The sequence below is a fragment of the Strongylocentrotus purpuratus genome, unplaced genomic scaffold (assembly GCF_000002235.5).
Source record: "Strongylocentrotus purpuratus isolate Spur 01 unplaced genomic scaffold, Spur_5.0 spur5_scaffold_20, whole genome shotgun sequence".
Classification (NCBI taxonomy): domain Eukaryota; kingdom Metazoa; phylum Echinodermata; class Echinoidea; order Camarodonta; family Strongylocentrotidae; genus Strongylocentrotus; species Strongylocentrotus purpuratus.
The window spans coordinates 6,411,957-6,484,045 of NW_022145606.1; the positions used below are offsets into that span (position 1 = coordinate 6,411,957).

A 72,089-nucleotide genomic window follows, 5' to 3' on the forward strand; every position below is an offset into this window, starting at 1 on the left:
CCAATTTTTTTTGACAGTTTAACAATCTGGCCCGGCATCCACGGCAATGAGGCCTCTCACATTTGCCAATTCCGTCCCCCCTGTTGCCTCACGTCCATCCCCTTTTGTCCACGATGGCTTGATACGTGATTGCCATGGCCGCCGGGAACATAGTGTAAACGTAGTATAAACAAGTTTAAAAGTACTTGGTATTGTGAATGAATGAGCAAGATTTTGGCAGCCTAAGGGTTAATACTTTAAACTTGAATGATTTCTTTGCTCTCATATCAACTTTATCGAGAGAGACGTAATGACAGACTCAGGGGCGGATCCAGGGGGGGGGGGGGAGTCCGGCCGCCCCCTGAGAAAAAACAGGTAAAAACAGGTAAATTTTATCTTTTTTGGGAGATGCCCCCCCCCCCTGGCGCTCAAGTGGGGGGGGGGGTGCAAATTTTCAAATGTTCGAGGGCTAAAACAAAGAAATGTGCTCAAGAAATGTGAATTTGCGACCGGGGCAATTTTCAACATTTCGGGAGCAAAAAAAACACAACAAATTAGTGCTCACTACCCCCCCCCCCCCTCCTTTGTGCGCATTTTCGGCCGGCGCGATTTTCAAATTTAAAAAAAAATTGGGCCCCCACCCCTAAGAACTCCTGGATCCGCGCCTGGACAGACTTACATCATGACAGACTAACATCATGGTTTCAGTTCCGGGTACAAGAGGTATACAGACGGTATCTGACCGGGAAGTTGTTTGTGGATATTTAAGCTGAATGTTGGGCGAGGGTCGACAGTATACGTGTGGAAAATTGGAGTGTGGGTTGTGGATGTTGCCAAAAATACTGAAGAAAATGGCGACGTTAAAAGTGCTAAAACTGTTTTTATCAACTCTGTCACTTTTCGTCTGTTTTCTGATATTGATACAAGGTAGGTAGCTATCACTGGCGTACTGGTGGGGGAGCTTGGGGGTGCGCCAGCCCCCCCAAATAAAATTGAACCATGACTTATTTTCACATGTAATGTATAAATGTTCGTGATATCACATGATTTTCAACAAAATGCTTCGAGAACGGTACAACGAATCGTCTTAATCTTTCTCTAATACTTAATGAAAAGCGAAAATAATTTCAGACTAGGATTAAGAATAATAATTCAATGAAACGACAAAGCTTCTGCGCTTCGCGTGGGAGGGGGGAACTGAATTCAGACAAAGACACAATAAAACGATTCGTCTTCTTTCTCTAATAATTTAATGAAACTTGAAGGGGGAACGGAATTCAGACAAGGATTAAGAGTCGAGAACGGTTGAACGGTACAATGAATCGCCTTCTTTCTCTATAAATTTAACGTGAAAGCTTCCGCGCTTCGCGCAGGGTGGGCGAAAATGAATTCAGACAAGGGTTAAGAGTAATAATTTTTTGAAACGTCAAAGCTTCCTGATTTCGAGCGGGCGGGGGAGGAGGACTGAATTCAGACAAGGATTAAGAGTCGAGAACTGGACAACGAATCGTCTTCTCTAACAATCGAATGAAACGTCGAGGCTTCCACGCTTCACGCGGGGGGGGGGGGCAACTGAATTCAGACTAGGATTAAGAGTCGAGAATGGTACAACGAATCGTCTTCTTTCTCTAATAATTAAATGAAACATCATAGCTTCCGCGCTTCGCGCGGAAGGGGCGAAACAAGAATTAAGAATCGAGAACGGTACAACGGATCGTTTTCTTTCTCTAATAGCTTAATGAAGTGACAAGGCTTCCGCGCTTCGCGCGGGAGGGGGAGGGGGGAAACTGAATTCAGACAAGAACACGATACAACGAATCGTCTTCTCTCCCTAATAATTTAATGAAACGTGAAAGCTTCAGCGCTTCCCGGGGAATGAGCGAAAATGAATTCAGACAAGGATTAAGAGTAATGATTTTTTGAAACGTCAAAGCTTCCGCGCTTAGCGCGGGAGGGGGGGGGGGGACTGAATTCAGACAAGGATTAAGAGTCGGGACCGAGACAATGAATCGTCTTTTTTTTCTAATAATTAAATGAAACGTCATAGCTTCCGCGCTTTGCGCGGGAGGGGAGAAACAAGCTTTAAGAGTAGAGAACAGTACAACGGATCGTCTTCTTTCTCTAATAATTTAATGAAGTGTTAAAGCTTCCACGCTCTGCGCGGGAGGGGAAAAACTGAAAAATAACTTAGTTCCTGGCCCCGGGTTTATAGGGTTAAAGCATCAAAGCATAATTTATACAACGTCTCACGACGTGACAGATCACTTTTCTCTAACTTCTAACCAATCAGAAGGCCTCTTTTTTCCCATGAAGTGCCGGTGGACATTAATGCGCCAAATGTAGTTCTCAAATTGCAAAGCTCCCTACTCTTGGAAGGGGTAGGAGAAAGCAATTTTACTCCATATTACTCCAGGAAGTGCTTGAAAATGCGTCTAATTTGGTTCTAAAACTGCAAATGCTTCTTACTCTGGGAGGGGCCAGAACCCCCTCCGAGACCCCCCCCCCCCCCTCCTTGGTCGCTCCGCTCCCTCGCCGTTAAAGCCTCGTTCTGTCGCTTCATCGTTTTACATATATTTCACCCCCATGCCATTTTGTGCCCCCCCCCCGGTAAGAAATTCCTGGATCCGCCACTGATGCCCATACCCCTTGACCTTCGGGGGCTTTGCCTCTTGAACCCCACCTGGGCTTTGCCCCTAGACCCCACTTTGAGAAACGTTCAGCGGGGCCTGCATGTTAGAGTGGGGGGGGGTGATTCGGATTTTTTTTTGTCAGCCCCCCCAAACGTTTTTGCTCATTACGCCACTGGTAGCTATCATCCATTCAAGTCTATCTTGGTGTGTGGTGTTGTTCGTAGTATGGTGATCTCCACCGAGACGATGGTTTTATGAAAATGTCATGATGGTCATGCAAGCATATATACATGTGACTTCTTTGTTTAAGGTGCGGTTTACCTAAGAACTGTCAACAAAGTATATTTTTCCAGTTTTTACGCCGAACATATTGCGGCTTGTGCAGGTGACTCAAGAAAAGAAACACAGTTTATGATTATAAGCTCCAACATGCATGAAATTTGCGAATACTTACAATGAAGGATTTGGAGTTTCACAATATTAATCATTTAATTCATTTTAACCGTCCATTAGACTAGACTGAATTTTGCTCGAAACGCAAGCGTTAGTTGAAACGCAACGGTATTTTCTTGTGCTTGCCGATCGATCGATCGATATAAAAACGCTTACAAACGCTTACCTCCTCAAGATTACTTGGAATAGATCGACTTTGAGAGCGTTACCTTGCGTTTCTATGGCCGTCTACAGTTTGAGCTAGTGAGTGTAAATTAAACTGCGGCTGGTGGTCAGTGGTAACACGATCTATGTTTCAAAACGCTTGCGTTCCGAGTATAAATCCAGCTCTACGCAACACGAATTAAAGGGATCCGGTAACTTTGTCTCAAATCCTTGATTTAGCTCATGCTGCAATGATAATTATAAACCTTTAGGTCAGTCAGGAACTCCATGAATTTTACAAGCCGATCGCCTGTCTGATTATCAAGATATTAATGATTTGAATAACACATTTTGAAAACCGTTCGCCGAACGGTTTTTCATAACCCTACAGTCTATTGGGGAAAACGAGTATGGTAAAACCGGTCACTCAAAGATTTTTACTTTTTTGAGGCACTTCTTGATCATTTTGAAGCGCGATTTTTTTTTAGGGGTTAATATTACACCATATCACAGACACTGATAACATGTAGGACCGTGTATCTTAGATTTAACATCGTTAAACGATCCCTTTAAAGTGACGCAATATTTTTGATGTTACTTCATAATGTATGCACAAAAAGGAGCAGCGGAAGAGATAAACACCAAGACTCGTGTATTTAAGATCTGCGCATGAAACAGCTGTAAATGAGTTTAGACAAATTTGAAAACTATTAATGGTTCGTGATGAATGAAACACTTAATGAAAATCACTAGATTGAAATGCTTTTTACACAAATTGTGCTGAACTACTGCGGAACTCATGTCCGGGGATAAATAATGGCCTCCGGGACAACGATGTCGTCCGTCCAGGGGCGTCACTAGATTACAGTGGGGGAGGGGGTGGCGGGTATAGAGTCCACACATTACTGACAAAATAGAAACCTTACTGACAAATTACCTTACTGCCATTGTGCCAATGATTACAAATTTAGCCCTATAAACCCGGGGCCGGGGGCTAATTTTCCTACGAACTATCTATACTTGCGCATGCGCACATGGTCATTGTCCTTGACCTAATAAATATACGGTTTATTTCGTAAAGACTAGACAGCATCGTAGCTATATTAAAAATGGGCAACCGATTTGTGCAACCTTTCGGGGTGGCGTGATAGCAAAGAGCGAAGAGCTTGTACACAAATATCTCGGGTTCGAAACTTGATGACGCGATTTTTTAACCCCTTTTTTTTGTAGCTGATGTTATAGTAAGGTTGAAATGACAATGCTAATCGACACTGACTTTTAATAGCTACTAGTGAAACTTCGAGAAAATACAAGTATTATAGTTAAAGTTTCTCTCGAAGTCATCACAGCGGATAAAAAGTCACAGTTCGTGGGGAAAAAAATATTTCGCGGCCGAAGACATTATACTTCTCACCGAGTTAAAATTTCTGCATTGATTTAGTACACGAGGTTCGAGCGAGAATACCGACACAGGTTGACCGACACAGCAACATACATATGCGTATCTTTCTTGCTTCCTCGACGAGATGGCTCCACCCAACGACCCCATCCCCCCTCTCTCTCTCTCTCTCTCCCTCTCTCTATTCTACCCCACCCCTCCTCTATCATGCTTTTACACCGCTCTCTCTGCTCTCATTCTTCCCCCGTTTCTTTCTTCTTCTTTTTTTTTTGGCCTTTTCTCCTTTACCTTTTTTTTTTCTTTTCTTTTTCTGTATTTCCTCTCCTTTCTCTTTTTCTTTTTTCTTCTTCTCTTTCTCTTCACTTTCCTCCTTTTCCTTTCTTTTCTTCCATTTCATTTCCCTCTTTTATTTTCTTTTCTTTTCCTCTCATTTTTCCTCCCTCCTTTTCCCGACGGCAGCGCCTAATTGTATGCTTTTTGTTTTTTAATATTTGTTTTTAGCCGCCAAAAAGAGAGGGGGACGGGCCGACTTTGCCCCCCCCCCCCACCCCCCGGCCTGAATCCGCACCTTACTGTAATAAAGCGAATGAATAAAGAAGGAATTATCTATTAATGTAACTCAAACATGATCATTAACTGGTTTGATAAAAATGGAATTAAACTAAATGTTCATATTGGATTCATCACTGTTATACACATGAGTGATCCTTTTCTATGAAAAGCGTATGAAGTCGTAGTCGAGTGGGTCAAACACATGACTGGATAGTCGAATGTCGTGGGATCGAGCCCCGTTGGCTAAAAATTTAATTACATTAGCCACTCTCCACCTTGGTGTTGTACCGGTAAAATATAATTCCTTGAATGCTGTGAGCACCGAAATCGATAGCCAAAGTGGGTTATACAGGAGCGCATAGAGCACATTGCCTGGTGGATCTGTGCAAGCGTTATAAAATATAACATAATGTTGATATTTAATTCTCCGTTCTTAATTGAAACGTTAGTTTTCCAAAAGGGGCTTACTCTCACCATTCCTGTTTCTATATATGCCTTTCAATTTATTTAGATTTAGATTATAATACAGTTGTGTGACTGTTTGAGTGTCATGTTGTCATATAGTACATACAACTTACTAGATGGTTTTAAGTCCAAAATGCATATGGGAAAAGAAAATGAATACAGATTTATACTGTCAACAAATTAAATTCTCTCTCGGTATTCCAGGTGAGGTTGTTCATATCACAGTGCTGACCATAGGATACACTAAAGTAGAGACAGCTAACCGTTTAGAGTATCAATGCTACCGCAGCGAACCAGATATAAATGCTTCACTATCATTTGGTCGATCCGCACCTATAACAACAGACAGACCACCACCAGAAGATGAACCATACAACTGGCATGAAAATCAATTCATCAGAAGGGTAGATTTCCTTACAGGAGATGGATGGGATAGAGATGGTTTCGGTCCTTTCTACTGTGAGGCTTCTAAACTAGAACGAGATGTTACACGAGTCACTACGTTTTTCCAACGATATGATGGTAATATCATTATAGAACTCTCTATAAGATTAGGAAATAATAATAATAGGAAATAATTAGGAAATATTAATAATAATAATGTAATCTTCGGTGATGACATTTTATGTGTAGTTTCTTTTGATATAGTTTATTTCTAATCCGGATTGAAAATGATGTGCTGCTGTGGAAATATTTTGCGTACAGCAGATAGTTTAAACCACAAGACGGTCAACTGAGGATCAGGAGCGAGAGTGATTCAATAAAATGGCTCCGCTTATGACACTTTCACACTCGTTGGCGATTAATGCTTATTAAAATGGATCGATCTATCCACAAAAAAAACTCGATAATTCACATGTACAATGTGAATGAATCTAGACATTGTAGGGTAGGAAACTGTAAAAAAAAAAAACTGAAATAGCACGAAATTATTATTTTATGCAAAGCGTGCGCGGTTTCGAGTAGAGCCTGAAATTACCCCTATTATGTTCATGATGTTTATATACATTCAAATGGTAAAAGGAAAGTCCATATATTTCAATTAGGACATGCGCCAGACTTTTTGCCGTGTCTTGGAAATCTTGGAAATTATCTAAACTTGTAATTGATGAATATCAACAGTAAAACGAATAAAAGCAAAGTCTTATAAAAGCATTTGGTTTCCTATAGTGAGTTAATGGATACAGTGCGCGTATCCCGTAGGTGCTACGTGTAATGTATGCAAGTTTACGATTTCTTGGTTGGTTAAATTATTATTATCTCTCTCGACAGCTAAATTCATATCAAGCGATGGATTTTTTACAAAGACAGTCAATGTGAATGACACCGGAGTGATGATCAACATGACTAGACGTTATGATCCCGATGCGAGTGACAACGCGATTACTTGGATGAAAGATGGAAGTGAGGTTCTTACGTCATTTGGTGGGCAGACTCAGATCAGCTTCCCAAACCCAATCCAGACATCAGACCAAGGATTCTATGAGATCTACTATAATAACGAGAGGCATCAAAGTAGAGGAGGACTATACAGACTCATCGTCAGAGGTACATTTTAAGTGTATTCCTGTTTATATCACATTCGGTTTTCTGAGAGGGGTTATTTCTTATCCAATATAATATTGATTGTTACGAATATGTATAAGTTATTGCTTCATATTTTGCCAAAAGATTCATTGGATTGTGCAATTCACATGTGGATGAAGATCTTTACGTTTTCTTTTATATTTCATTATTTATGAACAAATAATGTGAACATTTCTGAACAATGATAGCCTAAAGTATTCTTGTAGATAATGTTGAAGTGTGATCTTTTGGAACGGCATATTACTGTATGATAGACAGCTTTTTCACTTTGCAAAAAAATGTTCAAAAAATTCATGAAGCTTCAAATGATAATATTCCAGTGTATAGCTAGTCATGATCTGTTATGTGATTTGAAAATACGTGACATAGCCAATGATATAGGTCTACGTTCGAGAACATTATTGTGTAAACAACTTTTCAACTGTCTACTTCCATTTTATTTACCCTGCTTATTTTCTATTCATTATCATATTTGTTATGATGTTATCTTAAAGTGACATGTATTTACGTGATTCTTTTCTCTCTTTCTATCTCATATTAGAATGCCATGCTGGTAAGTGGGGTCCCCCTGAGTGTTATGGTATCTGTGATAAATGCTACAATGGTGGAGTCTGTAATGCCAAGTCTGGTCTATGTATCTGTCCTAACATCTTCAAGGGCCCGAACTGTTTAGAAGGTAAGTAGGTCTGTAGAACTCCATGTGGAACGATGTTTATTTTGTTTTATCTCTTAATAGATTAATTGAGGAAAATATTTATAGTCTTATTCAATTGAAATTGAACAGAGTAATGTGGATCTGTTCAACATATTCATTTCAAGTATGTCTTTCTTCTACCTGACGAGAAGATAGAGAAATCAAAATAGTGTTATACATCATGTCTTTTACCATTTGTATATATGTACTAGTACTTATTCATTTGACAAGGAATCGTCACAGATTAATGTGATTTACCACCTTTTTTTTGTGATTTGTTATAATGTAACATTTCTCATGTACTATTATCAGTCGGTTATATAACGTAAGGTGACTTTGTATTTGTGAAGTAAACCTCTCTACCAGAGCTGCGGATTATTCTCCATGTACACCACAGCATATGTATATACATCAAGTTAATCATTAAATTAAAAAAATGTGAAATAAGATACAGCAGGGAAAATATTTTTTTTCTTCTCCTTTTTATTCCTTTATACCATACAAAATATATAAATAATGTCCAAAAATATGTCTCAATAAGATTAATGCTTATGATCGACAATTATTTTTTATCCATGGTATTTGAGGGTTATTTTCAATGTAGTAAAAACTATTATGTTCATGAATCATTAGACACCATCGGTAATTTGCAAAGGAGATTACAGGAAAGCAACTATATTTAAAATTTATCTCATAAAATCTCATTTCCTATTAAAGTCTATAAGGTTTTAATTCAACAATGCAACATTTTTTTCCAGTTTGTAGAACTGATAGTGGAAATCGATTTGGAATTAACTGCGAGTTTCAATGTTCATATAGCGTTGATACTCCCACACAATGCCATGGGAAACTCTTTTGCCTACCTGATCCTTATGGATGTTCATGTGACGTTGGTGCTCATGGTCTTGCATGTACAACACGTAAGTACTCAGAAAGGCATTTAATGTTGCTCAAGTTTTAATAGTGAAAATATATAGGCCTCAAAGTTATGAAACATCTACTATCTCGGAATTTCAAGTTTTTCTTAGAATATCAAAAGCATATACCACAAAATGGCTGGATTCATGAGTGAGGCCAGGCGCAACTCAGAGGAGAATAAGGACAAGAGAAAGAGAAGAAGTGGAAGAAGTAGAAGGAAAGAGGGAATTAAGAAGAAGTATACAAAAGAACAAAAAGGAAAAATAGGGGTTATTATAAAATGCACAACATTTCTTTATGATGAATGTATTGTAATTGTTAATCCTTGTTTTTTTTTTTGAATTTTATTACAGTATGTACTCATGATACATATGGTCCAGGATGTACCCAGACATGTCACTGTGCAGTAGGTTCATCATGTAATATTTATAGTGGAAATTGTACAGGTGGATGTGAGACTGGCTGGTCTGGGGATAACTGTCAAAGTAAGTCATGGTCAGCAATGATATCAATATAATATTACATACATGCTATCCCCAAATAAGATGCATGTACACTGCAGCTATATAATATATATATTTTGTTTATATTTTTTTTTTATTTGTTAACCCCATTGCCTACATAACTCGATGGCTCCTGTATTATACCCGTGTGGAAAAGGATAATTCAGTTGACAATGGGTCAATTTGAAGTTATTGTATTTTCTATTTTTTGTAGACAAACCTACTCTGTGTTTTCTAACAACTCATCCCATATAATTCATTTTCATTATTATTTTTATTAGTTGTAGTAGTAGTAATAGTAGTAGTAGTAGCAGACGAATGGACGACATTATAGGATATCTTGTTTAGCACCAGGCCTATCTGCTCAAGGTCCATATCATGTTTTGTAATAGAGGAGAAGATTTTTTCTTCTTAAAATACACACATATATTTAGTGAATGCACTGTTAAATTTTTAAAGAATGTGTAGTAATTGACATCGATAATACAAATAATTTAGATACATATTTGTTAGGCAACAAACTAGTTTTGATGAGGTAATATTATTTGATTGTAGTACTTGCTACTTGTGATTTTAAGATATTTTCTTATCATCCTCAGTTCCAGATGAATGTCAAGCTGGTTACTTTGGATCTCAATGCACTGATAAATGTTATTGCTTGAATGATGAACCATGGGATAAACAGACTGGAGAGTGCCCTGAGCAGAAGTGTGCTCTAGGATACAAAGTACGCAGTGGCCAGGTCAAATGTCAAGGTAAAATACCATTTTCAATAAAGGGTGTTGAATTTTCCATATCAATTCCTATTTATTTATCTCCAGAATAAATACAACATGTCCATACATGAATGGTACAGCGTGCTTGACACACATGGTATTTTGTTTGTAAGTACACATGTATGAACACTAATAAGTACTTGTATGTGCAGTTGTTATATCAAACACATATATCTTCATAGTGATGGGATCGTAAATACATTATTAAAATAATTACTGTGCAGGGGGATTCTAGTAGACAAATATTGACTTTCTCGAAAGGCATGGTTACTATGGTGACTATACGCCCAAAGTCATCTTGAAACTGTACTGTGCCCCGAGACAAATTGAAGGGCATAGTGCAGTCTCGAGAACACCGAAGAGCTACATGTTACATGTAGTATATTTTTAAATCGTGAGTTAAAAGAAATCGCAGTAAATATTTGTTTAATATATCTTAATAATTGCGTGGATTCACCCAAAAGATATCTTGACAAAGCATTTATGGAGGTAAAGTTTGCCATTGTGAAATAAGGGTGTTTGCTAACTGCGTGTATCCATTGCTAACTTTATGCGTATCTATATATAAATATATATTTGCTTTCCTGCACAGCAGTCAGTGGTGAAATTTATGTCTGCAGTTCTGACCAATCAGGTACCTAGAATCTTGATATGCTGTTGACAAAATGCAAAATATATCTACGTTCATCATTTAGTCTCAAATATTGATCACATAGTTGTCCAAAACAAGCCATATTTGATTTGCTTTAGACAAACTGTTTATTTGTGGGGCCTTAACACAAATTGAAGACATGACAAATATGGTGATTGCAAATTCGAGAGAGCACAAGAAGGTTTTGTATTATGGTTGACGTAAGTGATCATGTCCGGAGTGAAAACTTTATGTAAACACTTTTTGAATTAGGAGGAATCAAGATGGGAATATAATTATTTAACATCATTTGATGGAAACGTGTTTGATTTTGGTGTAACACGCTTCCATTACACTCCAGGACAAATTACTCAGGGCTTTGCTTTCTACTGTTTAAAATTGTTGTTAATACAGTACGATTGTTTTACCATTTGTTTCTAATATGTGACCTTACGCTTTTGTTTAATTATATTTTAGAGTGTGAAGGGGGTACCTTTGGTTTGGATTGTCTTCAGCAATGTCATTGTGCTCCAGAGGCTTGCGAAACGGAGAGGGGTGTTTGCAAGGGACAATGCCATGAAGGCTGGATTGATCCGTACTGTCAAAGTAATTATACCCAGCATATTATGTTTTGGTTCGTTCAGCTTAAAATGATATAGATTAAAAACAACCTCAGTATGCATATGGAGCTATGTCTGCATGTATTTAATTTTCTTTTAACTTAGTTTAAGCTAATTTATTTGTATAGCACCATGAACATCCCTATCTGGCGGCAACTGGCACTTTGCAAATAATTGTTATTATTGTTTTTTTAATTGTTATTATCATCATTATCGGTTCTTATTTTGGAGAGGCACGTACACGTAAGTATACAAACGAGTTTGTATACCTATGTGTATTGTTTATCTTTATGCAAACATTTAGTGCAATCTTTTTCTTTAAGAAATTTCCCATACTACACATGCAGTGAGTGCAGGTGCGTAGTAAAACATTCAACACAAAATCTTTTTTAATCCCAAGTGTTTATCTGTTATCGGATAATCTTTGTTGTACAAAATAGTTTTTTTTCAAGTGGATAGACATCGTGATTAATAATAGTGATTGGTTTTAAAGTACATAAATGATTTGCTTGCCAGGAGTATTGCATTGATATTGTAATGGGTCAGCGGTTTAATCTTCAGAGTCAAAATAAAGACGAAACAGGCTCGAAAATACAGTTGAAGTCCAATTTTATTAATTAATAATTATTTTACTTACTTATCGCTACAAACTTGGCCGAAGTTCCAGTAATTAAAACGAACATTATTCATTTTTTCAAATTGAATAATAAATATTCTCTCAGAGGCTGGGCGGCCCTATAGATCATGATAATTTAGCAGCACACTTTAATTCTAAAATGGATCAAACTTAACTGGCCCAAATAAACTCATGCACATGGCCCTTAACTATTCATGCGCCAGGCAACTCTTGGATAACACATGATAGTACTATAGCCAATCGGAACACAACCAATTACAAAAAAGGGTATGTAGATATGCCACCGACCTCGAGAGAGGAGTTATAAATTAAATTAGATATAACCAATGACTAGAGTGGTACTGACTGTGAACCGGAGAAAGTAGGAGGTGCCTACAGCCCCACAAGAACGCTAAATCCCCTGAAAAAAACAGTTTATTGTCTAACATAAATGGGACATTTTATCGAAAATAAACACCTGTGTATATATATAATGCAGAAATTTAAGGCCAGGCCTTGTGTACCCTTCCCTGGCATACAATCGGTAACATAGGCGATTATATTAACAAACCAGTACCTCAAAAGTCGAGACTTATTCTATTCTACAATGTCACACTAATAACCATCCTAAGGTTACAAGTTAATCTAACTCCTCTATCGCTATAGCGCCCCCTTTAGGTTTGGGTTAAAGTTTGCTCTGTGTTAATGTGCATAGTTTGATATTTGATATATGGTTTAATTCTTGATAGGAATATCAAGATTGGTTCCAGTGAGAGTGAACCCATACCAACCATCTAGCTTCACATGTTATGTTGAGGGCATCCCACTTCCCAATGCATCCTCAGTTGATCTTTACAGACAGACTGGAAACAGCTATAACACGACAGGAATCACCAGGAGATCTAGCACTGTCTCAGGGTCAGAACGAGCTGTTGTCTTTGATGTTGTTAGTGTGTATACACATGAATATGGGGAATACGTTTGCATTCTTACCGTTGAAAATGTAGGCTATCCCAGTACGCCCATTACCAACGCAACCTATGGTAAGCAAACTGCGAAACATCGCTTTACTCTACTGCATCTGTGAGATATGTGTGAAATATGAAGCATTATATACCTATGTTTAGAAATCTAGCCATCTGATTGGTCGAAATTGGAGTCGTAATTTTAGCAATTCCCGTAAAGAATCGAACAATGCCAGAGTACCGGTTAGTCCATGAGTGAGATTCCCGCAAGATTCGGATACCGGGGAAATATCAAAATTTTGCTGGGATCCCCATTGCTTTACGTGTTAGACTTAGTTTGTGCGAGCGCGGATATTATAAAATGCTTTTTGTTTGTGATTGTCAAATTATTCTAATATTCATACATATTTCCGTTGAAGATTAACAGACATTCCGTGATGTTTTAACCAATCATTACTTAAGAAAAGTATAAAGTCAGCATTCTTGGTCGATTTTTGTGTCAATTCGGTAAAAGAAAGACATATCAAGTTTAAAATATCAACTGCTTTAATATTCGAGGCCTGGCTGTTGGCTCTCGGGAACGTTGCATCGTTCCATGTACCCTCGGCGCGCCACCCATCCAGGCGCGCCTCGGGGTCATGGGAGGAGGCAACGTCCCCTTAGGCGTATACAACAGCCAGGCCTTTCGTAGCAGTCGACATATCTATAATAATTAAATATCTTAAATGTATTATCGTTTCCAGTCACGCTGTCTGCATAGAGGCCGGGTTACAAGGGATTGCATCAGTTATGTTGTTAGTTTTCTTGTGTACTTTGGTAAATGCTAGACATATTGACTAGATAGAAGAACTTCAATTATAGGTGTGTCATTGATTTAAACGGTTATTTTTGTCAGTTCTGCCAGTCATTGAGAAAGCACCAGTGATAGTGAGCACCACCTCAACTACAGTAGGTCTTCGATGGCATGCATGGTCTGGAGAAGATGACATAGGTGATCCTCCTCTGGTAGGATATGATGTCTTTGTAGAGGAGGATGGTGAAGTGGTAACGGATCAGAGAGTAGATCAACCCACAACATCAGCCATCGTTAGTAACCTGACACCAGACACAGATTACATGTTTCGTGTAGCAGCAGTGAGGGAAGGAACCGGTGGAACAGGACCTGTGTCTCCTAGTAGCGAAGCAATAACTCGCTGTAGAAGTAAGTTTACTCAGAAGATAAATTATCAAATTAGCCAAGGATTTGTCATGATTTCAGAGTACAGAATAAAACATTTGAAAATGGTTATTTGTCAAAGTACACGTATAACATTATAAGTAAATGATGTATACATACAATTAGAATATTTATGCGCTTTACATTGGATTGAAGGGTCTTAAGATTATCATCGGTCACATAAAAATGTTTATATTTTTCATTCCATACATTTCATTATCTGATTTTTCTGTCTTTAGAAAAAATGTGATAAAAACAATTCCTTCTACAAAACATGCATTTCCCAAAATAATATTTATAGTGACCCTCATTGTGTTTTGCCCGATGGCAGTTTCATATTTTGTTTAAACTTTTAATTTAGAGCCACACAAATAGTACATGTCAGAGCATTGCATGATTTTGCCATGACCTGCATATACTTCTAATGACATCATCTACTATAGATCAAAGCCATTTAGTATCTTATATATAATTTTAAACTTCAGAACCCAGTGCTTCTCCAACTGGACTTCAAGTTTCAACCATCAACCCGAAAGAGCTAGAGGTGACATGGGAGGTATGAACTGTTTAAGAATGGCTGTTTGGTCACTTAGTGAAATGCAAAATGCATAACTGTTGATAGTCACAATAGATTGTATTGAGGTAAAACCACACCGTTAGGCCATAGAGCTGGTAAATATAATGTACTACCCAGATTAAATCTAAGTTTACCTACAATTTAATCGAGATATGTCAAATATGAACGTTTAATTTACTTACTTCACTATTACGCCTTTGACATTATTTACGTACTTCAACATGTGATTAAATGAAATGTTTCGTAATTGAATACAGGTGTATTCATTTTCAGTTCGCAAGATGGGAGTGTGTGTTTTGGGGTTTATAAAATACAATTTTGATGTAATTTCAAAGTAGGAAGCTTATATAAAGATGTTCTGTGATCAAGGGTTTTGGTTGAGCAGAATGCTCCATCACCTTTATTGCAGCATCCTTATTAATGCGAGAAACTGTTGTTAAAATATGATAACATCTTTTAGTATTGTTTACTAGTGTGAAAGTATCTTAGTTGTGATGCATGTAACATGTATTTGCACCTTTATGTTTCAGCACCTCCCCTCAGAATCAGCAGAATGCAGGAGTGGAGTGACTCATTATATGATCTACTATGCTTCTAGTGGATCAACTTCTTCAAACTCTCTCATGGTTCCTAATGACACTAGCTCCTACACGATAAGAGGGTTGGATACCTATCTGGACTATACCATTCAAATAACTGCATCAAATAAAGACGAGGAGAGTGATAGGAGCAGTGAGACTATCGGCAAAACAGTTGAAGAAAGTGAGACTTCATCAGCTAGTTTTCTTGGATTGTTGTAACGAAAAATTTCTTATTCTGATATATATAGAAAAGATGTGCAAAGCGCTGTTATTTATTTTGATATTGTTAGAGTTAAACACATTTCCCATGAGGGGAATGATAGGAGCAGTAAGACTATCCGCAATTATTGTTATGTTTGCAAATGAGATACAATCAATATTATTCAGTTGTATACAGTCTGAATTGAATATACATTTTTAGACCCTATCCTGGGATATCTTGAGACCTGTCCCATACGATTAATATGTACAATCATGTAAATGATCTAATACAAAGTTCATACAAGTTTGTTAATAAAGACTCTTATTATCTGCTTTCCATTAACAGTTGCACCTAGTCCTATCAATGTGGCTATACCACAGAGTACTACAAGCTCCTTCACTGTATCCTGGTCTACCCCTCTACCATCTAACTTGAATGGTAACATCCAGAAGTATATTATCCGCTACAAGCGAACTGATCTCGTTACTGATGGTGGCTATAAGATGGAGGAAGTATCGAATGGTGCGTTTGAAGGAGAGCATACTGTTATAGACCTGATAGCAAAGACCATCTACTCAGTTCAGGTAATACATGTCATGTACTTGTATGCATTTATATACGGCATGGAAAGGTTGGGCCTGTAAAAAAACTGTTGGGAAGTGGTGAATAGGAGAGGATTAGCATGGACGGGTCTTGCTTGAGAAGTAAAGATGATGAACATGTGAAAAGAGCGTGGGTTCTGGAAGTGGATGGCATAAGAGGGAAAGGAAGATCAATATTTGACAGAAAGATATAAAGAAAACCGAGTGGGGTTGGTCTAAATGAGGAGGATGCTTGAGACAAGAAGAAGTGAAGGAAGGGCGTGATAGTCAGTAATCCCTCGTAAGAGGGAAAAATGCTGACTTTAATCAATGCTGTAATAATGCATATACTTAAAGCAGGGCTCCCATTTAGCCGAGTTGGAGCCTCGAGTTGTGGCGAGCTGGCGCGATCTTATGGCAAGCAGTTTTATCATTAAAACATATTTCTTGATATCACGAAATCGAATTCTTGATATCAAGAATTACCATTGCTTTACAACGTAAAATTATTTCTTGATATCAAGAATTTATTTCTTAATAACAATTAATAATAAAACGGCTTGCCATAAGATCGCGCCAGCTCGCCACAACTCGAGGTTCCAACTCGGCTAAGTAGGAGCCCTGCTTTATAGTGGTCAACTATGCAAGTATACCATTCACTATTGACTGGGGTAGCTGTATTTAGATGCAATTGACTTGAATGTACTTAACAATGGATGCACTCAGAGGACACGAGCACTAAATTCAGACTGGTAAATTGCCCTATAAATTTGACACACATTGATGAGCATGTTTTGTCAAATATCCTTTTTGAGAATCCGCACTTGAGATGCGATGCCTAAACCAAACGATGACAGCTATTTTGTTTTGTTTGGGGGGGGGGGAGAGGAAGGGGTCTGAGAATTGAACTCACTTGGCTTCTAAAAGGACAGCTGTAGGTATGCTTTTAGTAAATAATAATAATAATATTCAGCTTTTATATAGCGCGAATCACAATTAAGTCTCTAAAAGAATCAGAAACGATATCGTTCATTGTTAAGAAATTTTTTTTATAGAACTATTTTTGTAATGATATCCATGTTTAATTATATAGGTACTGACCGTGAATGGAGCTGGTTCTAGTAATTGGTCAGAACCTGTGAATGCTAAGACTATACAGTCAGGTAAGAGCATTATAAGGCTGATCAATATTGTGTTCATACTTTAAACCTTTTTCCATAATAATTTAAAATTTGACTACTAAATTTTACTCATTCCCACATTTCATTTCATTTCATATCTTTATTGTGTCCATATAGGATAATTGTTGTATTTACATTAACAATCTTGCTTCAACATATGAACATAGGAACAACATACATGTATAATTGACAATCATAGGGCCCTGTTTTAGTATACTGGAACCATATGTTTCGCATAACTAAAAGCAATGTGTTAAGCAAAACAAAACAAAAAGCAAATAAAATATAAAAAAATAAAAGCAATGTGTTAAGAAGTGTATCACAAAGTTCTATCTCAACTTGAATGATATAAGGTGGACATAACTTGTCATTCTTTAGTCCCTTCTGTTCCATGGATGACACATTTTGCCCAAGAATGTCTGCAAACACTTTTTCGAACTAAGAATTGTTATGTTTTACTTCCTGACACAGAAACAAACATTTATCTGCGTAAGGTACTTTATTCCCATATATTTGGAGCTCAAATAAGCAACAAAACAAGCGTTTTGAATCAAACTGAAGAATTGAAAATCAGTTAACTATTTATATTACTTTAACCAAATCTGCGTAAACCTATCCCTTAATTCGTAACGCTGTTGCACAAATGGTCTAACAGACATAGCCTTTTACCGTTTACTTTATATTAAATCGCTAATATACACAATACTATAAATACCCTTTTACAGCAACGCTACATGCACTTCTTTTTAACCTTCCATCCACGAACAAACTAAGATCAATAGTTTTAACACAGAATGTCACTTGTAATTGATTTGTAGTCCCTGAGATCCCACAAATTATGGAAAAGGGGGGATCTATGGACAGCAAACAACCCATGGCAAGGGTTTATCATTTGTAAGTCGTAAGTTCTAAACACATACGTTTAGAGCACATTATTCCTCCAAGACATGCTTTTGAATTCCTTAACAGGAGCGATCCAATCTTTACTCATAGGAACCGATGATGTGACCAGCTGTCAATATTGCCAACATCTGCTGATACTTTACGTGGCTAATGTACCTGATTGCACAATACATGAATATACACACACAAAATGAATATATAAAATAATGAAGATGAATTTCCCCATTCTCCCTAGACTTTAATACAGGAGCCACCGCATTCCTATATTTGATTGGTACATTGTATGAGTCATGTTTCATTTATGATTACAACACGATAGATGGCTCTCCCAGTGCATCAGTTGGACTGATAATATGGGGTTCCATGGCTTCCCTCATTAATATCATCCTGGTCATTATTCTCATTCTCGTCATCTTTAGAAGGTAAGTGACAGGGAGACCGTTATCTAGTAAGGTCATTAAAATAGTTAAAATACACTGTAAACAGACAGATGATAACGAAAACAAAACTATAGTATGACTCAATATATTTTTAACATAAATCAAATTATAGATTTGATATCACCCTCAATGGTTTTCCTTTAAACTGATGCGTGTTTTGGTTATCATAATGTACAGTACACTACCTTTGGTCAGTAATGAACTCTTTGAACACAAAATTAGACGATAAAAAAAGGTCAAATACTTGACAATCTGAAGTGAGACAAAACGATAATGGACAAAGTGATTGCAAGATTTTCCGTATGCGGGCAAGTATTGAATCCAATGACCGGTGTAATAGTATATTTGTAAAGCGCTTAGATACATTGGTATTAAGCGCTGTATACAAACGGAATAGTATTAGTTATTACTATTTTTCTTAAGGCCTTCAATATATACAATGAATTGTTTATAATGTGTTTAAAAGTATTGTATTATAAGATACATCCACAATCACACACATGCAGCTATTATGATAATAAAGGACCTTTTCTCCTTCACTTGTATTTGAACTTTGAGTGTGTGGGTGTGTGTGCGTGTGTTTGTGTGTGTACATGTACTCACAATGTCGTTACAGAGAAGAAGGAAATAAATATTTGTTTCTATTTCACTTCCAGGAAAAAACAAAGGCGTTTAACGGCCGAACCGTCGCCACCAGACAATGCACGTGAGACCTCATCTCAGCATGAGAATCGTGCATTTGACGTCTCCAACCAAGACCCCAATACTTACGAAGACCTTAATACTGATACCGACCCTCATACCCATCAATGTCTGAAGAAACCCGCCATCAACGTACCCTATCCAGATAGCACAAAATCAGATTTGGAAGACGCTTACGAAGATATGTGTATATAGAGCCAACAAGCGAAGCAGAGGGGTATGGTGTCAGCATTGATACATGCTGGATCAACAATAATGAACATGTTATGAAATCAACAGAGTTGGCAATCTTTATCATGATGCTCATACTCCCTTATTAATGCTCATACTACGGTGATAATCTATTTCAATTATTATAAGAGTTTATAACAAAACATGCTACTTTCAAAATGTTATACAAACAGTAAATATGTTATGTGATTTTTATATTATTACTGGCTTGTAAATAAGGGGATGAAAGGGTAAATTTATGTCTTAATTTTTCAAATTAACTTCCATTTGCAGTGCACAGATTCCGCTTATGAAATATTCACTACTATTGTACAGGAAATATATATTTTTCAACTCTGTTTTTTCTTGAGGTGGTGAAACGTTCCTGAGTATCGTTAAAGTTACCTTCCAAACCTTGTTGCCCCCTCCAATTTTAAATTATTTCATACATGTTTTTGTATGTTTTCTCTTTATATTCTGTTTATCGCTGTATTTTGTGATATATTTAACCCATTATGCTCAATAATATAAATAATATAAATTATAATATTCGGGGAACTTTTTTATACAAAGCTACCATGGGCTTTTCCTTTGTTCTCTATTTTCATTTGAAACTATGGTATTAACTAAACATTCCTTGCATTAATATATACTTGTATGATTATTTGCAATTGCTGTGTTTTTTTATGAAAATGAAATAAATAAACGAACTTGAACTTCAACTTCAACTTGAAGTAATAGCTCATTTTTTAGATTTGTGAGACGTGTAGATAATATTTTGTTTTTCATTGTAAGCATTTGTAAGATTATTATAATATTCAGTATTTAGGTATATTACCCACGAGCACAATTGTCGAAATTTTCTTTTACACTCTATAAGGAGTTTGCTCTTAGCCAATCAAATGGCCTGATTTCAGTAGCTTGTAACAGGGATTGTAACTTGTTATCAATAAAAAGCTTCATGAAACAGGTCCTTGGTTCCGGAATTGATAGGTGACGTGATACTTGCGATGAATAATCAGAAGATAAAAAACGACTGGGAATTTCCAAACGAAGGGTCATTGTCCGATTTACGCCCCTAATTCTTCTTTGTTCTTATCGTGTCCTCTTAAAAAAAACTACTTGACCTCCGGATCCAAATAACTCTACTGCGTGACGAAACTTAAAACAAATGACAAAATGACAAACAATATTATAATAAACTACACGCTATGTATAGTTGTTTTAAAGAATGTGTATTAATATAAACATTTCTTTATCTTCGATAATATCTTCTTAAAGATGAGTTCCGGTCAAAAAAAAAGAATTATCACAGAATCAAACGAAACTTACACTGAATGTTCAAGATTACAAATAAATGTCATTGCCAAACAATGTTGGTAAAAAGTGTATATTGGGTGGGTAATGAGCATAGAAAGATTAGGAAATGTATGTTGGTAGCCCCGACTCGATTTGTGTAGTCTTATATACATCTTTCTGTGTACAGTGCTTGTTACTTTACCAAGACTTGGGCCAAGTTTATTATGATTTTGATGACTCCAGAATCTTACAGTACACACCAATACATTTATGCTACATGATCAACTTTTTCTGATTCATTCCACACCTTTCCTTTCACAATGCAATCGGATGACCAGAACTCACCTTTATCTTTAACGTAGTTACAATTTGAATGTACATCTCTGAACTTGGTAGATTACAAACTGACATGTTATAAAATCGTTTGAACGGCGATATAGAGTTTACTAGAAAGAAATGACATGAATACAGATATTAAGTTATCACTAACGAAAAAAAGAAAGTTGATGAATTTTCAGGTAGGCTAGCCTACATAGCAAACTTGAGAGGAGTTCGCAAAATACATATTAAATTACTTATTTGTGTTTGATTGAATGCAACTTTATAACTTACTTAATTTTAATGGGAATTCGCTCTAACTTTCAGTGACTCGTATTTCTAATTTCTCTGTAGACTTTCCCTGTAAATGGTTTCGTATCAGGGCAATAACTCCCTGGAAAATCATCCCCGGAAAATTACCTTCCCCTCCCCCCCCCCCCCAGAATACTACCCCCGAGGACAGTTATCCCAACAGGACAATTACCTCCCGTAAAATTACCCCGGATAATTACCCCCGACAACTACCCCCCCCCCCCCCCCCCCCGCCTCTCGAGGACAATAGTTTGAAAGTCATATTAACGAGTGTAATTTGGGAATGTAATACAAGCTTTTCATTAACAAAATATAAACATGGAAAATGAAAAGGACCGACAGTTGTTCGTCAGACCTCATTTAAAAAAAATCCAAATCGTGGTAAACTGCGTCTCAGTATCGGAATTCAATGACAAGCCATAAAATACAAAGAGCTACTGTCACGATAGCTGAAACAACCCAAAGTCCGCACTTACACCATCCCCAAACCCCAAGCGGTGCCTGCTCGGCCGCAGCAAAGTGGCCAGATGGGTGGGGAGTGCTGACCTTGAACAGTCGAAAGAAAAACAAGGGGAAAAAGGAGGGAAATGAGATGAAGTACAAAGAAATGTGATAAAAACCATGATCATTAAACAAAAATAATATTTAAAGAAATTAAATGAATGATTAGATACAAAAATAGACCTGACTAGACAAAAAGTGATTTAGTAAATGATTAGTCAAATAAATAATTGATAAATTTGATAAATGAATGAATGTATGAATAAATGAATAGTTAAATTGATATCATTAATACACACATTTATGTGCATATCTTGTACATGAAATGGGATGCGGATCTATGTCTAAATATTTGTTTAATATATCAATTCGTTGCATCCTTCCCAGTAATGCCTGGGCCCTTAAATTAATGGATTCACAATTTAAAGGCTCCCTTTCCAATTAACAAAGCCAGCTCAATGTGCTTAAATTGATTTACAATCATCAAATTATTTGTCACGGAGGGGGTAGGGTGGGAGGGGTTTGAGCCCCAGGCCACCCCTCTAGAACTGCCCCCTTCTATTGAAACAGAATAATTTTAGACTTACTGAACTGTCAATGTCAACTCCTGTTGATGGCATATCCGCTGGACCATTAGAAAACATCCCCTGGCCCTGTGTGGAGTAGTCCAGGTTTCTTGACGGAGTTGCATCCCAATTTATTGGCCCATCATGAGGGCTTGGTGAGTAGGATGTATCGTAAGCAGCGTTGTGTGTCGCGTCCACGAGGTATCTCGTATCTTTTAAAGGAAGGAGTAACGGATTATATTGGACATAAAGGTGAGAGTAAGAGGGAAAGAAAGAAAGAAATCAAGAGAAAAAGAGAGAGAGAGAATGAAAGAGAGAGCAAAAGAGAAAGAATGAGAGAGAGAGAGAGAGCGCGAGATTAAAAAAAAGATTAAGAGGGAGGGGGAGGGATATATTAATATATTTATGTGTGTGCATGTGTGTGTGTGAAGAAAGAGGGAGAGAGAAAGGGGAAGAGCGGAAGGATAAAGAGAAAGAGTTGGCATTTTTTGTGTTTTCAAATTTCCAACGTTTATGAATGTATTTTAAAGTTGACACGGCCCCAATTAAAAAACAGTTTTGTCGCTATTTAGGCTTTCTACCGTGCACAGATTATATTCATGAATATATAATTAAAATCTTCTTTTTTGTTAATTTCACGGTTAGGGTTAATGAAAGTGTCTGTAATAAAGTTGAGTTGGTGTGGAATCGATCAGAAAAGGTTGATCATTTAGCAAATAAGTATTGGTGTGTACTGCAAGGTTGTGGAATCATTAAAATGAAAAGAAATTTTGCCCAGTCTTGGTTACAAACACTGTGCATAGAAAGATGTAAAGGGCACTATTCAAACATGTGGCCTACGTTGTTACATGCCATATTTACTATTAAGGCATTTGCTTTTCAAGAAACTTTTTGTATCTGATGTTCTTCAGCTCTTGCTTAATAACAATGATAACGCTCAAAAATTATGTATTACCTCTTCCAAGATCTCAACCTTCTCTTTAAGTCTGGCATACTTAAAGATACTATGTCCTTTTTGCAGCCAACACCAAATTCTGTAGAGCTTTGCAGGAATTATGCATATGTAATGTATGTCCTATCTGTGAAATTTAAACGTTAGCAGTATCCTAATATTCAAATTTCGCACGGAAATCCGTTTACTTGCTAGACTTCACTGTCAGACACTATTGAGTGACTGACTAGCCTTTTTCTTCTTTGGTAATAACATACATAAAATTAGCTGTAAAGGGTACATAAGTATTTGTCTTTATCAATAACCCACTCTTGTAATGGCCAAAATTAAACTGATTGAATCTTTGCGCACCATAAAACGTACGACCATTCGATACACTGGTCTGAAAATCAAGACTATTACGTATTGGCTCTATAACTCCTAAGTCGATTCGACAACTAATAGCCATTATTTTCCCACTTAAAGACGTTTTCAAGTCCCCCTTTTTTAGGGAAGTTCTAAATTAGTATTATCTTTCAAATGCCGTTGGTATTTTACGTTTTCATTTTTTTGGTCTGCAAATGGGTCATAGTACCTTTAAGTCTGGCATACTTAAACTAGATTAATTGATCGTAAATCAATCTCCGCAAGAACGTAATGATGACGTAAAACAGAAAACTGTGGACCCCATTATGCCAGATTACAGCTATCAGAGTACAAACATGTGTCATGCATTTGATGTATATGTATGATTGATTATATGCTAAAAATTCTGTTATCTGCCTTTATAACCAATGGACCGGGTAGAATTGCATTTTTCCCTGAATCATTTTTACATCACTACTTTGTGAAATGATTTATATTTCATATCATCAAACAATGTTGATTTATCCATTCTATGTATACTCCGTACGTAGTTCTTTTTTTTTTTAATAAAGAAGTGATTTTAAGAACAGTTCAACATTTTGTATTAATCCTCTAAAAACATGTGTGAATCTTACCTGACATCGTGTGCTCGTGTTTGCCTTGTTGAGCTTGAGAATAAAGTCAATATCACCGATTCAGGGCTTCAGAAGATGGTCAAGGAGTTGACGAAGAATAATGAATTCTTTCGGCGTCTGCACTGAATCTAAAATCATGCAGAGTTTAATATGACTGATGTATATTGCAAGGTGCTCAAAGACATACTGCATAAAAGACACGACATCTCTCTGCCAAACCAAATCTATACATTTTTTTTATCGGACATTTCCTTTGGGTTTTCCACCTAGTCTTTTTATAACTGATAACATGTTATTTGATAACAATTACAAATATTGCTCTATCACTTAACACCAAGCTTTCTTTATCTTTTAGCCTCTCTCTCAAATTTTATCTTTCTCTCTCTCTCTCTCTCTCTCTTCTCTTTCTCTCTCTCTCTCTGTACATAGGTTCTAGGACAATAACCTCCTAGACAATCACGCTCCGGCAAATTAACAACGGGACAATCCCCCCCCCCCCAAGGAAAATAACCCTCCTGAAAATTACCCCCGGAAAAATTATCCCGCTGGACAATCACAGCCCTCCCTGAGGACAATCCCCCCCCCCCTGAAAATAACCTCATTCGACAACTTCCCTCCCCCGTCGAGATTGATAGATCACGTGATACTTGCGTTGATTAATCAGCAGATAAAGAACGTCTGGGAATTCCCAAACGAACATACCATTATTTAATCTACGCCCCCAATTCTTCTTTGTTCTCATCGTGTCCTCTTTAAAGGCTACTTGACCTTCAGATAAACTACGGATCCCAATAACTGTACTGTTCGACGAAACTAAAAACAAGAGATATGTTTTTGCTGATAAAGGACACACACTATTATAATAAACTTCACGCTATGTATATTTGTTTTAAAGAAAGTTTATTAATATCAACATATCTTAATCTTCGACAATATAATCTTGACGTGTTACAATTTTAATGTACAGTTCTGAACTTAGTATATACATCACATAGTCATTATATATCATCTTAAAACGTTCTCTGTATAATATATTTATTTCAGCACACATAATATATTCTGCTTACTCTTCAAGGGTATAACAATAATGATCAACATTCGTATACAAAATTACAAACTGACAGGTTTTATATTCTTTTGAAGAGCGATATCCAGTTTACTAGAAAGAATTGAAATGACTACAGCGATTTCCGTTTTACTTGTAAATGGTATTAATGGTACTCCACTCGTGGTTATCTTCACTCTGAATGAAACAGGGTTACCTTAATAGAAACCCAATTAAACAGAATAAATTACTTGTTTATTCAAAATTATCTTTTAAATAATACCGACAATTGGAAAGCATTTTTCTGTTGCAGTTTATTTACACTACTAACATGATCAAGAAGAAGAAGAAAAAGAACAAGAACAAGAAGGAGAAGGAGAAGGGAAAGGGAAAGGAGGAGGATAAGAAGGGGAACAAGAGGGGAGATAGGAAAGGGGAAGAAGAAGAAGTAGGAAAGGGGGAAAAAAGGGAGAACAAGAGAAAAGAAAAGAAGAAGAAGGAAAAGGAAAGAAACAAGAATGAAAAAGAAAACGAAGAAGAATATAAAGGGGAAGAAGAATAAGAAGAAAAGGAAGGAGAGGACGAAGTAAAGAAAAAGAGAAAGAAGATAAAACTTTGGGAGGGAGGGGGAGGGGTCTTTCGGGAGATAATTTGAATGAGGGATACAGTAAAACACTAGACATTCATATTATGATAACAAAGATGGGCAAAAGTAAGAAATGGAAATATTTTATATATGTAACCCGATCGGCGAGTCCAAGGCACAGCCCGGAAGTAAGGAGGGGGGGGGGGGGGGGGGTCCTCCCCCTCTTAAAGTAGAACGATGTGTAGTAGCATAACGATTAAAATAACAAAATATTTCATCATGTCCGTACTTGATCCCTTTTCGGGTTAAACTTCAAGAAAAAAATGGAATATAAACAACTTTGGATACTTGAAACACTGAGAGCGAAAAGGTCGCGGGGTGGAGCCCAGGTACGGTACAATGTGATTGAGTAAGGGAGATATCTATATAGCTCCTCTCCACACAGGTGATGGATGACGTCAGCTGCCCACACTAAGGCCATAAATACAAATGACAAGAGATGTACCATACGGCTTTATGGCGGGTAGCTTACGAGGGGTACCTGTTATACCATGGTTAAAGGGATCGCATTCGAATGTTTGGCCCATAAACAAAAAGGGCGACTAGCTGGAATGCTACCCAGGGAGTGGAGAATGTTCATGGTATAGTGCGGAATGGTAAATGGGTCCACTGACCGGGGTTGTTTGTCACTGATAAAGCATTTTTATAAGAAACAGGTATTATTGTCATCATTATTGTCAATTATTATATTGGTAAACATAATGATATTCAATACGATGGTCAATTCTCAAATAACAAGTGCCTTAAAAAACGCGAAAATTAGATTAACTTGATCTGTATTTCAGTTAAGGTATACCAAAAGTAAGCTCACGTGTAGTACCACACACCTATCACAAACATTGCTATGTCTAGAAATCCGCTGTGAAAAAAAGATTGATTCATCCTTCGGAGATAAAAAGACTAGCCTAAACAAACCACTATAAAACAATGCGAAAGTTGTAATATTCAATATTTACACGAAATGACGCATGTCATTAAGAATTCGAGTAAAGCAAAAGCGATATGCACCCATATAGGCCCGATGTATAACACATAGATATACATGGCATAAATGCATGAAACGAAACATAATGTAAAAAAGAGAACCACACCACACATTTTTAATCTAGTAAACTTGAATATTTGTATATCGGAACTGTCGGTGTATTCCCGCCATTCGAAACACTGCAATTCGACGATGTCTTATTATTCAAACCACTAAAAGTATCATTCATGCTACTATTCGAGGACAGGATATCATTCATACCAAACGTGTCGTTCACACTGCCAGAAGATGAGAGTTTTTCGTTCACACTCTGAACAGGCGATAGTTTATCGATAACACCGCCTGGATGTATCGGGACATGAGTATCAATCAAACCGATATCCATCGAATCGTTATATCCCATGACGTCATCGAATGGACGATGAAACTCCGCGATGCCATCCGTGCACATGGTATCCAATGAATTCGTATTACCGGCGGAAGTGATGTCAGAGGTCAGCGGATCGGTCAAAGGGTCTTCGTTTTTATCCGGTGGGCCGATGTAGACGCCGCCGAAGTTAGCGTAAAGATCCATGCCATCGGGATCGTGTTCGTCATCGTCGTCATCATCCGGGACCTCCTCAGACCAGCGAGGGATCAGAGGTTGAGCGGTACTCAGCGATGACGTCACTTGCGGGGTCACCACTGCTCTGCAAGGAGGTTTAGTGATTAAGGGAAGACATGGGTTTTAACATACAGACAGACGTTACTATCGACTCACACGTGAAACACAACATCAACATGTTTACAATCAAGCTATAGAGGGTGTTGACAGATTCACGTTTTTTTATGACACACCTTGTACAAAATATACAGGTAAATCCCAAATATCTGGTCGTTTGGTGTGCCATACAGGCATTTTATGAACAGAAATAGACATCCATTTAATCATGTTAACTGTTACTATACACACTAAGAAAAAAATAGTGCAAGTATGCACCTTTAGGGGTGCAAACCAATGCAACAATAGCAGCACCTTTAAGGGTTAAATCCTGCACCCTTTTGAAAGGTGCAATCCTGCACCCTTTAAGAGGGTGCCAGATTGCACCTTTTAGGAGACATGTTAGTACCCTTAATGGTTCAATCCTACTCCATTAGGGGTGCAAACCGATGCAATAGCAGCACCTTTAGGGGTTCAATCCTGCACCCTTTAAAAGGTGCAATTCTGCACCCATCATCGAGAAATACTGGTAAAATTTGCTCGTACACAAATACATATTAAACATGCATGATGTTTCTTGGTTAGTAATCATATAATCAATATATCTATTGCTAAAACGTGAATGTAATTGCAACATGATCAGACAGAATAATCTATTGGTTAATGATTGCCAAAGGAAAATACAAATCATAAAATTGATGTGCATTGTCATAATTTGCTTAACAAATCATGATAATTGTATTTTTATGTGAACACGTGGAAAGTAATCATGAATATGCATGCAATATGCAAACTTTTATTTTGCACCCTTGTTTGGTCGATAGGGTTTATTTTTGTGGGAAGGGTGCAAGATCTTATATTGCACCCTTTTTTGAACCCCTTTTTCTTCAATAGGGTTTATTTTTATGTAAAGGGTGCAAACTCTTATTTTGCACTCTTTTTGCACCCTTTTTTCTAAGAGTGTAGTGTTCGGGTTGTCCCAATGTTTAGTATAATATAGTCATTAATCCTATATACTCATCAAATTTAATGAAATTGAGATGTTGTCAGTAACGTACGTGGACACAAAAGTTGGACTGCTCTTTAACCAATACATTCAAAACGAAATTCAAATAACTAGAACATGAAATACACAAATCATGAGAACGAAACAACAGTAAACGAAACATGAACGTATTACTAAACACTTTGGGAAAGATTCACAAATTAAGGAAAACAAACAAATTTGGGCGGTAAACACACTTATGAAAATGAATATAAGATTAAATTAATGATCAGAAACAAAACATTGTATACCAAAGCTAGCATGTTTAGTCTATCATCCCTGAAAAACTGTCAGAAAACATTTTCTTAACCAGCACCAATGAAGGCAGTCGGTTCTCCAAAAAAAAAAAAAAGTAGTAATAATAATAATAATACTTTACTACAGTAAACTATAAATAATAATATAAATGATAATTATTATAAAAATAATGATAATAATAACGAAAAATAAAACCCGGACCAAATGTGTGGGGCCTTGCCTCTCTGACACATCACTGATTTATCATATTATCATGAACAAAAAATTAAAAGAGAAAAGCGAGAAACAAAAAAAAAGATTCTTGACTCGAGAGTGACCTACTCTTTAGTGTGGTTGATCTTTGATGAGTGAACATTGAACGTCACGCTGACTGGAGAGGTCGCTGTTTTATTACTTTCAGCTGTAAGGTAGGAGAGAGAGAGGTGGGAGAGAGAAAGAGAGAGAGGTGGAAAGAGGGAGAGAGGGAGAGAGAGAGTGGATAGATGGAAAGAGATGTCTCACTTTTTTGTAATCAGTAGTGCGGAAATTGAACATTTATTTTAGACACAACATACCCTCGATATCTTAGGGAAATACAAACATAAACCGTTTCTACATAGGTATCACTTTCATTTACGGATAAGGATCATTTGTTCAAGTCCAAATTGTCCTTCAGCCACCGACTCTGCGACCTTCTGGTCCTACAAACAAATACTATTCAAAATGGTTGGTTATAAAACCTTTTAGCCCGTAAACCCATTGGCCTTCAGAACCATTTGTCCGATCGTCAGAGCTTTAAACCAATCACATGTCATATGTACAACCGCTTGATTCCTCTAGCTACTTACCTTTAATGGACGATTCAACCTATCAATCAATCAATTAATGAATCAATCAATCATATATGTTTTAATCAATCAATCAATCAATCATCGGTGGTTTAAATCAATCCCTGGCATATACTGGAGTTTTGGCTCAGTCAGTAGAGCGTCCGCCTCACAACTGGGAGGTCGTGGGTTCGAACCCCGGCCGCGTCATACCAAAATACGTTAAAAGATGGGAGTTGTTGCTACCTTGTTTGGCGTTCAACAATAAGGGATAGAGCAACGTCGATCTGGCGCTGCCCCGGCCCCCCCCCCCCCACTCAGGTTTCAAAATGACCGCATGCGTGTTGCCAAAATGTCCTTTTCGTAACAAAAGAAAAAGGTCGAGCCGTATTGACTTTACACACCGGACTTTTGCTGAAAAGGGGGGGATGCTGAAAAAGGCTCGTATACAAAAGAAAAAGGTCGAGCCGTATTGACTTTACACACCGGACTTTTGCTGAAAAGGGGGGGGGGGTCGGTTGGAACACGCATATGCGTACCCTAAATAACACTGAGTGGGGGGGGGGGGGCCGGGGGCGCTGCTCAGTGGCTGCCGGGCTCACGATCAATTGGGCAAAAAGAATTTCCGTTTCGGTTTAATAAAATTTGGAGTGGACTATTAGGCTATTATTATGTTATTATACAACCGTATGATTCATCTTGCTCCTTATCTTTAATGGACGATTCAAACTATCAATCAATCAACATCTTTTAAAAAAATGATCAATCAATCAATCAATTAATCGACGACCACTAACCACTCAATCAATCGATGAATCCTAAAGCCTATTCTTGATGTTTCTTACCTCTCGATCTCGCAGACATTGTTGAGTTCTCCAAGCCTGATGACCACTCATCACTGAACAGCAATGGAGCATCTTCTGGAGCGACCTTGGTGTACTCCGTCTCAAGATCCTTCACTATCTTGGTTTGCTGTGCAATAAAAATAGTAAATACTTGAACGCTTATGTCATTGATCTAATTTTAAAAGGGGGTGGGGGACATTCTAGATCGCTTGCAACAACAAAACAAGCAGTAGATGCAGGTTAAAGTCCCGCTGGTTCCAAGATTTTTGTTGACTTTTTTTTTCAATAACAGATCGATCAATCGATCTTATGTACTGGGTGTAAGCCACAAATATGTTTAAATAATTGAAATTTCTCCCAGGAAGCATTACATTTATAAAAACAGCAACATTGTTGTCATCGGACGAAATTACTCTAAACAAAAAACCTTTCCACAGAAAAAAATATCTATTTAATATGGATTGAGAGGGGTCTTACTTTAAAACAAAAATTATTCGAATGTTTACAAGTAATATCATCATGAATGGTTACAGAGTCAACTGCAATGTAAATTACCTTCTGTTAAGAATACCAGGTGTCATATCACATTTTTAAGACTTTCTATTTCTATGAATTTGATAACAATTATAAATATTAGTCCCATCCGCCTTCAGCGTGCCCCATGTTCATAGACAGTTCTAATGTCCTAGGGCATGACATTAATTTACATTTGCCACTCTCCACCCAGGTGTTAAACGGGTACAGGTGGGAAGGAATTCCTCGAATGCTATGAGCACCGAAAGCGGTAGCCTATAGCACTAGAGCCGGGGTAATGTTGGAGCGCTTTGAGCATTTTGCAAGGTGGATATGTGCGCTATATAAATATCTAATATTTATTATCCTTACAGCGAGCTTAGGCATCCAGCTGGGCCTTCGAAGATCTGGTTGAGGGCGCTTGCCTGTAGAAACAAACTATAAGTTGGCCATGAAAGAAAACACAATATTGACTTACATCTGATAGTTTCTTTGCGAGCTCGTTCTTCTCCATGGCTAGGCCTCGTAGCTTGCACTCAGAATCCATGGTTCCAGCATTAGTAGAGCAGGTCCGGGACTTATCCAGAGTACCGACAACCCGAATCCTCTCGTTTGCATTCGGGTTAATCCGAAGCTCGATTACCTGAAGTAATGGTACAGAAGAACCCAAGATTACGCAATGTGTATCACTATTCCAAGTTGACTCGTTACCAGTTAGAGGAAATTTTAGAAGGGAAGGGAGAGTCAACCTACCTCAATCACAGCTCAACTCTTGAATAAATATGATTGAAAAGAATTTCGAAAACAAATTATTAGGCAATTTCCATAGCTTTGCCAATCGCCTTTTAAATGTCTGAACATTGCAATGAGTGTATTACTCTCCTGCGGTCCGAAGACTAGACAGTGTGATGGGGGGGGGGGGGGGGAGAGGGGTCGGAGGGTCGACGCCCTTGTAAGTGTCCTTCGTTCTGAAGACTAGGCAGAGTGTGATGGGGCGGGGTGGGGGGAGGGAGGGGTCGGAGGGTCGACGCCCTTTAACTCACCTTCGGTACTAAGACTAGGCAGAGTGTGATGGGCGTAGGAGGGGGGTCGGAGGGTCGACGCCCTTGTAACTCACCTTCGGTCCGAAGACTAGGCAGAGTGTGATGGGCGGAGGAGGGGGGGGGGTCGGAGGGTGGACGCCCTTGTTACTCACCTTCGGTCCGAAGACCAGGCAGAGTGTGATGGGCCGGGGGGGGGGAGGTTGGGGGTCGGAGGGTCGTCGCCCTTGTAACTAACCTTCGGTCCGAAGACTAGGCAGAGTGTGATGGTTGTACAGAAGAGAATGAAGGTGGAGACGAGGCCATACGAAGCATTGGGGTTATCAGTGATGACGAATGAAAGAGATACGCCCAGTACGCACATGATCACCACGTTGTATACGCTCATGCCTATATACTTGCTGTCGTTGAGGGCAGGGATGCTGACGTGTCTTGTCTCCCATGCTAAGAACAGGCCGAAAATCTGAGAAGGGGAGAAAGAAAACGCAATAAACTGTGCACAGTAAAGGCCTACTTGCGAGAAAAAAATATCCCCCAACCGCGATTAAACAATAGTCTTTCTCACAAATGAGGTTTTTTGTAGTCGCTATCATGAACACAAATAATAGCCCTACTTTATGCTTATTCCATCCACTATAGAAAAAAATACTGTAAATGAGATATAGCGATGTGTATGATTTTTGTGTGATATATCATGAAAATAATGCCATATTTTAAACACTAAGATTTACATAGACTATTTGGTGTAAAGACATCCCAACTCCTTGTACGCATTCAATGCCAATGCTTCTGGTGTACTTTGAAATTGAGTGGTGAAGTTAGTGAAAATGATAAATACAAATAATGATGCATGTGCGGACGATTGATCGCAGCTTTTTTTCTATTTTTTTTTTGACGGAGCGTTTTTTTTAATGAATTAGTTACATTTTACACGTGATTTCTGTACACCAGGAATTTCTTCATAATGTAAAGTATTGTACCCGACCGCGTATGAGTTCGTGAATTGATGTTGGACGTTGCAGAATAAATTTGCAGAGACGGAAAGGTTTGATTACTCGACAGCGAGATTTGCTCAATGCAATCATCCTTACCCCCCCCCCCCCCCTCAAGACAACAATAGAACTACAACTTCTTTCAATTTTATTCATTTGCACAATGTAAGGCGCACTTGTAAACCAGCTTACTTAGCTGAACGTATCTCATAGCGATTAAACAAACATTACCAATTTGATTTAAAGTCCACTGGACTACTTATAACTACTTGCGCCCTCTATATAGTAAACAATGCCTAATCGGTGCCTGTTGGTTAATTGAGAGCTTATTTGATGATATAACCACCTGGCAGTGACCCTGCAGGGAGGTCTAATCCCCCTTGCCAAACTTGTACAGACGGGCTTTGAATATATGATACATATGGAATAATTGGTAAAGAATAATTACCATGAGAACTCCTTTGTAGATGTAGATAATAGAGAGCCATATCATTGTCCTCTGACTCTTACAGTTCAGCATTACAGGTATCAAGATGACGTCACGACCATTAGGGTCTTGCTGTAATGATATGATGGGAGACAACAAAATAGTGTAAATATTATTTACGTATGTCTAAGATAAAGACGATTGAACATAATTCCATCGCATTCATGCAGTTCGATGGCAACACCAAGCTAATAATGCAGTGATAAACTGGTCGCAATTGTATTATATTATTAAGTGTTGAATGACTTTATGACTAATGTGTAAATATGAGGAATATATGCTTTATGCGTAAAAATGTAAATTATATTAACTTATTTACATAAATTACCATAAATATGTATATGAGTAAATTTTCATTTAGGTTTAATCAGTTTAAATTACTATAATAATCTATACACTTCACTTGACATACATGCACATTTTCGAGGCGATCGGCCGTTTCACGGCCGAGATGATATGGGGATGGTCTTAGAAGCCCCCCCCCCCAGGCTATGCAGTTTCAAAATAGCCTAGACTAGCTTGGGTTAAGCGTAGTGGAAGGTTTTATTGTACTCCTACGTATTAGTAGTTTAGAAACATAGTTGTTACTTTCATGCATACATTGATTTGGCCGTAATTTAACGTATTATGACGTACTTCTACGTAGTTTAAGCTACGTTGAGGCTACATCTTTACCTAACCTTTCTTCTTGCTACGTACTTCTAATCAGTCTGAGCTACGATGTGATCACCCCTTTACTCACCCTTTCATCGAGTCTTACTTCCCGTGGTTCTACGGGGTCAACGACCTGCCATGTAATGAGAATGATGAGATCCACCACGAGCATCACACCCACGATAGCATAGAGCTGGTTGTCTCTGATCACCTGGTGAGGGCGATATCAAACAGAACAGAAATGTTGAAAAGTTTTGTTTTACAAAAGAAATTATTGCCAACAGGCATAGTAGACATCATGTAGGTAGGCATATATAGACTTACAACATGTAAAGTGTTATCTTGGATTACATCGTGTAGTTACATTGCATAATAACAAAGTATTTATAAGTTATGAATATGATGTGTAAAATGAGATCTACAACCAGGATCACACCTATCATAGAGCTAAACGAGCTTCACACCTACAATTGCATAGAGCTGATTGGGGAAAAGGAACTATTATTGTCGGAAAACAGGAATGGGGTTGACACGTGAGAAAAAGAGCACTTTAAATAGGATAACTACATTCGTTATGGTCTTTATCAACGCCCTCCTTGCTCTTTATTATATTGAATACAGATCAAAAGATGATTAACCCTAATAAGGCCGGGGGGGGCCATTATGGCCCCCCCCCCCCCTCCACGATTTTTCTGATTGTTCGAGAACGCATATGGATGGCGCCTCGCCGCTCGCTGACTTTTTTCTTTAGAGTCTTGCGCATCTTTAAAAAAAAAAAAAAAAAAAATCGGACCTATAGTTACAAGGTCACGTGACCTTTTGTCTTTGCATGTCAGCCCGAAAATCGCTCATTTTTGTGATTTGTGTACAAACATATGGAAATGTCATTTTTCCTAAAAATAGATCAAACATTGGTTATTGGGTCTTGTTTAAAGTTTAGGTGGTTGTTTTGGGAGTCAAATAAGTTGAATTGTAGGAAGAAATGAAAAAAAAAAAAAACAATAACATAAATAAGTTAAAAAAACAATGAAATACATAAGAAATTATCAAAACAAGAGATAACATAAGGAATAAGCTGGCTCTTCCAATTTTTTTTGTCGTATTATTGTTCCAAATGGTCTAATGAATATATGTAGTGAAAAAGAATGCTTAAATATGAATAATATAGGATTTATGGGTAAAAATGTGATTTTATGACGTTATTTGCATAAATTACCATAAATATGCAAATGAGGGATTTTTTTCTAAAATTGAAATTATCATATTGTTCTATACACTTCACTTGACATGCGTGCAAATTTTCGCGGAGATCGGCCGTTTCACGGCCGAGATCTTAGGGGGGGGGGGCCATAATGGCCCCCCCCCCCCCCCGGCCGTAGTAAGACTTCAAATAGCCCGGCCTTATTAGGGTTAAGAGTATAATAATCCAGAGCAGTGGTCACACTTGACTCTCAATCCAAGGGTCCGGGTACGAATCCCACCCTGGCACTAACGTCCTTTGGCAAAACATTAATCGACTTTTGTCACTTTCCACCAAGGTGTAATTGGATACCTGATATGCCAGAGCGCTACATGATTGGCTGCCTGTATGACCGGGGTAATAATGGTGGAGCGCCAGGAGCATCACGACATGACGGTCACGTGCACTATATATGAAGCCACCATTATTATTATCATTATTATTACCTTTTTCTTCATCTTGATATTGGTGAAGATACGATGTACCCTCCATGTCTTACTGAACATCGCTCCGAACGCTAGGGTGAACCCGATACAAAGAAACCATCCACGGGCCTGCAAACAAACAAAGAAAGTCAACTCGTTAAACCAGTCATACCAGAAGGTATCGGTCATTATATAAGATTTATTAAAAAAGTGGGATTTATTCCTTCACTCTTAAAGTAGGTAAGTAAATGGTTATTTGTCCTCTATCTGTGTCTCAATACACATCGAATTTCATGAAATAAGAAACGAAAGTTTTAAAGCAGAGGTAATTTACTTTGAGGACTGGCTGAACAATAATATGTTTTGCCAGTAACATTTCAATATACTAATCCTAAGGATTTTTCAAATATATTGGCACATTTTTTTTTTATCTTCCAATATCCTTCAGTGTTTAAGCGTTTCTTTACATGAAATGATAACATCAGTGTTAAGTGACGAAAGGCCGAGGGTTTTTTTTACCGTGCAGACTGCTTTGAATGAGTTATCTCCAACCATCCCGTGATCGAGACCGAGGAGGAAGATACTCCCATAGGTCAGTATACCACCCATGATGATCAGGTTATTCAGGAATGGACTGGACATCTTGATAAATCTGCAGAGGTCAAATGTTATCAGCAGATAGAGTTCATAATTGTTATAACATGATGACGTGGATCCTAATCAGATGATTGGTTGATACCGTACACGTGACCATGTATTTATTTTGCCTAACACGTAATAACAATAATGACCTCTATCTTCTTAAAACCTTTGACATCTGCAGATCGATCAAGATGTCTAAATCTGCAGAGGTCAAGGTTATCAGAAGACGAAGGTCATTATTGTTATTTTCTCTTTAATCATAAATAGAACATTATATCACAATACACCAATGAAATAAGGAGGTTAATGTCCCATTTACGATGATAAGATTATTCAAAAAGGGACTAGACATCTTGATAAATCTGCAGAGGTCAAAGTTTATCAGAAGATAAAGGTCATTATTGTTATTATCTCTTTAAAGGCACACTACACTACTGTTAGCCACTTGCGCCCTCTATATAACAAACAATGCCTAATCGGTGACCATTGGTCCCCCATGATCCTCTTTTTCTTATGTTAACTGAGAGCTGAGTTGATGAGATAACCGCCTGTCCAGTGACCTTGCAGAGCGGTCTAATCCCTCCTGTAAACTACGGCAGATAAGCTTTAAAGTGACTCGGTAACATTGTTGAAGGTCGATGAAAACAAATGAGTAATTTTTTGATGAAATGTTACGTAGTATACTCCTTCTACTGTACTCGCCCTCTAACATGCAAACAATCCTAAAACAATTCTCAAATCTCAAAGATATTTATGGTTATCTATGAATTTCAGTAAATTCTCCCAACCATTTTTGAATTATACCAGCCGTTTTTAAATGAAAATAAGACATAAGACAGGCTTTAAACAAAATTTCAACACTTAAATGTCTGGAACAAGTAAACAAACAAAATCAATGCAACTCTAACAATCATAATACAACAAGAAATTTACCTCTGATTTCTGCTTTTCATGTTGAAGATAAGGAAATAGACAGCCATGATGATCCCTGCCGTTGCTATGGTAGTGAGCACAGCGAAGACTATCTTAGAAACACGAAGATTGAGAATCTCGAGCATTTGAACGTCAGAGGGCGGGCCATGACCTTTTTTAATATGTCATAATCACATCGGAAAGGGAAAATGTAGAAATGTTAGAATAAAATCTAGCTATCTTTGCGGTTATTTTGGTGTCTTACAACAAAAATAACAAACACACAGTTTGGTCTTCTCTACCCCAAGAAATCCCCAACCTTAATACTACTCTGTTCGAGGGCTCTGCAATAATACTTGCCCCAGCGAGCAAGGATCAAACCAAATACCTTTCTGTGATACTCAAGAGCCACATTAATCCCATAAATTGCTCCCACTCTTTTCGTTTGGTTATGAAAACTAAGCAGAGCAAAGCGCTATCCTTTATCGTAATACATGTACATAATATAACTCATTATGAAACGACGACTTTAATTTTAAAAAAAATAGAACTGGAATGCACAGACGACCTATAGAGTGGCGCTTTAATAGCAGACTCCTATCATCCTTATTATTAAAACTTTCATTAGTCATAACTAATCACTTATTTCTTTGCTTTTTTCTGACATAACAATTGTTATATACGTTACCTTCCCATTTGAATTTATTTTCTGATCCGGAAGAGAGATTGAGTGAGTCGGTGATTGCGTAATATTCGGCTACTTTAACCATTTCTCCATCTGTCAGGAAAACACGAATTTGTGAAATGATCAATAAAACAAATAAGCGATAATAAAAGAAGTCAATGTCCCGGGTCTTGGTTTGACATCACTTGTCCCCACCTTTCAACACAACGAGAGATAGCTTAAAGATAAACCTGAGTTCTGGTAAAAAAAGAAAATGAATTTTCACAGAATCAAACGAAACTTACACTGAATGTTCAAGATTACAAATAAATGTCATTTGCCAAACAATTTGTTAAAATGTGTAATGGCTGAGTAATGAGCATAAAAAGATAAGGAAATCAAGGTAAGCTAGCCCGACACCATTTGTGTAGTCCCATATTCTTCTGTCTGTGTACAATGCTTGTTACTTTACCCAGACTGATCCAAATTTATTATGATGTGGACGACTCCAGAACCTTGCAGTACACACCAATATTTACATGCTACATGTACATTATTAACTTTTTTCTGAACCATTCCACACCTTTTCTTTCACAGTGCAATCGCATAACCAGAACTCAACTTTATCTTGTAGATTATTCAAACTTTTAAAGGCTTCATCAGGTAGATTAAACCTGAAGACGTTTTAAAAGTAAGGATTAACTACCCCAGATACACATCCCCGATTAGACTCTGTCAAGTTAACTACCCCAGATACTCAACCCCGAATTAGACTCTTTCGAGTTTATTCTGATATACAAAGCTGTTCATAAAGTGATCTAGATCATGCCTTTATAGTACAATGAGTAGAATATCGACTTTAATTATTCATCGGCTCCGCGTATCTAGTCTATTTGCCAGGGCATTAATAGGGCATTGGTATCATGAGGGAGTGGGATGGGGTGGGGGCGGGGGGGTGGGGGGGGGGGGAAGGGGGTCCCTCGGTCTTAGAGCGTTCACAAACCTTGAAGTTGTTTATGCATTGTGCATCCAAGACGCTCGCCTTCCCTGAATTGAACCACACCCTGTAAGTAATGGAATAAAAAGAATATTGAGTGTTCGTATGTGGATCAATCGTCATGGTAATAAAACACATTAATAATCTTTCCTTACGTACCTGTTCTCTTTTCTGAATTGTTTTCCTTGCAATTATTCTTTCTCTCCACACAAGTAGTGCTTTGAAGCCCTGATCCTTTTATTTAATGAATATATTTTTTTTTTATGCTGAGGAAAGCACATAACTCTTCCCTTTTTTCTCAATTGTTTACGATATGTTTAGTAAAATGTGTCACTTAAAGATAACCCTCGTTTAATCATTTTGTAAAAATGTTAATTCAGATACCCTAATTTATTTACACACCTATTAACTGCGACCTACATGATACAAGCTTTGCTTTTTAGTAGATACCCCACTTTATTGATTGATTTATATGATTATATCCTCTGTTATATCTATTACCATGTACATTATGTTTTCTATATTGTATGTTTAGTCATAATAATTACCATGTTTATTATGTTCAATTATGTTATCTTTGATAGAGTGAAATAAATAAACTTGAAATAAACTTGAAAGCTTGAACATTGATACGGTTATCTAAGTATTTTCCTCTATGTATGTTTCTTTTTCTTTGCACAGGGCCCTCAGGACTGCACAAAACATTTCGTTAAAACGTGTCTGCATAAGTAAAATGCAAGTCCCAAAATACGCTAACTTGATTGAACGAATATCATGATTGATTTGTAAAGGCGTTTTAATGCCATATTGACGAAATACTTTAATTTCTTTCATAGTAATTCTTTCAAAATCTAGTGTATGTTTGTTTTTTTGTGTGTAAAATATCAATTGTGACGGATGCGTTTTAGTTTCTCCTATTACCCCTAACAACCATAACATGTATTTTGTGCATAGTACTGATCATTATTTGGACAAGGACATGAAGAACAAGTAGTAGTAGAGGAAGAAGAAGAAGAAGAAGAAGAAGAAGAAGAAGAAGAAGAAGAAGAAGAAGAGAAAGAAGAGAAAGGAGGGGAGGAAGAGAAAACAAGAGAAGAGGAGGAAGTAGAACAAGAACGCATGTGGGAAGGGAGAGGTGGATCTTTCGGCAGATTAGTGTAAAAATAAATGAACCTTGAAATTTAAAACACAAGCTCTCAATATCTAGGATTAGATACCAAACAAAAAGAAAGGAAAATATAGAAGAAATACAAAATGAAAACAAAGGAAGAAACGTACCTTTACCTCTCAATATCTAGGATTAGACACTAAACAAAGAGAAAAGAAAAGATAGAAGAAATGAAAATAAAAGAAGAAACTTACTGTCACTCCGGGGAAGTTGGTCTCATTCATAGCTTTACTGAAATGATCCAACATCTTCTGATCGTCATACTTAAAATCAAAGAAAGCATCCAGGTTATTCTCCTTCTCAAACATCTTGATCACGTGATTGATTGCTAGAGCCATCACCCAGATACCATCATACGCGTAACCATGGTAATCCGAGTAGTCACCGTTCCGTGTCGCGTCGTAGAGGGCTTTATATTCCAATGGCGTCTGAACGAAAATTAACGCCAAGAAAAGGAATATTACTATCAATTATCTGTTAATAATAATAATAATAATAATAATAATAATAATACATGAGATTTATATAGCGCCATTTTCCATTTTAATCAAATGCTCAAGGCGCTTCAAATTATTAGGGATCACATTACATCATGACAAAGAATCGTGTACATTTACATAAAAAAGAAAATGCAAAAATGAAAGAATGAATGAATGTCTGTCTTCAAAACGCAAATTGAACAAATGGGAACAAATTGGAACAAATTGGCATTACACTGCATTTAGCATGGGATAGATTTTCCAAAGGATTCAAGATTATTTAGCAATTTCCGATGAAAGATTAATCTGTATCGGTAAAAAAAAAAAATAAAAAAATTAAATCATGCAGCTTATCAAGACCGGACAGGAGTCTTTTGCAAAGCCGTTGTGTCGCACAAATCTATCCCTCCGAGGAATGCCAATTGTTTGGTGCAACATTACGTGAGGCAAATAAGCGACTGAGACTAGAGATAAAGAGAGCAACCGAACTGTTAAACATTGTTTTACTATGACTATACACAAATACATAGGGTGCATATTTCAATATTTATTATTTTCGATAAATATCCAAACGTTATTAACGATACAAACAGCCAGTGGTCGGGTTGTGGTTACTATAAGGTATAACAATGACAAAGTTTGTCTTAAGAATCTTTTCTAGTGTGGAAAAAGAACATTGCGGGCCTATTAGCAAATAAATTTAGGTTCTCCTTTGTTTCTCTCTCTATTGAGCCTTGAAGGTTATGGTTCATATTGTCCATAATTATGTATGGGGCTTTGTATACACATTTCTCATACCATTGTTTTCAACCTTCAAAGCACAAATTTAGTATTGACTGTAACATTTAATATCCAGATTCCTGATAGACATGTTTTCTTTAGAATACACTATTACATAATTATGAACTTCAAATATGTATATTAAAGGCCGTCTATACTAGTTTGACTAAGGGGTTAGACCACCCAGGGTGGTCACTGACAGGTGGCGTTCTAATCAACTCAGCTCTCAATTAACATAAGAAAAAGAGGATCATGGGGACCAATGGTCACCGATTATGCATTGTTTTCTATATAGAGGGAGCAAGTAGTGCAGTGGGGCTTTAAAGAGATCAATCTTGCATAACTTTTTCTCTCCAACTAAAACAACCAAAATAGTAATACAAATGTTGGAAACCTACCCTTCCGGATATAGTCTGTTCTTCATTGGCACTGAGTGTGAGTATGTCTGTGGCGATGTATCCCTTGAGAGCCTGGCCGATCTGATCTCCTGTACACGCTGTATCATTCACGTGCTTCTTCCACCATTCACTCTGGTACTCAGGAAGGATCCACACATGGCGGGCTCCGTACATCTTAGCGCGGTAAACCTGGTGGGGGGGGGGGGTGTTTCACAAAACTTGTCATCAGTGGCAAATGGCAGTTTATGTTATAAGCTACTTAAATCCTTGCTTCTGATTGGTTATCAGCAGATTTGTCACTGATTTGTGTAATAATATGTCATTGAAAAAGGCTTTGTGAAACAGGTCCCAGAACATTTAAGACAAGGAATTTGCGAAGCGTTAGCATGAAATAAAGAGAAATACACACACATAAATAATAGATAAAGGCCAAAATGTTCCCTAATATAATATAATCCGTAGTATTCTCATTTTTCTTCCACCGTTCAGCCTGGTACTCAGGAAGGATCCAAACATGACGGGCTCCGTACAGCTTAGCACGGTAGACTTGGGGTGATTCACAAATATCCTAAGGTGAACTTATCTCTAAGTTGGTATTAAGTTGGACTTAACAATTATGGAGAGCCATGTGTATCCTTAAAATAAAATATTCAAATGCCAATCTTCAAGTATTTTAGACATTTCATAAATTCCACATCAAGAACATTAGATCACCTTGATAATAAAAATATGAATGATTTTGAATCAACAGTTTATGCCTTTTAAAATAACTTTTACAAAATATTTGCAAAGATGCTAACGGCTTACCATAATTGTTAAGTCCAACTTAAAGAAAAGTTCAATCTAGGATCTTTTTTAAACCACCCCAGATATTCAAAACAATGAGTTTACGAAGCGTTAGCATAAAATAAAGAAAGATACACACAAAATAATGGATAGATAAAGACCAAGCATTTCCCTAGTACACTCCGTAGCATTCTAGAATAGGGCCTAATTTCACAAAACTTTTCATCAGTGACAAATGATAGTCCTTATTATAAGCTACTGAAATCCTTGCTTTTGATTCGTTATCAGCAGATTTGTCAGTGATTTTTGTCATTTTTCATTTTTTGAAACGAGTCCATGGACAATCTGTATAAAGCAATATTACATTACATATTATAGGCGATAATGAACATCATCTGCATGATGATGTAGAATTCTAACCGGTGAATTACCATTTGTTCTACGAACAGTTCGTCTACTACCCATTTAGTCTATTTCCACATTGTCTATACCCAGTCCATCTGCTGTCCACATGGTCTAAAAATCATTTCGTCTCCTAGCATATGGTCTAATGACCAATTAATGATGATTTGTATTCATGATTAAATGATGAATAGACAATAATGATGGATATTAGACCAAATGGGCATTAGACCAAATGAATGTTACATGGTAACTAGACCTAATGATAAGTAGACGGAATGATTATTAGACCCTGTGGATAGTAGAAGGGCTGGATGTAGACCAAATGGGAATAAGCCGTCCACCTTACCTCGCAGAATACTCTCCTCGCCATGTGCTCATCAAAGAAACCCATCACGATACGAGCTCCCTTCTCCTGCAGGAGAACAAACAAAAAATATATATAACTAATCGAACTCTAAAACTACTTATTGGTATTGCAGGGCTTTAAAGGTACTATGTCCCATTTGCAGGCCAAACGAATGAAAAGGTTAATTTCCAACGGCAAGCCATACTCATTTAGAACTTCCTTCAAAACGAAAATGCTTGAAAATGGCTTTTAGTGGGAAAATAACGACCATTAGTTGTCGAATCGACTTAAGTTATTGCAATAACCTGAGTAATATTCTGATTTTCAGACCCTGGGGATTTGTAAATTCTATTTCTTGTTGTTGTGAAATGAAATCATATGAAACGTCCTTCACCATAACAACCTATCATTTTTTTTATTTTTTTTACGGGAACCTATAATCGACAAGCTGAGCTTTTTAATAGGTTCCTCACATTTTACCCTGTATAACATTTTATTCAATACAATTAATTTCGACGTCTTTTCAAAATATTAATTATATAATGCGACACTTTTAGTATATTTAATATTATGTTCTTATCTTGTCAATTATGTGAATTCTTGTTTGTGAAATGTGAAACAAATAAACTTGAAACTTGAAACTTGAAATGAAAAATACATACCTTAAGTTGATCGAGGGCTGGCCGGGGGTTATCAGCGAAGGTAGCTTCGACTATGGTTGTAATACCGTTCTCCTCTGCCATCTTGACTTGTTTGCTCTGAGCCTGTATGATGTCCAGTATGAAACGGAGGTTGATGTCGAGAATGTTAGCGTGTCATTCATGCGAGAAAGGTAATACATTGAGAACAATTAAAATAAAGACCAGTTATGGTCATGCGATTGCATTGTGAAAGAAACGTTGTGGAATCGATCAAAAAAGGTTGATTATCTAGCATATAAGTATTGGTGTGAACTGCTGGAATCATCAAAATGATAAGAAATTGTCCCAGTCTCGGTAAAGTTACAATCACTGTACACAGAAAGATGCATATGGAACTACCCTATATCTATCCAATCCGGAAAAATATAATAATTTACCAAATATATCAATTAGTATGCGGTTGTCCAGCAAAATTTGTATCATCACGTATTATTCAAAACATATTCTTTCACAAGATTGGTAATAAGAGCTTCCATTTCATTCTTTGAGAGGGCGGATTTTCCAAAACTGGTCTTTACCTTTAAAAGAGGGGGGGGGGTGGGAGGTGTGACCCTTGACCCCTGCTGATACTTACGTAAGAGAACCTTGGGTAGTCCTGATGTAGGGTAGCGATCTTGGTCCAATTGAAGAGCTGGAAGAGTTTAACCCTTGCAGCACCGAGGTCATTCTGAGAAGGGACAGTCCTGAAGAAGTGCGGATACTTATCCCTCTGAGAGAGTGACGGGGTGGTGTCTGCGTAGGATAGCTGGATACAGAGAGGAGGTGGTTAGGGTGAGAGATATGAAAGGATACTCTACTATTCTACTGATATAACAAATGAAATGCTTTATACACATCCAATACTAAATCAAATCATCAATAAAATAACAGGGATACTAACCTCATAGTCTGGTAGCAAACGGAGACAATGAATTATGTCTTGATTCTTAAATATGAGTCCAATAACATTTTTTCATAAGATACTACATGGCTAAGAATGGTATTAACACTAATCCTGTCTGTATAAGGGGTAAATGTTTATTTGTGAATTTCCGGACAGATGTATGATCCAATATTATTATAAAATTGTATGCTTTAATAAAACATGCCGTTAGCTACGTAATATTCCGTTATTTTTCGACCCTAAACCTTCCGTTGGCTGCATGTATCCTTATGAGTGATATCTTTAATTGCATCAATTTCAAAGAAAAAAAGTTACATACCATTCTTGATATCGTAACGACGGAGCATAAGCGCTGTTATAAAACATGATCAAGATTTCTTACGATAAAATCATGATATGATAATATCAGTCATTAATCAAGAGAAACACATACCTGTACAAGATTCCACCAATGAACGGACGTTGCTATGGGTGACGTCACACTAGGACACGCCCCACCGAACACCATGAACTTCCTGGGTGGTCTTGCTAGTGATTCGAAGAAAGCCTTCAGACCCGTCGCCATGTCACACTGAAAAGACAGCGAGAAAAAAAGAGAAATGAAGAAATTAAGTACACAGTTTCGTTACTTTAATTAAAGGCGATCTATACTAGTGTAAAGAAGGGATTAGACCACCCTGCATGATCACTGGACAGGTGGTTATCTCATCAACTCAGCTCTCAAATAACATAAGAAAAAGAGGATCGTGTGGGACCAATGGTCACCGATTAGGCATTGTTTGTTATATAGAGGGCGCAGGTAGCTACACGCAGTTCAGTGGATCTGGCATAAAGATAAAGGTTCCTCTTTCCTAGCCAAATGCAAAGACAATTTTCAAACTTTTTCTTTATATTCTAAACCACAGATGAAAAACATATCTTGCTGCTGCAACTATTGTCGTGTCGCAAGTCAATGTTTCTTTATAGCGCCATCTGTTGGTACATTTAGGGAGTTCACGTTCACGTTCTCAATTGTAAAATTCTTACGAATCCTTTAAAATTACAGGTCATTATTCAAAAAGAGGAAGTATTATTCGAACTGTATGACTTGGATGGGTGGGGTAGGGGGATGGGACTCCTAAACCAAAGCTGCGGGAAGCAACTCCCCCCCCCCCCCCCCCCCCCCCCCACTCAAAACCTCAGGCTCTTTGCAGGCTCTTTGTAGCACACGAACTCTTCTGCTCAAAAATATTTAGAGCTGGCTATTTGTATTTGCTTTCTAAACTACTTTCGAAATACCGATGACAAGCAAACGGAATTTTGGGGCTGATATTTGATTTGTACGCGATAGAAATCAAGATTGGTTCTAAAGGAATAATTGGGGATGTGTGTGTGTGTGTGTGTGTGCGTGTGGGTATGCGTTTGAGGGTTCTTGCATTCATTTTGTTTACAATGCATCGTTATTATTATTTTTTTGAGGAGGGGGGGGGGGGTGAAAACCTCCCCAAGCACCGCTCCAGAACCGCTACTTCAGTAACCCAAGTCACCTGCGGAACATTAATACCACATGGTGACGTCACTGAAGATCGAAATCTGAGCTGACCGAAAAGGGCGATTTTCACAACACCGTTCACATATACACGTTTTATCCACAATGCTACGCATACCGAGAAACAAACGTATCGGAAGCATTGTATATTTTGTTTTAGCCTATTTTTATATACGTTTTACCGCATGGTTATTGTTTTGATTGACCCTATGCCTGACAGAGACTAACGACATTATCATTGACAAAGGTGTGGTTCACTGTTGGCTTTAATACTGTAACGAACGACCAAAACTTAGGGAAATAGTTTGTTAGCAATAATAATAGTCACACTTGAATAGCGCTTATTTCTAAGTTTCTAAGCGATTAATCATTACACCAGTGATTGTACTTGTATCATTATTTGACAATGCACGCTATGAACAGTGATACGAATGTAAAGGATATCTATCAAAAGTTAGTCAAGAACACGTCTTCGATTCGTATTGGTAGAAATGAGATATGAATTGATCTCAATCGATAAATGTTTCTTTTATTTTTGTTCCTGGAGCTGAGGAAAGGGGAGAGGTGATATTTCCTTAATGAAATTACATTTATGTGATAGAACGCTGCTATGAAGGGTGTGGAAGACGTCGAATCAATTTCTTTATCGCGAAGCGTTTTCCATGTCTTTTTTCGTCTTTAAATTTCCCTCCTTTTCATTTCACATTTTGGTCGTTCTACGAAGGAGAGGGGAGGGGGTGGAGTGTGGCACATTCCTCTTTGTCCCATGTGCCTTTATATCAACGCCATTCTATTTCGCATTAAAAAAGAAATCATACACAACACGTAGATCTTGCAATTGTAGAATGACAGTTGAGGCTGAACGTGGAATCGACGCTTGCGCGCTAAAGATCTTTATATCAGATCGTCTTCATTACGATCGGTACAATATGATCGTGATAACGATCGCCGTATCGAGTCAATTAATGAATGTGAACGGACCTGTATGGTGACAGTATCATGAATGGCATTCTACGGTTTCAAAACGTAGGATCTTCTTTCATCATTGATGGACAGGTTGGAAATGGAGAACGTAGGATGACCGCGGGCAATTCATCGTAAGTGATGTTGTGGGTAAGCATGAAAGCAAAATGTCATGAATGAGGTTTCAGTTAATGAACAAAATGACACGTTAGAAGTATTGGCTATGCTAAAACGCGCCACATTGTGGCGTGCGGTATATTGCTCGTTATTTTAAAGTGCCTTTTGCTAATTGATTGAATATATTGTTTTGCTTAGAGCATTGAGGGCGTTTACCCTTAATTAAGTAAAAAGGGTTAAAACCCTTTTTGGCGCTAGCGAGCTATATTTTTAATAAGTAACGCCGAATAGCCCAAACACTGAACCATAAAAACAAGAACAAACTTTACCCCCCCCCCCCCCCCCCCCCCCCCATCGTCCGTATCAAAAGGGCCACATCTTGGTAAGGTACACTCATATGCATACATACAAACCAACTTTAGATTATTATTTTTTTAACCTAAATGTTATTCATTTGGGATAGGGAAGATTTACTTATCTATTTTGTCTTAAAGTTGGTATAACAGAACAAATCCGATGGTAATTGATGAAACGGAAATCTATTCATTTAAATTAGATTTAATGAGGCTAGGATTCTAATGTTAGTTTTGAAACCTTCTATTGTAATTTATAAGTATAATATGTAAAATGCACACAATGCAATACTTTTATGTTCACAGAAAAATAGTGGAGGGGGGGGGGAGGAGACTGGTTATTTACAATTACTACATGATATGAAAGCAATTATAAAGAATATACCAATATATTCAAAAGGAATTTGCGAAAAAAATAAATCATTTCTTTACCAAAAAATGCATGAGCGTAATAAATTCGTCTATATGAATAAATATAACACGTTGAAACGAGAGAAGGGAATAATAGTTGAAGAGCGTGGGCCTAAACATAGTAATACAGAAGAGCATCAGGAACAGCTCAAGTGTCCTTTACTTCTCCTTTTTGTTTGCTTGGGGAAAACCCCTTGAAAAACACATTTGTTCGTGCAAATTACATATGATGATAATAAATGGAAGCGTCACCCACCACAACCAACCCTGTAGCTAGCTGTGCCCCTGTTTGTCACGTGACTTGTCATGTGACTCTCTAACGAGTATCCTACTACTATCATTATCTCTGATAAGGTCACATGATCATAGGTGACTACCCTAGGCTGTCAGTTATTGGTGTTACATCTCACCTAGGCGATCGGGCTAATTAATACATCACATACCATTCTTGGTATCGCATGAAATCCCATCAAGAAGGCTAGATATATCACATACCAACATGGATACAACCTGATATCTCAGAGAGGAGGCCAGACAAATTGATATATCACATACCAACATGGATACAACCTGATATCTCAGAGAGGAGGCCAGACAAATTGATATATCACATACCAACATGGATACAACCTGATATCTCAGAGAGGAGGCCAGACAAATTGATATATCACATACCAACATGGATACAACCTGATATCTCAGAGAGGAGGCCAGACAAATTGATATATCACATACCATTCACAGAGTGATTGGGATAAGGTGTTACACCACGACCCACATAGGTGCCTCGATTACTCCAGAAGATTAAAGCTAATCTTGAGCTCTGGTATGGGAACCGTATTTTAAGAGAAAAATGACTATGATTTATTCTGGATTGTGTATCCTGCGGTAGATTGGTTGTTAGAACCAGTAAAAAAAAAATTGGAACATGTCACTTATTTGTTATCTTGCAAATTTAGTGTAAATTTGTTTGGATTCTGTCACAGTTTATTTATAATATTTACTAGAACTCAAGTTTATCTTTAAACTGTACTCCTTAACTTATAGCGTATTGAGAGAGAAAGTTGTGGCACGCGCATCTACGCGAGATTAGTCACAGGTCAAATCACGGAGCTCTAAATAGTTCCCTCTAACGTACAATCCCTACCGGAGGGAACTCTTTTAGAGCTTCATGAAATGCCTGACCAATCAGAATCGACTTCCACTGTCGTCACTCTTTGTAAATAGATATGCTCTGCCTAACGATAAAGGCAATATATCATTCAGGTTATGACAAAGTCAAATAATTAATTATGCTAAAGAGTGAATATAGTTCATAATTTATTTGTGTCTTTATATAGTTCGTGGCTAAATTCTAGCCAACCAACACTACAACACTTAACACAGTCATGCAAGCTTGAGCCACGTATTCCGGAATGGTCCAAATTATTGAGTTCACACTTATATTCAGTCATTAATATATATGATATGTATGAAGTTTTGGGTGCAATACTTTTGAAAAAGTGTGAACACGCACTCTTTTTTGTAAACATTTGAATACACTCCACGTCGAATGTATGCATTTCCGTTTGTGGTCAAGTAGATAAATATTCAGACTGTTAGCCACAATAGTGAGGGAGTTTAGTGAAATTATCGTTACCGGCCGGATACAAGCGTCATTTTCGGTACAGGGCTTGCTGAACGATATTAGGGAAGGATCCCTCGGCAAAACCTCAAAAAGAGTGGTGGTGGGGGCGGGGGCGTCGTCCCAGAGCCCCCAAATAATAAACAAGGTGAACTAGCATTGATTTGTTGTTTTACTAATGCAATTTTTGGTACAGGGCTTCATTAGGACTAGCTAAACAATATATGGATATAAGCCCCCTGTACAAATTTAATACAAGAATGTGGTGGACGGGGCGTCGTTCAAGAGCCCCTAAATAAGAAAAAAGGTAAAATAACATTGATTTGTTGCTGTACGAAAGCAATGTTTTGATACAGGACTCCCTTAGGACATTCTGAAAGATGTTATGGTAGGACCCCCCCCCCCCTTACATTTATAAAGGTGCAATGTGGGGGCTTTCTGTGCAGTGATGATATACCTCACTTCCCACAGTAAATGGGTTTCCTGCGTAAACAAATACTAAAATATGTTTTTATTACACTTGGTATGCAATATTCCAACGGTTCCATAATGGACAAAAAAGGAAAGTTGTTTACAAAACGATGTATATGCCATATAAAGATTCCGATAATCATTGACCCTATTATGATCATATTGAAGATTAGCGTGTTTCTCTCCTCCTTCTCTACCGAGCTGAGCATCTTCCTTTCTCCCTGGAAGGGATTAAGCCTCTATCGTCAGACCCCTTACTGCATTACATGTGTAATCCTATTGGCATGAGAAGGTAGGCAGGAATCCAATTCAGGGGATTACCGTAAATCTCTCAGCCGGGCTGAATTCAATCCAATATTTCTATTTCTTGATAAGTCGGAGAGACAGTCGGTTTCACCAAAGCTTATAGCTCATACGCGACAGCACGGTGTTCGTATGTATCATACGTTATAGAAATAATTTTAAGTCAGACAATGGTGCGCTTAGAAACATCCGTATTAAGCGCCTAATAAATGTTATGTATTATTATTATTATTATTACATGATATTTGTAAGACGCTCCCTCACAATATTTTGTAACTTCTAGAATGACAGTCATTTAATTTATACGAACACGTCGTATGCCCGGACAGGTTGGTTTCCCGGGAAGATAATATGACACAATAATTAGAGCAAGTTTACAAGCAAACCTTATATGTTGGACAATAATTATTATTAACAAAAAGAAAGATGTATTATGCATATTTATCAAGGCAAAAATGACAACGTAAGTGCCCATTATCACAACACCCCAGTCATTATTGTACCCTTTTTTCATTTTTAGATGAGATTATTATATAACGTCCCTATGCGCTTCCAAAGAGCTTTGGACATTATTACCTTAGCTTTAGCTCCGGCAGCCGTTATCAGCGCACAGTGCATTTCAAGAAATAATCCTACCAGGTACCCATTTATAAATGCAGATTAATGTCTTGTCAAAGGACATTAGGGCCGCGGCGGGACTCGAACCTCGCACCTTTTGATCCACACTCCGATGACATATCCACTCGATCACGACACCTTCTATGTTTACACTCATTGTCCTGAAACTTTTAGGTAAAATCATGACACCGACACTGATTATTCGGTTGCTTTTTTGTGTATAAACCTGGAACAACATTCCACTGTGCACGAGAGAAATAAATTGTCTTCCAATTTCCAAACATTCTTGAAATCGTTATTTTCCCTTAAAAATGATATGTAATGCACTAATGTTATCAGTGTATTTATTTTTATGTAACACTTCAAATTCTGTGATTTTTCAAGGGCTGTGGGTTTTTGTTTTGGTGTTAGCTTTCCTAAATAATCGATATCATTTTTATTTATTTTTTTTCGTGTTCAACATACATGTCTCTATGTTGTAAACAAATACATTATAGCATTAACCAAATGACTTTCTTGCATGTGGATCTGATATGAGAGGATTGCCCTAGACGTTCAGGGGGGAATTATACTCCTCAAAAAGGCCCCATAGACTTATATCACAAAGCGAAAAAACATCTGCCGTGTTTAATTCAGCACGCTTAACCCACAGTCTCCCACTATCCCATTCCCCCGTTACACATTACCTGATGTTTTCGGTTTGGCGGGAATGAAAGCCTTAAAGTACTTTGTCTTGTGAGTGAACATGAGGCCCTTATCATGAATTATTTAAGGCGGTAATAAGACTTGAATTTTCCTCGGTTATTCTGGTCGAAAATGGCCTCAGGGAGTGAATACTGATTGCGAATGCATCCAAATCCATCACCTTACCACCACTTCAGCCCCCCTCCCCCACACTCACACACACACACACTCACCACAATACACACACTCGCACACACGCATACACACACACGCGCGCACACGCACACGTCCATACCAAACACACACGCACACACTCCCCATCACGCAACCTTTTTCACCTTGCATTGTGTGATCTCTTCATTTCCCTTGTGGAGCTCATTTTAGTCACTTTGTGAATCGTGTTTGAATTTCATGGAAAACATAATCATTTGGTTCGAGACTTGCACAGAAATTGACAACTGATATTTGATACATTGCAGTTATACTTTTCCATGAGATAATAAGCGAGAATAGACAACAGTGCATGAAGCAAGGACGTGATTTATTCAAACTATTATTATCATCATTAATATGAAAATGATTGTAACTATTATAATAATTAATCGTTGATATTTTCATCTTCAAATAATCATTCCTGTCATCACCTGCTTTCATGATCGTCGTCTTCTAGTTTATATTTTGTACGTCGTAAGTTCCATGTAATTCAACTGATACCCCGTTAATAAGACTTGAATCATATACATCCGCTTTCATTTCATCCATTTCATGTCAACTAAAATATAATCAGTTAATGTCAGGGGGATGTGCTCTACCTTCATGCGGACTGAAAGATTTTGTAATTTCTTTTTGCACAAACGTTAACAAGTGTTGTACTTGAATTAGATGAACTCGTCCCTGAGTGTTATCAATCTACTCTCGTAATTGATATCTAGTTGTCTCATTTCATGTATCTCGATCTGTTTCACTCTCTATCTTAACCACCCTCTCTTCTCCATTTGTTCTATTTATCTTTCTTCTAAACGTTCGTATTTGCTATCTAATCATTAATTCATATCACTTTATAATACTTACGCTATCTCTCCATTTCAGGTGCTCCCACAACCCCCCTCTCTATCCTCTCTCTCTCCCTCTCTCTCTCTCTCTCTCTCTCTCTCTCTTTCTCTCTCCTCTCTTTTGCTCTCTCTCTCTCTCTCTTTCTAGCTAATTCTCTCTCTCTCTCTCCCTTCACCTTTCTCCCCTCTCTCTCTCCTCTCTCTCTCTCTCCTCCTCTCGTTCTCTCTCTCTTTCTAGCTAATTCACTCTCTCTCTCTCTCTCTCTCTCTCTCTCCCTCCACCTTTCTCCCTCCATCTTCCCTGTCTCTTCTTCCTCACTCTTTCATCCCCTCCCTCTCTCCCTCTCTCTCCCTCTCTTTCTCTCTCAATCTCACTCACCCCTCCCCCTCTTTCCCTCTTTATCCCCTCTCTGTCTATCCCTCCCTCTCACCCTCTCTTTTTCCTTCCTCACTCTTTCTCCCCTTCTCTCTCTCCCATTCTCTTTCACCCAAATATCTTTTATCTAACTTTCCTTTTTCTTTTGTATGTAATCTTTGACTCAGGGCATTCTCTTTTCACGGAATCTTGTCCTCTTTCACTATTTGGAATCATTTCGATCCATCTAGTATCCAGTCTTCACCAACTTCCTGTTTCTAGTTCCATTCAGTGGCCTCTGTTTCAACCATGTTTTTCTCAAGTTCAACCTTTTCCAGGTTTACTAGATACAACAGGAAAGGTAGCGCAACCTTTTCCAGATGAGAGGGTGTGCGTGTATAAATGTGTGTGGGGGTGGGAGTCGGAAACTTCGATGTGCAAATGTACTCTTATTTTGAAGTCCGAATAATTTATATCGAAGTCGAAGAGAGTTTCAAACTGGGGACAAAACGTTTGGATATAAAGCAAAAGATAAGACTTACAATTTAGAATCCCTAATATACTTCAGATATTAGTCTAATGTATTTAATTGCTAAGTCCAATGAGATTTGAAATTTGATTTTGGTGCATGTATGAGATCACCTACAAACGATCTGATGGGCGAGAAAATTAGAGTCATCAATTATATATTTGCAAAAGATAATTTCGATTAAAAGTGTAATCCTATAGTCAGTAAAAAGAAAGCTTAAAGACTAAAATGTATTGAGTTAAAACAAATAAAAAATGAAGTGATAGAGGTTAAGATTGTAGATATCTAACGATTCAAATATACCTAACATTCTTAGTGAAAGAATGAGTAGCGCAAGTCAGATTATTCTATTCCCTGTATGTTCTTTTCGGTAAGAAATATCTAACAGTATCCTAGATTTACTAACGTTAAAGACCGTCTGTACTAGTTAAAGGGGGATTAGACCTTTCTGCAAGGTCACTGACAGGTGGTAATCTCATCAATCAGCTCTCAATTAATACAAGAAAAAGAGGATCATGGGGGACCAACGGTCACCGCTTAGGCACTGTCTGCTATATGGAGGGCGCAAGTAGCTACAAGTAGTGCAGTGGGGCATTAAAAGGTTCGAGCCCGTGGCAATACAATGATTTATCTTCACGGCAATATTCTACCTTTGCCACTCTTTACCTAGGTGTAGAAGCCTGAGCATGGTATAGGATTGGATACCTTGGATGCTAAGAGCACCTACATCAACAGCCTGACTAATGCAATCAAAGATCGAGCGAGTATTTGCACTCACTAAGCATTTTTGTGCTAATGATCGTCCATGATCTTAGCCTCACTGATGATCACATTATGAAGCACCTTCAGTGGTCATGGTGGTAGTGCGTCTTGAGCGCTCCACAGAGTGGATCGAGCACTATATAAGTTACATTTATTATTATTATCATTGGGGTATCACTACCATTTACCCATCAACCCCCCCCCCCCCATTCTTACTCCCTTTCTTTTTTTGTCTCTCTTTTGTCTATCTCTCTTGCCCCCTCCCTATTTAGCTCTCTTTCTTCCTTGTCTCTCTTTCTCCCTGTCTCACTTGTCATCTTCTCTCTCTTTCGATTACGTTCAGATACTTTTTTTCTTGCTAATCTACCTCGATCTCTCTTATTCCCTCTCTCTGTACTTGTATGTGTCGTATCTTCCCAAACTGTACCTCTTAATACTTGGGTGATCTTTCACTTCGCTCCCAGTGTCATCATTGATTTCATCCCACTGCTTGCCCTCATCAATGATACACGCTTTCGCTCTTAAATAAGAAGCTTACTCATCCAAGTATTTAAGGATTCATGCGAAGGGCCTCTTAGTTTGGCAGGTTCACTGAAAGTGGTGATATTTTCTTTTTAAATGCCACTTTATTCCAAAGATCATGCGGCTAAGACAAACAGCTTATAAATAGTATGAAGATTAAGGAGATAAACATGCACCATGTCATCTTAGTTCACCTTGTATCCTCTAAAGCCCCACTGCACTACTTATATCTACTTGCGCCCTCTATTTAGCAGACACTAACTAATCGGTGACCATTGGTCCCCCAGATCCCCTTTTTCGTATATAAATTTAAATCTGAGTTTATGAGATAACCAAATATCGGTGACCATGATGGATGTCTAATCCCTCTTGGCCAAACTAGTGCAGAGGTTGTTCAATTCAACAAGTTAATGAAATAGTAGGACACACGGTGTTTATCACCATCTTATTTCAAATATGGCAGAGTTATACTTCTTTTAGGTAGGAAAGCTGGTTTGATTGATGTTGTTTTAAATTTACTACTAAAGCAGCTTCCTAGCTATTAGATGCAGTATAGCATTTCACTTGAAAACAGAAGAAAAAAAATACCGTAATCGTTAGGACTGGCCAGGCCTTCCGATATAAGGAGACACATCCATGCACTCTTCAGTATATAGGTGTTAATGTATATGAGAAACAGGGCTGGAGGCGGGGTAGGGGTGTGTGTGGGTGAGTGTGGATGTTCGTGTGCGTATGTGGTGTGCGTTTTTGTTCGTGTGTGTGTGTGGGGGGTAATGTGCGAGGCGAGAATAACGTTGAACCTGATTATCGATCAGACCCTCACCGAACCACTCAGTGAATGAAATCAATCATGACTACATCATTGCCTATATTACTTCATATAATTACAACATGTGGAGAGAGAGAGAGAGAGAGAAAGAAAGGAGGACAGACAGAGAGAGAGAGAGAAAGAGAGAGAGAGAGAAAAAAGAGAGAGAGAGAGAAATAGAAAAAAGAGAGAAAGAGAGAAAAAGTGAGAGAGAGAGAGAGTGAGTGAGATGTAGAGAAGAAATAGAGAAGATAGAGAAAAGGAGAGATATAGAGTGGAAATAAAGAAGATAGAGCAAGAGAGAGAGAGAGAGAGAGAAAGAGAGAGAGACGTAGAGAGGTATTCAATAAAAGATCGTATATAAATATCGAAAATAAATACGGTTAAAGAATGAAGAGAAATAAAACAGAGACAGATTTTTTTTTTTAATTAAAAAAAAAAAATAGGGACAGAAACAAATCTTTTGAGAAAAGGCAGAGAGGAAGAGCATTGGGGAATGATTGGAGAGAAGTGTGCCGATGTCAACTCTTTTAGAGCTTTGTTTCGCACCATTAACCCTCTATGGTTGCAATGCATGAACGCTCACCTAGCGTGTGATCGATCCATTTCGTAATGTGGTTTGGGCTTCACACTTTGCGCAAAGGCATTAAAGACCACACTTAGTGAAAAATCGAAGTACGCTCATTTTTTGTTTTAATATAACAAAATAAGCTTCCTTCCTACCAAAATACCTATGACTTAAGCATTAAGGTCCATCATTTCCTCTTTTGTAATCACTATACGATGGAGAAACTCTCACATTTAGTGGTATCTACAATTATATCTCAAAAGTAATTACATGGACATAAGCCCTTATTGTAGTGAATACTCAATCCATTTACAATAAAGTTCTTTCTATCTTGACTTGATGGCACAACAGTTTTGATAAGGTTGGCATTTCTAAACGGTCCATCACAGTTTCCGCTCGACTTGCATCCGTTCAAGCAAGGTGGCCATTCCCGAAACGAGCGGTGGCTACGGACATTCTCTCTTCAATACGTCGAGGAGAGAGGGTGTGATTTAACTACTTGCATAACAAGAAAGAACAGAGCCCCGTAGCACAAAGGTTTGAGATCAATTGCGAATTCGCCATTAATTTTTTTTTTATTAATTCAATTGCAAACTTTTGTGTTCGAGGCTCAGTTAACTGTTTTGTTCGTAAGTGAATAACAATATTTAATATTTAGTTTTTATATAGCGCTTATCACAAGTGTCTCTAAGCACTTTACAAATATATTATTACCCCGGTCAATTGATTCAGTGCTTACCCGCACACACTGTGTGCACAATCTCTACTCCCTGGGCAGCATTCCAGCCAGGCGTTACTAGACGCTCAAAACTGTTTGACCAACAATGACGGTCGCATCCTACCGGGAACCCATTTAATACCTGGGTGGAGAGTAGCAAGACATTATTCAGTAGTTCATAGTAGAAAACTGCTGAAGAAAAAATTGTTTGATACATGCTCTTGGCAGACGCCTTGCTATATCCCCTACACTAACTGCATTACCGAGTTGAAACCTGGACCAAACAGTTTACACTACTCTAACCTTAAATCTAACTTTCACACTCAAACAAATAACAACCATAACGATCCAAAGCAAATATTACTGGGGTCAATTGGGATTATCTATTTTGTTCGTACACGGCTTAAGAATTGGAACAATGACAGCAGTTATATTAATACATCTTGCCGATCAATTATGAAATTAATTTGTGGAATTAATATCATTACAGTCAATAATTATACTAAATGTATCACGTCTCTTCGAAAAGCTTCTTGTTAGGTTGTTGTTGTTTTTTGTCATCGACACAATAGCTACTATTATAATGATTATTATAATAATCATAATAATAATAATAATAATAATAATAATAATAATAATAATAATAATAATAGCTCACATATTTTATAATGCGCCTAATACTTTGTTTCTAGGCGCAGCACATATGATTACCCCGGTCATCGGATTCAGGCTTACCCGCACACAATGTATGCACATTCTCCACTCCCCGGGGAGCATTCCAGCCAGTCGCCATTTTACAAGCGCCACTTGCTCATCCAACCACATAAACGTTCGCATCCTACCAGGTACCCATTGTCAAATGGCAAAGGACATTAGTGCCGTGTCGGGGATCGAACCACAACCTTCGAATTTCAAGTCAAGCGCTCAAACCACTCGACTACGACACTAAATATTACGACTACGACACTTCTAAATACTCCTCCAATGTAATCTCGCCCCTTCGTACCTCTTCCTTAATCCCAAACCTATGGAACTGAACGTAATCCGATGGGCGAGAGAGACTGTGATCAGTTTCTCTTGCCTCGCCTTCATGCAATCAATGAATAATTGATACCGTTGCCCTACACCATTTCACTCTAGGTTGCACATTGCTGACGGAGGCCTACCGTGATGTAATGGCGAACCTCTACGAGTCAGCTATGTGATGAGAAAGTAAAGTAAACTCACAACGTCAAAGACCACTTTTCAAATGTGATTATTGTAGCGCAGTAGAATATATACTTAATGTTGGATAGTTTCTGCGCTCTATATATGTATTATTATTATCATTATTATTATTATTATTATTGTTATTATTATTATTATTATTGTACACACTGATTCCTACCAATAGCAGATTGAAAGATGAAATTGTGAATTGGACGACAGTGCACAATGTTGACTGGAGTCTGTGCTCGATTTTGTTACTCACAACATATTTCGATGACAGAAAGTTTCACAAAATCATTGAGTTAGTATGAAATACCCCAATACAATTCTATCACGAAGAAGCTTGATATCTTTTTGACCAAATTGCCCAAAAACATATTGTTAGGAATCTTGATCTTTATTGTTAAGTTCGTGTAAATAATTATTTTTGCGCTCACCTCCATTCTCTTTTAAATCTAGTTGTACATTTCCTTTCACTCATGACCTGAACACATGAGTGATATTCTTTTCGTACAATATACTAATTTCTGCAAGCAGTTAATGCAATCTCCAGTATAATAGAGTCTATTCCTTTTCATTTTGATCATTCTAAATCTTTGCAATATATCCATCAATCATTATGTACCACCTTATCAGCTTTTCCGATTGGTTTGTTGCAGGTTGTTTTTTTTTCCTCCATGTAATCGCACGACTAGAAGTCAAATTTATATTTCACCCACGACACAGAGAACAAACGTTTAAGTCAATATCGCCCGCCAGGATATGATGGAATGCTACCCCATTACTTTCGGAGGGCAGGCAGGTTTTGATTAAATGAACCAATTTGTGTATTTATTGCTTGCTAAAACAATCGTGTTTGAGAGGAGGTCGCTGTTTGATGTATAGGTTATGCGATTAATGAAGTCATTCTCTTGTAGGCAAGGAAACGATCTTTCTTGCTGAGGTCTCCGCTCTTCCGTTCAAGATTTCCTTTTAAATTCCGTCTGCACTAGCTTAGCCAGGAGAATTAGACCTCCCTGCAAGGTCACTGACAGGTGGTTATCTCAGCCAATCAGCTCTCAATTAACATAAGAAAAAAAGAGGATCATGGGGGACCAACAGGCACCGATTAGGCATTGTTTGCTATAAATATACATATATATATATATATATAGAGAGAGGGAGCAAGTAGCTATACGTACTGCAGAGGGGCTTCAATCTAAAGATTTGTTTCTTCTTTCTTCACTACACCCAAAGTTTAAACACGCACAAACCTGTTACTGAAGCAGGGATACATTCAAATCAATTTGCCGATAATCTCTTGCGTTTAAAACACTAAACTCTTGTTAGAATTATGAAATAAATATCTATAAACGAATTTATTTTAAGCATGCTCAGTGTAATTCTTATATGCGTATATAAATGTTTTTAAATAGACAATCTACATTTTGTTTCTCCTTTCATGAAAGATCATGACAACTATTGCAATTATCTATACATGAAAGCCAATGTTAATATTACATACATGAGGATCATCAAAACAGCAACAAGAAGAAAGAATTTGTATTGCTAAATAATTTTTCAGTCTAAAAATGAATATCTGTTCACAGACAATGTTTAAGGAATAATTTTTTTTTTTAATTTGATCTGATAAAAAGACGACCATTGCTTTAATATTCAATTTTGCAACCATCTCCTCTGGGGTTGATCGAGATGAATGTTTTGGGAGAATGTAACCAGGTTCGTTTTCTTCATTTCGCCTCGGTGGTCTGAGGTAAACGCTCGATTAATTATGGTAGACCCACTCCAGAGGCTCCGTACGGAGAAACTCAAAAGCGCGCGATAAGTGACGAGGAAAAGTCAAGTACATACTGCCGTCTGCTTCGAGGGCTCTACGGACTATCACGTGACACTGCCCGTAATATAATTCCAAGAACAAATGCGAATAGAGAAGGGATGAAAGAGAAGATGAGAAGGAGGAGGACAACAATTAGGCGAGGATGGTGAGAAGAAGAAGAAGAAAACGAAGAAAGAAGGTGGAGGAGGATAATGAAAAAATGACTGATAATAAGGGCACTTCTGGATAAGGGCGGCTCTGTTTTCTTCGCATATTTTAGAAGTAATATCCGGGCTCTTAAGACTCGGTATTTTATTTTGCCTCTGTAGGGGCCAATTAGAACGGTTCAGACAGAATGATACTCACGAACTTTAAAAACATTTCGCCCGCACCGCCCGGTGTTTAGATGGAAACATAAACCGAATGGGCAAAAGGAGTTTTCACGCAATTAAAGCTTACACACCGGCAAATATTTTAAAAGATAAAATCTTTTATGTTCGTCACTATAATGGTTTGAAGATCTCCTCACACAAAGTTTTCTATACAGTAAACGACATTTTGGAATAAAGCTGAATTCGTCGGCAAAACTCTCGGCTAGTATTCACAACAAGCATGTCATAACATTGACAAGAAGTTTCCCTCTTCACAACGGCTAGGCCTGAAGCTGCAGACTACATTCTATTATCGCCTGAAAGTATCACCTGTTTCTGATGACGTCATAATAGAATCGACCGAAGGGGGCGAACATGCCTGGCTGATTTAAACTAGGACATCGGAAATTAAAAGTTATTCCGAACAAACTTCAACTGGCTTATCATCTGAATATATATATATATATATATATATATATATATATATATATAGTATCTACATATATACACACACACATCCAAGCGCGCACACGCGCACACACACCCACATCTACATGCACACACATATAAGCGTGTATATGTACGTCACGAATATTGTCCTAGAGGCAAACGATATCAATCATCATGGTGCAGAAACATATGGCGATTCGAAGACAGTTCATTTACCTCTTCCTATGGTTCCTGAACCAACACTGAGTTCATTATCCCTGGTGTGCAATGCTTTTGGCTTAAATAATACAAATTATAATACTGCTACAGATATATCTATTATCGACATTTGAAAAAATACCATGGTTGTTTTTGTATAAAATAGTCTAGAATTTGATATAACGACCTCTTAGCTTTGTCCACACTTTTATCTCACTTTTTTAACAAACTTCACTATATTTTGCAAGATTGCACCGTAAAGTGCTCGCTTATAAACCGATTAAAACCGATTAAAACATGAAGGAATTGTGCATCATTACCTTTAAACTATTGGAAAATAAACGCCTCGAAGCTTCGAGAAAATGAAGCACTGTCATCGACACAAATTTAGGCCACTGTACTTGTATGTTACCGTAGAACCCCAAGGCATTATGGGTAATGAGGTCTCGGTGAAGAATGGAGAGCAGGATGATTATGAAGCGATGGTGTTTCTTGGATAATGACAATATTTATTGCTCAACAGGCCACACTTTGAAACGCTTCCTTTTACACTATCCACGTGTATAGCGCATAGCGTTTCCCCTTCTATAAGACAAGAAAAGCAGTTCATTTCATTTTGAACAAAAGGGTTCTCTGTATAGAGATAACTACGGTGATTTGTTCACCATTTGAATTTTTTCTGTAAGTCTAGATCTAATATAGACGAAACAAGCTAGAGGGGGGACAGAGATTATATGAACAGAATAATAAACCACAGCAAAGAAAATAGAGAATAGTGTCCTCGAATTGAAAAACCTAGAAATGATAAACTGATTGTAGAGGTACATTTACAGATTATTGTCTTTAGAACAAAATATGATATATTAATAAAACTTGATTCGTCTGAAATATAATAATATCTGTAATACGAAACTCTTAACAAAGGCAAATAATATCATATTTGGAACAATAGTATTGACAAATTTTGCTCAGAAAAAGGCTTTCTTATAGGAGAATATAAAAGAAGGAAAGACAAACAAAAAAACTATGTCGGCGTTCATATACCATGAAACGTGACGACGTAAAAAAAAAAATCCAAATGCCCTTAAAGTAACAAAGAGTTGGTCAGAAAACACATCTGACATCCAATCCCCTACAAACCTCGAAGGACAGTATTAATCGATTAGTTGAAGCAATGGACACGTGACTCGACCTTGTATGGCGCCCTCAAGTTTTAGTTTTCGTTACAAAATCAATACTTTTGAGACTTATTCGATATGTTTTGGTTTGTTACCCGGGAAGGCAAAGGGGCAGCTGTCTCATCGTGAACAGGGTGGCGAAGATTCGAAGTATATTTTAGAACAATATTGGAATTGCAGATTTTGATTGATTAATATAATATGGCACTGCAATGTTTAAAGTAGTGTGTCTAACAAACTTGTATATTAAGGAATGTGTAGGTGGAGTTTTTGAAAAGAAGATGAGGGAAGGTTAATGGATGTTATGTGTTGGTATTCGTCTTGTTTCGTCCTACTGTGCTATTTACATATTATCTATGACAGGGTATGGACCTACTAGCTTTCCCTGAGGAACGCCAGCAAAGTATGATTTTACAAACACATAAATGTATGAAAAATGAGCACAAGCTTCGTCACAATATTTCAAAATCAACTATACTTATATGTGCATCTTCTTTCGTTTCACAGCAAGTAGATTTTCATTATGAAATGAAAAACAAGATCATAACAATCGTCGGACCCTTTTTAAACAGCTAGGCCTGCCTCGTTTTTATTCCCACCCCTTACATTTAAATGAATATTGATCGTAGCCTACATGTAATATGATAATCCCTGGAGCAATGCAACGAACACTCTTAAAATGTTTCCTAGAAGGAGTAGTTTCAGTCGTATCTTATTGTCTCCGCCTTAGGATACAATCGGGAACATGCCCAAATGCGTGTTATCGATCAATCGATAGGCACTATCGCTTTCAACTCAAATTAAATAACAGGTTGTATCTGTATCAATGGAAAAAGAACCCGTTTTCACAAAAATGAACTACAGACTGACTTCTTCTTTTTTTAGAAGAAGGACACTAAACTAGATTTTCATTTAAAGTGGATATTCTTTGTTTATGGAGATAAAAATACGAAAGTATTACATTGTCCGTTCACACCGATCAAAATGATTATGACTGGTGTACTCAGTTTGAAGTCATCACGATATTTTGTATAGCAAATCATTTTCTGAAGTTCTCACCACCTCGGACACATGTCAAATGGTTGATATGAGACAGTTTTTTTAGTGAAAGTAGCAATCCCAATCGTTGAACTATGAAGATATTTTGAGTACACGTGTATCCTTCACTTCTACCTGTTACGTTGCATTTCATTATTGCTGTAAATGATGAACTTGCGTCCTTGTCTCACGTGTACTCATAGCCCTGTGGCTGCTTAGGTACATCCGGCGACAACAGAATTATAGGACACAGTCTTACGGATATTTCTGTGAAACCGATCCCTACTTAAGCCTGCAGCTTGACACGATGAATACAACGATACACTACAGCTTCTCAACAAACGGTGGGCTATCATAAACTAGGACGCCTTAAGGTTAACCCACAGCATCTCAGGGTCCAAACGAACGAATGTCCCTTCCCGCGTTACGTGGACTATGTCGGATACGATGGGTTAAGGTAGGTGTGACGTTTCACTGCCCTTGGTTATTCATCGAACGACAGGTACAATGTAATGTATAAACTAGTGTCTCATCCATACAGCCGGCCCGACACCATAATGACCCCAAACAGACCTTTCTCGGCCATTCAGAGTTATTAACGTTTAATTCGGTCTGTTGTCGGTCTGTTGTTGTTTTGTTGTCGGTCTGCTGTCTGTTTGTTGTAGGTCTGTCGTCGGGATGTTGTAGGTCTGTTGTCGGTATGGTGTCGGTCTGTTGTTGCTATGGTGTCGGTCTGTTGTTGGTATGGTGCCGGTCTGTTGTTGGTATGGTGTCGGTCTGTTGTTGGTATGGTGTCGGTCTGTTGTTGGTATGGTGCCGGTCTGTTGTTGGTATGGTGTCGGTCTGTTGTTGGTATGGTGTCGGTCTAGTGTAGGTCTGTTGTCGGTCTGGCGTCGGTCTGTTGTTGGTCTGTTGTTGGTTCTTTGGTTTGAAAGGTATTTTAATCTACCTTATCAATTTGTTTAGTGTTTTGAGCGTCTTTAACATTTGGTGTGACGTTTCTTCATTCATGAGGAAATATTAACCGACTATCATCATCGAGGCGATGATAGTTTGTATTTATTGCCCGAGTAAAGGAGGTTAATATTTGTTTTATATCCCACATCGGCAATAAGGTCTATTTAAAGTGAATTTTTCATGTTTAAAAAAACTGTTTCTGCAGACAGTTTAGCTTCAACTAGATTTTACAAAGCACAACATTTGACATTGACATTGACATTTCGCGTAACCTACTTTCCTACGCTTATTCAATGGGCAAGTGGGGCAGCGGCAAAAAATTATGTACAAAAGTCCTATCGCAGGGAGATAGTACGTATCTATCATTGATCACGTGACCTCGTTTAGACCAATAAGATTGTAAAATTCTTAGTGTGCGGGATATACATCTTTATATCTATGTAAAATTGCTTGAATTTCCAAAGTGCTGACAAAGGAAATAAATAATCGTAATGGGTCAATTCCTAGGTTACATTACATTAGAGCATGTCATGGAGAGAGAGAGAGAGAGAGAGAGAGAGAGAGGGAGAGAGAAAGAGTGTTAATACATTTTCAGAAATAAATGTCATTTAAAAAATTGACCAAACCATGCTTCTTTTACACAACATCCATTCTGTAGCATTGATACCCTGTAGTGTACCTCAGTGCAAAGTATCCTTTAAATAAGAAAATGCTTATCCGATTTCGCTCGGCCTCCGGTGTAGCACTCTTAAACGCTACTCATGTATAAATGCTTTACCCCGCTGAGTTTGTGAGAACTCTCCATAAATCCGACGCGCTTTTCTTCGCAACCGCTTGACTATTCGTGCCCCAGCGGGCCCTTCGTGGTAACCAATGCCTTGTTTACTAGTTACGGCAAGGCCATTCCCTATTCCCGTCCCACGCATGCATTTTCGCGTAGGTTTCCAAAGAAAGAAAGAAAATAAACCCTCACAAAACTTATAAACAACAACATCAACAACAAACATCTCTGATTTATCCAGTGAAACTACATTTGCAAAGGTAATTGAATGGACAAGGAAATTATTCAATTGGATTTCTTTACGAATGCTTTCAGAATCATGAACAAAATATGATATACCTTATTATATCAAAGACATAGAATAAATATTTTGTCTTATAGTTCAGTAAACTATCAATTTCAAGTATATAAACAATTTTGAACAAAGAAGCTACGCTCCCTCTCTACTAAAAGTCCTGGGGGGGGGGGGGGTGTTTCATAAAGCTGTTCGTAAAGTTACGCATGACTTTACGAATAACTTAGGATATTTTGTCCTGATATTTTATCACAATGTGACTTTATTTCCAATAACGTCAATTAAATTATGGCAACAAATATGCTTTGATTTCAAAATGTTTGTTATAATAAGAATGTTAATGTCATTCGTAAAGTCATGCGTAACGTTACGAACAGCTTTATAAAACACCCCTCGATGTACCAGAGGCTTTGCTATTTACGAAGCAATTTCCTGCGACAACATGAGGATTGTGGATTGTAATGGTTGGGTTGTGATGGATGGATGGATGGATGTAGAATCCTAAGATGAGTGAACTCAATTAATCCCTCTACCGGTCCCACGCACACAAGAGAGATGAAACAGGTTGCTTGTAATTAAAGGTACACACCCCGCCGCAGTGTTTACAAAGGAAACAAACTTTCAATTATTGATCACATTTTTGGTTATGATGATTATGATTGTCCTGCTATTCATGGAGTTTTATGGGACAAGGGAAATGCTTATAAGTATTTTTAAATGTTTAGTATAGTAATGACTTTTTTTTAAACAATAACTCGAAGGAAAATTAGGATCCTCTAAAGAAAACGAAACTTAGCAAACTTATAAGTCAATAACTTTTGAAGACTTTTTACCAGCATTAGAATAACGATACTGCATACACACTTGCATGCTCTTTTATCGGATAAACACACGTACACTCACACACACGCACACACACACACACACCAACACATTTAATATGGACATTAATGCCATGGCTTCAGGCTATGGAGCGTATAATTTCTACCCTGTTAAGTATGATATCTTTATTTCTCCTAAAGTTATTCACATTCCATTTGAGTTATGTTGATTGGGAGCAATTACATCTTGACGGATGAGTCAGACTTGACCTTTGACGTCAACCTCGGTTGCATGCTGGGAAACATGTGGGTGCAAAAAGGAGTCACGCTGATGATCGTATACTACGGATTACAACGCCGTGTGAGCTATAAAAGTAGGTTAAAGCCCATATGTACTAGTTTACAGGAGGGATAAGACCACCCTGCAAGTTCACTGACTGGTGGTTATCTCATCAAATCAGCTTTCACACAACATAAGAAAAAGAGCATCATGGAGACCAATGGTCACCGATTAGGCATTGTTTCCTATATAGAGGGCACAAGTAGCTATAAGTAGTGCAGCGGGCCTTTAATAATATACGGGTTAAATGTTTTAGCGAATAAATAAGTTATTTTTGCAGATTTTTTGTTGTTTTGAATAACGTTCCATGATGTTGACACGTACTTGTTTCACATCTTCAATAGATAACATTTGTTCCCTCGGAAACGTAGCATCTCTTTGTCTGATATATCATCATCTTACAAATGCAGTGATAATATATATTTATTAATTTCACTGATGCAGATGAGTACAAAATCGCTCCTTGAATATTAGTTTATCAAAGATTTGAATAAAAGAAATACTAGTTTCATATCTACTGTAGATATCTGCATGAAATAGTTTTACATTTTCGAGATAATTATCATTAAAAACAGACGATTTTCTTAGAGAATGTTTCCTCCGAATGCATAATAACATGATAAAGAGGATTCTTCATCAAGCTACGAACATAGCACTTGGGATAATGTAAATTATCACGTGACGACCTGCTTGTTCAAGCTTCTCCTCCATGTCTGTCATCCAGCGATTGGATGTGACAGTCTGGTTCCCATGGTAATGCATCATGCCTGTTACTAGATCAAGCCTAAGTGCGCATCGCTGACAGATGTACGGAGTGGAACCTATTAAGAGACCTCGCTGCATCGAGGTGTTAAACATTTTATCGCGTGGCTTTTATTTGATATCAATCATCACAAACTCTTTAACACGCGGAGAGGAAGCACCGGTGGAGGTGTTTGTGTTTATTCGGTAAGGAGTGTTGTTGAGTGGTTAAGACCCTGGAATGGAGACCATTGATAAAATCAACCTATTTTCTGCGGGGAAAGGTCTTTCATTAAGGAGTGGTTGAGGTTATAGCTGAAACGAGGATAGAGTGCATCTTACCAACCAATCCAGTGAAACGAACACAATTATTCTATTAAAGAGAGAAGATCAAACTAAACGACTAACGACGAGAACAGGTGCCTGTATTTCTACTGTAAAAAGTAGCAACGAGTGACAAATTTAAGGAAAAAACTTCCTTTGCACCAAGGTTTTTTTTTATCAGGGATTTTGTTCGATTTTACTCTGGAAACGAGGTGAAATTTTATACGAATTAAAACTGACAATAAAACAAATTACCTGTGTACATTGAAAAAAGAATTGTTAAGTGTTTTGAATTATCTACAACAGTTTGATTTGCTTTTGCCTTTAACTGGATATCCATTCCACACACTGTTTCAAGTAAGCAAATACTATATCTATTGAAATACTTTTTAATGGTTTATGCATCCAATAAATTATTCTTACCTGTAATGTGAAACCATAACATCCATGAGACACAGGTGAAGAGAACAAGAGATCCATGAAAGCATGAGAGGGTAAAACAGATAAAAGGAAATATAATATTGATACGAAGAATTAAAAAGGCAAATTTCAATGGACAACAGTATAATCACGGAAATAAATTGAACACAATAAAAAAAGTCCAGGGTGCAAATGTTAGGGTATTTAACAAATACAAATCACATCAGAAATTGACAAAATGAAGATTACAACCAATCGATTGTTTACCTAATCATGTACAAGTGTTCGAGGCGTCTCCTGTGGCGGGGTAAGGAGAGAGGGGGGGGGGGGGTGGTCGTGGCGTGAAACATAATTTGTCCTGAGGGAAAGATGTTATCAAAGTTACATTCGAAGGCGGAACCGCATCTTGTGTACTAGATATTGGGTTAGAATTAAGCGGCTATGTTCATCTATTGATATAGGTCACTTGTCTCGCCAATGTTGTGGAAAAACCTGTCCCCCCTAATCTGACCTCTTGTCTTGCTTTGATGAGCCCTTTTGTATACAGACATGTGAGCTGAATATTTAACTTGAATCCGGACGTCATATCATTTGTAAACAATATTACTACTGCTTCACACGCCATCAACGTATGAAAACTAGATATCAAACGCATCAACAGTTTTTTTTACTTCAATTCATCCACAGTTACTGATTATAATGAGTCCATGGTAGGTTTATATTTTTAAATCCAAAGTAATCGTTAAAGTTATTTTGAAGAAATTATGGGGAGGGGTAGAATGGTTAAACTACCAATCTCATTGCAACTTGCGAATAACACGAGGGTTATTACATCTTGATGAAATGATACAATTATTCCACTACTGTGAAGTTACAAACAGCACATTACCGGTGAAAGGAAAGAACCCGATCATAAACACTTTCAAGAAACCACCAGGAGGGTAAATTCATTAGTTTATTGTGTTGCGTATGTAGACAATGTAATGTATCGATATAATGTTCGCATATTCATATGTGCAAGGCTATTGAAACTGCTGTAGCTAGATTAATTGTGATAAGGATGTTATGCAAAGTAAAAGTTGTTTTTGATCATACAAAGTGTTTTTCATCTCAATTCGTTCCCTTCGGATGTTACATAGCCTTGACTATATCTGACTTTGCAGCATTGTCAAACTGTTTGCCAATTAACTCTTCTGACATTCGATAGGACAGTTTTTTTCCCTTGACAATTTTTCCCATGACAGTTGACTCGTCCATGAAAAAATGGCGACTGACACGTGTCTAGATATACAACATTAAACAAGCCGACATGAGTCTATGCCGGCTCAAGAGAGAGAAAGAGAGGGCGAGAGAGAGAAAGAAAGACAGAGAGAGAAAGAGAGAGAGAGAGAGAGAGCGAAGAGGAGAGGGAGAGGGAGGGATAGTGAGTGAGACAGAGAGAAAGAGAGGGCGAGGGGAGGGAGAGAGAGAGATATATATATATATAGTAAGAGAGATAGGGGACGGAGAATAAGAGAGAGTAAGAGATAAACATAGAGAACGGAGAGTAAGAGAGAATAAGAAAGAGAGGGAGAGAGAGAGATGAATAAGGGAGGGAGAGGGGGGGGGCAGATAGTCACATCGAGAGAGACACATCAATATATGAAGTGACAATTATAAACGTAAAATTTAAACGGCGGACATGCTAGAAAAGGTGAGAAAGATTGTCAATAAGAAACCAAGGAAGGGAGGGATAAATCGAGAGAGACAGAGAGAGAGACAGAGAGAGAAAGAAAGGCGAAAAGGGAAATAGAGAGAGAGAGAGAGAGAGAGAGAGAATTTTCGATGACCCACCTTCTTGGTAGAGCAATCCAAATAGAACAAAATCACGCCAATTTTATTAGATTGCATTTTTTTTTCGGAACACAGAACACGAGTGCAACCTCTTCCAATACGGCACAGAAAAATCAGACTGTACGAGATTTAGCATCTCGTACAATTACACTAAAGACTTTAGGGGCACAAAGAATAATACCAATTGAATAGTAATATATAGGTTTCTGTGCTGAAAAGTGTAAATAATGATGATAACATATAATTGTTCGCTATTAATGTTATTTAATACTATCTATATTCACAACATAAGAAACACGTATCTTAATTTGTCAATTTGGTGGTTAAAAGGTATTTTATTGATATAAACAAAGCAACTAAAATTGATTCATTCTATTTGATAATTTCTTGAGACTAAAAATGTTAAATGTGGCAATATGATATTCAATATGGATATCCTGTATTACCCGACCCACAGACAGACGAAAAAAAAAACATCTCGCAAAGTGTTCCGATAAATCGCGAGCTCCTTTATGAATTCCCACCATAAAAGTCGGCTAGCATGATTCGATGAAAGCAAGTCTACTTTACTCTAATGGATATTAACCTTATTGGGGGCGACTTCTTAATTCATATAAAGAGTTTAATTCCAAAAGGAGGTAAATCCATTTTTCGTAACTTCAGAGAAAAAGGGATAAGTTAACCAGATTTTGTACAGGCATTTATAAAAAAGTAATATTAGAAGGTGCATTTTTCAATAATTGCTCCCAAAATTTAGGTTCATACTTTTGTTGAAAGGCGGGTACAAGTAAACAACGTTCTAAAATCAATAATTCAATGTTCATCAAATGTGTATTTAGCTCCTTTTGAAATTAAATTCTTCATATACTGATGATAGACCCGTCGTAAGGTGGATTACAAAATAGAAAGGGTATATTAGGGCAATAATAGAGAGTCAGGCGTATTAGAACGGAAATTGGATATAGGGTACTATCAATATAAAATGGACCTGATAGTTATAGGAACACACATCAATGAAAGGTAGATTGAAACAGAGTTTAAAGGTAAAGACCAGTTTTGGAAACACCCCCGCTCAAAAAATGAAATGGAGCTGTGATTACCAATCATGTAAAAGAATATGTTTTGACTAATACGTGATGATATCAATTTTGCCGGGAAGCCGCCTACGAATTGATATATTTGGTAAATTATCATATCTATCCGGCCTGGATTGATATAGGGAAGTCCCATATACATATGTCTGTGAACAGTGCTTGTAACTTTACCAAGACTGGGCCGAATTTATTATCATTTTGATGATTCAAAAACCGTGCACGACACACCAATACTTATAAGCTAGATGATCAACGTTTTCTGATCGATTCCACAATGTTTCTTTCACAATGCAATGGCTTGACCAGAACTGGTCTATTCCTTTAAACATACAGTTGAGTTGTGGTCATGCGACTGTATTTTGAAAGGAAAAGGTTGATCATCATGTACGTGATGTAGCAGATAAGAATTGGTGTAAATTCTGAATCATCAAAATGATAAGAAATCGGACCAGTTTTGATATAACTCCCATGCACTGTACACAGAAATGTGTATAATGGTACTACACGAACATAATTGCATGGAAGTGGAAGTGTGGTCTACA

At 37.6% G+C, this 72,089-nt stretch overlaps 3 protein-coding genes across 3 annotated transcripts; 1 reads left to right on the top strand and 2 right to left on the bottom strand.

The window, feature by feature from the left end:
• Nucleotides 1-11,888: 11,888 nt before the first annotated feature.
• On the top strand, nt 11,889-18,596 carry LOC589533 (neogenin). The gene is made up of 7 exons (XM_030993598.1): nt 11,889-11,934; nt 12,717-13,010; nt 13,828-14,133; nt 14,634-14,704; nt 15,256-15,487; nt 15,854-16,092; nt 17,183-18,596. The coding sequence occupies exons 1-7, from the start codon at nt 11,889-11,891 to the stop codon at nt 17,294-17,296; spliced, it is 1,302 nt and encodes a 433-aa protein (XP_030849458.1). The 3' UTR covers nt 17,297-18,596.
• A 3,100-nt stretch (nt 18,597-21,696) lies between these two features.
• Nucleotides 21,697-24,477, bottom strand: LOC115927087. The gene is made up of 3 exons (XM_030992559.1): nt 24,454-24,477; nt 22,543-22,733; nt 21,697-22,000 (listed from the first exon to the last, which is right to left on the bottom strand). Exons 1-3 carry the CDS (start codon nt 24,458-24,460, stop codon nt 21,848-21,850), a joined length of 351 nt encoding a protein of 116 aa, XP_030848419.1. The 5' UTR covers nt 24,461-24,477; the 3' UTR covers nt 21,697-21,847.
• A 1,680-nt stretch (nt 24,478-26,157) lies between these two features.
• On the bottom strand, nt 26,158-59,333 carry LOC576813 (gamma-aminobutyric acid type B receptor subunit 2). The gene is made up of 19 exons (XM_030993599.1): nt 59,328-59,333; nt 45,729-45,866; nt 44,987-45,157; nt 44,374-44,475; nt 43,712-43,777; nt 42,175-42,363; nt 40,712-40,945; nt 39,356-39,416; nt 38,377-38,466; nt 37,710-37,860; nt 36,654-36,786; nt 36,156-36,263; nt 34,558-34,680; nt 33,777-33,887; nt 32,575-32,799; nt 31,775-31,939; nt 30,784-30,910; nt 29,454-29,532; nt 26,158-27,818 (listed from the first exon to the last, which is right to left on the bottom strand). Exons 1-19 carry the CDS (start codon nt 59,331-59,333, stop codon nt 27,245-27,247), a joined length of 2,853 nt encoding a protein of 950 aa, XP_030849459.1. The 3' UTR covers nt 26,158-27,244.
• Between the last annotated feature and the right edge of the window lie 12,756 nt (nt 59,334-72,089).

Coding starts and splice junctions, on each gene's coding strand:
- LOC576813 (XM_030993599.1), bottom strand. Junction 33,888..34,557: donor AAGTAAGACTCGATGAAAGG/GTGAGTAAAGGG, acceptor ATATCATTACAG/CAAGACCCTAATGGTCGTGA. Junction 31,940..32,574: donor GCCTAGTCTTCGGACCGAAG/GTTAGTTACAAG, acceptor CCATTACTTCAG/GTAATCGAGCTTCGGATTAA.
- LOC589533 (XM_030993598.1), top strand. CDS start 11,889: ATGGGTCAGCGGTTTAATCTTCAGAGTCAAAATAAAGACGAAACAG. Junction 11,935..12,716: donor TCAAAATAAAGACGAAACAG/GCTCGAAAATAC, acceptor AATTCTTGATAG/GAATATCAAGATTGGTTCCA. Junction 14,705..15,255: donor AGCTAGAGGTGACATGGGAG/GTATGAACTGTT, acceptor TTTATGTTTCAG/CACCTCCCCTCAGAATCAGC.
- LOC115927087 (XM_030992559.1), bottom strand. Junction 22,001..22,542: donor GAGTTGACATTGACAGTTCA/GTAAGTCTAAAA, acceptor CGACTGTTCAAG/GTCAGCACTCCCCACCCATC.